At 41.6% G+C, this 64,424-nt stretch overlaps 1 protein-coding gene across 1 annotated transcript; it reads right to left on the reverse strand.

Annotated features, from left to right (window-relative positions):
* Positions 1-46,133: 46,133 nt before the first annotated feature.
* On the reverse strand, positions 46,134-47,975 carry LOC147461732 (uncharacterized). Its single transcript, XM_086501704.1, has one exon. It carries the CDS (start codon positions 47,950-47,952, stop codon positions 46,558-46,560), a length of 1,395 nt encoding a protein of 464 aa, XP_086357830.1. The 5' UTR covers positions 47,953-47,975; the 3' UTR covers positions 46,134-46,557.
* Between the last annotated feature and the right edge of the window lie 16,449 nt (positions 47,976-64,424).

A 64,424-nucleotide genomic window follows, 5' to 3' on the forward strand; every position in this document is an offset into this window, starting at 1 on the left:
AGAGAGAGAGAGAGAGAGAGAGAGAGAGAGAGAGAGAGAGAGAGAGAAATGAAATGGAATGAAATGTTATATTAACATCTTCAAAAGGCAAGAATGACCTATGAGACCAAACTGATACAAAAGTGGTGAATCTGTTACAATGTCTGGGTATCTTAGTACTAAAGTACTAAGTGTGAAAGTGTGAAAATAAATGTGAAAGACTAAATACAAAGTATTAAATAAACTTCTTAGGAGCATTCTGGGTGTCTGGCTAGAATGCTTCTAATCCTTTGTTGTAGTCTCCTCCGATGAAGTGTGCTTCTGCATCTCGGTCGTGGTCGTCTCGATTTCCTAAGCTCAATCACCCTGTCAATGAGGGTGCCTTTGGTATGAATGTGGGTACTCCTTTGTGCTGGCTGCTGGCCTCTTGCTTCTCCTTCCACTCCTGCTTCTCTCGATCCGAAGAAATCTGTGATCTGCCTATGAGGCGGTAGTGCTCTTTGTCTTCTCATTAGATTATCCCTATGCCGATGTAGTTCCAGTAGGTACAAGCCTAAGCATCTTTGATCTTGGTATTGCATGAATCTATCTAGAGGTCCAAAGCCTTCTTTAAATAGGCAATGGAAACGCCCACGTATCTCATAGTATACGGTGCAATGGCATATGTAGTGTGATTCTGTCTCCGGCTCCATTCCGCATAACTTGCAAATTCTGCTCTCAGGTGGGATCCCCCTAAATCTGCCAAATTCAATTTCCAACTGGTGTGAGGATGTACGAATCTGATCAATAGCACATCTCAAACCATGAGACAGGTGGGTATCCATGTAGCTCGGGCGAATCACAAATCCATCTTCAGATAGCTGTAGGAAGTTTTCTTTGTAGTCGGCCATCTTCATGCCCAATTCTTGTGTAGGGTCTGCTATGGGCAACCCTGCTTTGCAAGCCGAAGTTACTCAACAACTTCGTGCCTATGGAATTTCCCTTCCTCTCCAAGAGGAGAGAGAGCTTAGGAGGCCTCTTGAAGAGACCCCCAAAAGAAGACTCTCTCCCATTCGAGAGGAGGAATCCAAACAGCAAGAAAGCAATGAAATTTTAAGTTCCTCTGAAGATGTGGCTCCACGAAGACGGCGGTCTAGACGATCGCCCACTCCTCCCAAGAGGAAAATATTAACACATAGTCCTTCTCCTCATCACTCTGAAAGGCAAGAGAGGAAACAAAGGAAGAAAAGGGCTAGGAAGAGGTCACCCTTTTCTCCTTCTTCTTCACCTTCCTCCTCTTCTGAAGAAAGTTATGGTTATTCTCCTAGAGAATACAAGAGGGGAGGACATCGCAAATCATTTCCTGCATGGCGAAGGTCACAAAAGCTAAAGAAGTTCAAGGAGGGAGGAAAGAGTATCTCTTTTCTCACCTATGATGGCACCTTCAGTGCTACCGAAAAAGTGTTGGCCTTCATCCAGCAATTTGATGCGGCCTTTCGAGATGAGGGCTTCACAGAGTCCTCCAAGCTACGCCATGTAGCTATGCACTTCCAAAAATCAGCTCATCAATGGTGGGCTAGCCTTCGTGGCAATGGTGAAGCCCCAAAGACATGGAAAACTCTACGAGTTTCCATCATGAAGCAGTTCCTTGCAAGCGATGCAAAGGACAAAGTGCTTACCGAATGGAGCAGCTTGAAGCTCCTCTCCCATGAGTCTATCCACAAATACGTAGACAAGTTTTGGGATTTACATCTCAAGGCTACTATCTTTCAAAAGATAGAATTTGTTGAGCAAAGGCAGCAATTCTGTGCGGGATTACCTGAAGAGATGGCCGAATACATCAACTCTCAACGGCTTGGTACTATTAGCGAAGTAATCCATCACACCATGGTCGCTTCACGCATCAATTTCCATCAAGGGGCTAGACGTAATGTCAAGACCATGGAAAACAAAGACAAAAATGATGCAAAGGAGAAAAACAATGTTCAAAATACTTCCCAAGTCAATTCCAACAACAACAACAATCAGTCCAAGGAGAAGGGAGTTTACAAAGGTAAAAACAAACTCTCTCCTGAAGAGCTTGAAGTTTTTCGCAAGGACCATAAGTGTTTCAAGTGTGGGGAGCAAGGACATGGCTATCGTTCTTGCCCCAAGAAGAATACTCGCAATGAGACTCCTAGGGCTTCCACCATCAAAGCTCCAAAAGAGGATGCTCATTGCAAAGGATCATCACTTTCCTATGCTTGGGGAAAGGTAAGAGAGCATGATGCCTTTATGTTGTTTCACCCTGGTTCTACTCTTAACTTCATATCAATGGAGTTGGCCACCAAGTTGGGCATTCAAGATTTTGAGGTGGGAGATATAGTAGTGGCTGATGCAGCTTTCAAGGGACAACAAGTCTCCGTTACTCCCTTGATTTGGAAGTTGAGGCTTCATGTCCAAAGCTATGTCGACAAGGAAGACTTCTTCATCTCTCCTCTCCAATATGAGGATGTTATCCTAGGGGCACCATGGTTTGATTGCATGGCTGCCAACATGAAGTTCCCTGAAAGGGGAATCTACTTCACCTACAGGGGAAAGAACATGTATATAGATGCTAGTGAGCGTGGTCGCACTATTCCACTTGTAAATCCTCTAGCTTTTGATAAGTCAATGAAGAGCTCAGTTTCTGCGTACATGATTGTTGTCAAAGAGTCTCTAAAAGATACTAATGTTTCATCAAATGTAAAAGGTAGGAATCAAGAAGAGTTAGACTTGTCTAATTTTCTAAAAGGATTCCAAGATGTATTTATCGATGATATCCCTATGGATTTACCTCCAAAACGAGGGGATGATGACCATCGTATTGAGTTCCTTCCTGGAAGCTCACCACCTAACATTTTCCTTATCGAGTCTCACAAGCTCGACAAGAGGAGATCATGAGGCAAGTACAAGAGCTGGTAGACAAAGGGATGGTGAGGCCTAGTTCCTCTCCCTTTTGTTCTCCAGTCCTTTTAGTGCAAAAGAAAGATGGTACATACTGTATGTGTGTGGACTATCGAGCACTAAACCATATCACTATCAAAAACAGATTTCCCGTACCTCGGGTAGAAGATCTGTTTGATAAGCTACAAGGCTCTACCTACTTCAATAGGATTGACCTTAAGAGTGGCTATCATCAAATAAGGATAGTGGATGAAGATATCTTAAAGACCGCGTTTCGCACAACGTTTGGTCTTTATGAATATCTAGTCATGCCTTTTGGCTTGACTAATGCACCAGCTACGTTTAATCGTTTGATGGAGAAAATTTTTAGACCATACCGCAAATTCACTAGTGTTCTTTGATGATATCATCATCTACTCCAAGTCTTTGGAGGAACATAAGCAACATCTCCAAGTGATTTTTCAAGCATTGAGGGAGAACAAGCTTTTTCTTAACCAAAAGAAAAGCGAATTCTTCCTTCAAGAGATTCAATACCTAGGTCATATTATCTCTAAAGATGGTATCCAAATGGATCCATCAAAGTTAGAGGTAATAAAAGCATGGCCTAACCCAAGAAATATACATGAGCTAAGAAGCTTTGTTGGTATGTGCGCATACTATAGACGCTTCATAGCAAAATTCTCTCAAGTAGCAGGACCACTACATGACTTAACTAAGAAGAACGTTAAGTTTGTATGGACTGCTAAGGAGCAAAATGCTTTTGAAAAGCTCAAAGAGAAGCTTACTTCCCAACCAGTCCTCGTGCTTCCGGATCTCTCAAAGCCATTTGAGGTCCAATGTGATGCTTGCGGTGATTTCCTTGGAGCAGTTTTGCTTCAAGAAGGGCACGCCATAGCATATGAGAGCCGAAGGCTCAATATTGACGAACGAGTCTTGGGCATTTATGAGAAAGAGCTTTTAGCTATTCTACATGCCCTAGACACATGCAAGCACTACCTATTGGGGACTCCATTTATCCTATGAACCGACCACCAAAGTCTCAAGTATTTCATGACGCAAACCAAGCTTTCCGACAAACAAATGAGGTGGGCAAATTTTCTTTCGCAATTTAATTTCCATATTGCCCACATAGCTGGTAAGCACAATCAAGTGGCCGATGCTCTTTCACGACGACCAAAAGTTAATGCGGTGTCTATAGCTACTCACAATGATCTATCCTGTATGATAGATGAGTATGCTACTAACCCTGACTTTAGAGACATAATGTCAGCCCTTGCTTTGGGGAAGCAAGAGGAGCCATTCACCTTGCAGGATGGTTATCTTCTCCACGGCAATAGGCTATGTGTGACCCATTCCCTTCGTGAGAAAGTTATGTATGAATCCCATGCTTCTCCATATGCGGGGCATAGAGGCATTCAACCTACTCTCCGAGGAGTAGAGACATACTTCTATTGGCCTACCATGAAAGTGGGCATACAAGAGTATGTTTCAAAATGTGTAGTATGCCAAAAGACCAAGTATGATAGAGGGAAGAAACCCGGATTACTCCAGCCATTGCCTATTCCAAATTCACCATGGGAGAGTATATCCATGGATTTCATCTTTGGATTACCCAAGTCTATCCATGGGAATACTGGAATATGGACAATAGTCGACAGTTTTAGCAAACAAGCACATTTTATTCCTGTCAAAAAGACTGTTAAGGCACATCAAATGGCAACTCTCTTCATATCTCAGATTTTCAAGCACCATGGATTACCCACATCCATCGTGTCAGATAGAGATCCTAGAATGACCAGTAATTTCTGGAAAGGTCTCTTTGAAAATCTAGGAACAAGATTGAATTTCTCTTCGTCCTATCACCCTCAAATGGATGGCCAAAGTGAGATAGCCAATCTTACGATACTCGATCTACTCAAGACTTATGTTACCGAATTAGATCAACGCTCACAATGGGAAACTTATCTACCTTTTGTAGAGTATGCCTACAACAATATTGTACATACTTCTACGAGAAAAGCACCTTTTGAGATCATTGAGGGAAGACCAAAAAGTCCCTTGCTACTCAAAGTACATGGGAAGATTTTCTCCGCCGATGAGTATAGCCGTGACCTACAAGAATCTTTTCAAAAGATTAGGGAGGCTATATCCATCTCTCAACAAAGGCAAAAAGCTGCTGCTGACAAGCACAGAAGAGATTTAATGTTCAAAGAAAATGATTGGGTCTTACTCAAGTTTCCTAAGGCTCGATTAAGGCAAACGACGGGCAAAAATCCTACGGACCATCAAAAGTATTATGCTAAACTAGCAAAAAGATACTATGGTCCTTTCCAAATCTTGAAGCCCATCAATGAGACGGCTTATCACTCAAGTTGCCCAACCATTGGCTCATACACAATGCCTTTCGTGTAAGCATACTTAAGCCCTATAAAAGAGAGCCACCAACTAAACCAATTATTGAAGACCCTCCCGAAGTTGAAAACCAAGAAGAGGTGCTACAACTTGAAGCTATCCTTCGGCGTGAAGATAAGGTACTACGACATGGTAAGATTATCCGACGGTATCTTATTAAGTTCAAAAATTATCCTTTTGAAGATGCTAGATGGATGCAAGGAATACAGCTTAAGGATAATATGAACCTTGTCAATGCGTACAATGCTACATTAGAGTAAGCAAATGTACAAATTTCTTTTAAATGACTCATGTTTTTGTCTTATAAGACTAGTCCTCCTTTTAATTGTGCACAAATTTAATTAGTATGCATGCTTAGAATCATGTTTGTGATGACGACGTCTCTCAAACACCAAGTAGAATTTGTCACTCTACTTTGGGAGAATGAAATGGACTAAAGATCAGACATGCTTGCGGCAGCTATGTCTCCCAAGCACCAAATGGATTAGTCATCCATCTTGGAAAGATGTCATAGGGTAAAAAGGGATCCTCTACCCGCTAAGTAAAATTGACTAATGACTAAGGCTTTATCTCTTCTACCTCATAGTCGAGGACGACTATGATTTCAAGAGAGAGTTAATGTCATAAAATCTAATATCTAACAACCCAAATGATTTTCTCATATTAAATTGATCACTTAATGTGGGAGAATAAACGGGAACAAGTGTTAAGATATAGATATGTGCTTATAGATCTATCTCAACACGGGGCCAATGGTAAAGGGGCCCAAATGAGAGATGTTCTATCAAAGAGCAAGGCTAAACAATGGAGCATAAGACCTTAGGGTTAGCTTCATTGAAGACATCCAATAATGTGTGTAAAAGTCCTTTGAACCTTAGGTAAATCTAGGGCTGAGCTTGAGGTGGGAACCCGGACCAAGCTCAAGGTGCTTGTCGTGCTTGAGGTGCTTGACCTGCTACATGCTTGAGGTGCTTGACTTGCTACATGATTAAGGTGCTTGAAGTGCTTTGACACGCTTGCCTGAGATGCTTGTGGGAACACCCCCTAGTTCAAGTGCTTAGTCATGCTTGATGACTAAGGTGCTTGAGCACCAAAGGTCAAAAGAATCTCTACAAAGAGGGGGGCGAGCCCTTTTCCTAGGGGCTAGAGAGAGAACAAACACTCTCACACACAAGGAAGGCCCAAGCTTGAAGAGGCAGCAGGGACACATGTGAGGCCCCTACCCATGCTACCTTCATGAGATGCTTGAATCCTATTGGCTAGGCTTCAAAGGGGTCCAATGATAAATTACTTGAATTATCTAATTGTTTTTGCATTTATCAAGTCCTCTCTCTCAAAAGGGGAAGGGGGACACTTGTCCCAAGACTACACCTATTGCTAGAAATGGCCCCAGCTTGTGATTGGCTAGGCTTGGCAAGAGCCAATGAGCTTCAATGATGAGCTAGAAGAGGGGGTCGACCTAGCAAGGAGGGGCTTTGCTTAGGGGGTATACTCACCCACACACACTCACAAGCACTCTCATTGTGTACTATGAAAAGTGCAAGAGCTCCCTCTCCTTCTCTAAGCAAGTAGAGGTTGAGAGCCTACACCAACACTCTTGGCTATGGACTGCAAATCCAACCGAGAGCCATGCTTCAATGCTTAAGCTTTCCATCTCCTTCTTCTTCATTACTATGCTATTATGTATGCTAGCTACAAGAGTTATGATAAGTGAGGAACTACTTCTTTCTCCTATGAAATGTTTCTTCTTCCTCTTCCCTACCCTCATTCCCTGCTTGCTCTCTCCACCTTCGAAGGTGTTTGAGGTCTTGGGACTAAGGCTTGGGATAGTTAAAGCTTTCTTCAAGTTTATGTTATTCTTGTGATGCATGAAGCTTTCCATCTTCATTGCATCACCTAGGTCACAAGGAACACAAAGACTGTATTGTAACAAGTCTCTCTTAATGGGAGAAATCATAATACAAATGCCTATTGGAGGGGGGGCCGGCTCCACATAAATCCGGTCCTCAACTATTGTCATGTTCTCTAAATTCTCTCTCTTGCAAAGTATTGTTCATGCCAAGTCAACTAATTGTTATGATTATGTTGCTACCTTCAATTATGTTCACCCACTATGCTCACAAAGTCATTTCTCAGAAGTACTCTCTTTAAATTCCACTACTCTCCAATTAAATAGGCCAATTCCATTACAGTTCTGCTACTAAACCATCATGATCATATGCTGTTCTTGTCCTTATCTTATCAATGGCTTTTTTCACCATTTCCATAGTAAAGAACGTACTAGTAGCAGGGCATGGCTCTAGCGGATCTGGTAATGGAGGCTGTCCAGATACCATATATAATGATGTTACATATTGACTCCAAATCTTAGGAGAAGTAATCATCGGAGGCGGTGAGTGCTCGTGAAATAGGCGCCAGGCCTCCTATGAGTCTTGACTCAAGAAGAGCTGATATAAATCGTTCTCCAGTTTGGCTAGAAATGCCCTTTTCTTGCGATGTACTATACGCCGAAGAGAAATCCGAGACTGCTTATATGTGATGATCCCCAGTGTAAGCTCTTTCTGGGGGGGAAGAGAGTGAGAGAGAGAGAGAGAGAGAGAGAGAGAGAGAGAGAGAGAGAGAGAGAGAGAGAAGAAGAAGAAGAAGGAAAGAAAAGAAGAAAGATTTTAAATGTTGTGGGAGCAATCCGAAGAGACCTGAAAGATGTAAGTGATGAGTATTGAGCTTAAGACCTCATTTCATGCTCTCGAAAAAATTAGGATAACCAATCTACCACACTTGGTGATAGAAGGGTAATTCCATTATCCTTATCTTATCCCCGCACATATCTATATCTATACAGTATGTGTAGGTTGAGGAGCAAAGAACAATACCATTGCACACTGCAAGTTGCGACCAATCACCACTGGCGCGTGCGCACACACACAAAGTTGATTTTGTGAACATATAGCAACGCTCAGAAAGGAGCCATATTCACTACACAAGCAAACATGTAGGGGAGGACAATAAGTCTTTCTTTTGTGAGCTTTCTTACTAAAGACTCTTCTAAGGAGAAGGATTTGTACCAAGGCAATAGTATACATGGTGATATTCATCATAGTAGTTGGCTGATGCAAAGAGAGAGAGTGTCTCTCTAGATACAAAGTTGTATCTCAAGGAGTGCATTGATTTTAGGATATGGGTGTGAGTCTAGGTGTGATTATGAGAGCAGTGTGTGTAGTATTGAGAAGAATATAAGGAGGGTATAGTAAAGTATATGCAAGAGTGGTAAGAAGTTGGTTTTGCACCTAAGTCACACTTGCTATGTATAATGGGGAAAGGAATTCCGGTGCCTCCCCCAGTCACATGTCATGCTCTGAGGAATCCGGCCACTGTTCTCTGAGCCTCACGTTGCCAAGAGTGGGAGCGACTCTTTTTTTTTTATGTTCGCACTTCACTCTTTTTTTTTAATCCCTGTGCCCTGCGTACTCTTCTCAGCTTCATAGGCCTTGAACTTCTTTTCAATGCAACGGCTCTCTCTCTACAGTGGCGAAGGGCTTTCAAAGACTCTCTCTCTCTCTCTCTTAATCCCATAAGATGTGGGCATACACAAGGTTGGGGGTAAGCCTCTCTCTCTCTCTCTCTCTCTCTCTCTCTCTCTCTCTCTCTCTCTCTCTCTTAAAACCCATAAGATGTGGGAGCAGCACCAATTTCATTGTAACCACTTATAGCCCAAGACCTATCGAATACACAACAACTGGTTTTTTAACCTCGCTCTCATGTTTTACCTTCTGGCAATCCGATCTCACTCAATAATTAGCTCTTGCATATAAGGGAACTTATTGCTTTGACAAATATTAACTGCACCAAATAAGGCAAGTCTAAACATGGCCCATAAAACTGGCGAAAACGGTGAGGCATCGTAAAGGCTTCACGGAGGGCTGCATATAAAAAACGTAGAGGGCATATGAGGAGAGTACCCTACTGTGCACCAACACACAACTCTGAGAATTCTTTCACACACACATCGTAGGAAGCACTGCTCGTTTCTGCTTCCGGCTTTGCAAAAATGACGCATGCTTACATGAAGGAGGGCTGCCCTGGTTGATCATACACAGGCAGCTCACACACATACATCTCAGCAGGCGAATCCAACTCAAGACAAACCTTCATCATCCAGAAGCACAATTGGAAGAGTCTTTGACAGCATTGGGAATACCGCAAGGTAAGGGAAACTCATGATTCTTTCAGTAATGAAGATCCTGTTAAATTATGGCAAAGTTTAAGCTTAGTTGATTGATTTACATAAACAATGTATACATAGCTGTTGCTTGTCATGTAAAAAGGAGTCTTTTTTATAAAAAAGAAAGCCTTTTTTGAGAAGAAACACTCTCTGCAATTCAATAGAAGAATGTAAAGTAAACATGGGGAAACGGGGAGCGTATAGTTGCTCTACATAACGTGTTGTATACTAGTATGTGTATAAAGGCATAAGAAGGGGGAATGTTTGAAAATCAGGATGCTATAAACATTGTTCGCATAATCTGGAGCTCTATTTTATCTGCATGTTTTGGAACACTGGGTATCTCATATGCAAACAAAGGATACATGGTTGATAAGGAAAAAAAAAACAAACTAGGTCTTAACTCACCTTACAATAAGATAGAATACACTCTAAATGGTAAACAAAAGTGTGTTATGAAAATGTAGTTAACATGGTGTAGCATATATGGTCGAAAATACATGAGCAAACGTTTGATATACCATGGTCTAACTTTATCTGTTATCAAAATAGTTAGATAATGGTTGAAAAGAACGTAGCAAAGAAAAAGGTTTTTTTGAACAATGATTGACTGAATGGTAAACATGTACTCATGAATAGAATTCTGTATGTGTTTTGCTTGGCAGCCTCATATCAGAAATCATTCGAAACAGTTTCAGCACGAAGCGTACAGATGACGACCCCGAGTCTCAGGTAGAATTTTGGTCTATTGAGAAGGTGTTTAACCAGAATTTGGCATAAGCTTTTCTTTCTTTAAGTTGTTATAGACATTGAGAAATTGTAAGCAAAAGTTAAATTTTGTATATTGATTTTAAAACCATTTAGGAAAAGTCTACTATATTTTTCTGAACTAAGTACTTGTGAAGTAAACTATTTTGGAAATGACATGCTACCTAGTATGCGCATGGAAGAAAATCCTCATGTGAGGCTCCTCAGAGAGGAGGGAGGGATGAAATTGAAAAACATGTCTAAATAGAAACAAAAATCTGGAATTTTTTGCTAGAAGGGAAAGACTGTCTAAAGGTTTAAAGATTTGACATAACCATATCTTGGAAATTACGTACATATTTGGATAGGTAGTTGTAGATTTATTTATTTTTTTACAAACAAAAATCCTCATGTGAGGCTCCTACAAAAGGAGGACTGGTCTACTTTTTGAAAAATGAGTCCACGTGCAAACAAAACTCTTGCCAAAATTTTGGCAAAATATATCTTATCTGTTATACAACCCCAAAAATGGAGATCCGCTTCTACCTTTTTCTCTAAAAAACCTTTTTTCTATATCTCTCTCTTTATCCTATCAGGCTATCATTCTATCCAATTAGAGGGTAGGATGCCCAAATCTCATAGGTAGTTAATATAAAAGTGTTGTTGTATAGCTGAGTTAAAAACTAGGATCTAGAATAGACCACTAATAGACAAGATTTGGTTTATATAAATGTACTACAGGGCATTTGGCAAAATATATCTTATCCGTTATACAAGCCCAAAAATGGAGATCCGCTTCTACCTTTTTCTCTAAAAAACCTTTTTTCTATATCTCTCTCTTTATCCTATCAGGCTATCATTCTATCCAATTAGAGGGTAGGATGCCCAAATCTCACAGGTAGTTAATATAAAAGTGTTGTTGTATAGCTGAGGTTTTTTCCAGTTATTCTTAGAAACTAACATCTAGAATAGACCACTATTAGACAAGATTTGGTTTATATAAATGTACTACAAGGTATGATGCTATCTATCGGAAGCCAAACTATGGGTGATATACCATCCTTTGAGAATGCGAGCCCAAAAACTCGCAAGAGATGCTACCTATCCAATGGAAAGCCACGTCCCTCCGCCATACGGGATTTCTCGGAAGGATGCAAATCAGCCTTCATCATCAAACCTGAAACAACTAGTGTACCGGTTAAAATTATGGTAGAGGAAAGTCTGTCAAACAAAATTATTGTGGAAAATACCGTTAAAAGATGGATCATGCCTGCTAGAGAAGCAAAGAAAAAACTCCCTCGAAATGCATATAAGGAAAGTGAAGGGGTTTAGGGCTATGTAACAGTAATAGCAAGCAGAATAGACTGTTTGGATACCTGTCTTCCCATCAAGGTTGCCCATGTTCTAACTAGCTGCTTTTGTTGGATGGTGACAGGTATAGGTCTTATTCTCTCATGGAATCTGAGACTCAATTAGTCTCCTACCAGAATCGGATGTACCAACTTCATTTATACAAATTTGGATTGTGTCGATTTTGTATTGCCTACTGTAATTTAGGTCTTATCTATTTTGGGTCAAGTGTCAATATATGGTTCTATAAGAGGGGATTTCATATTTAATCTCTCTCTCTCTCTCTCTCTCTCTCTCTCTCTCTCTCTCTCTCTCTCTCTCTCTCTCTCTCTCTCTCTCTCTCTCTCTCTCTCTCTCTCTCTCTCTCTCTCTCTCTCTCTCTCTCTCTCTCTCTCTCTCTCGGCGAGTAGAGTCAGGCTCGAAGAGCCGAGCTAACAGTGTTGGTGTCTCAGGCAACATGGATTAATGTCATGCATATGGAGTTTGGCGGCACTGACTGAGTACGCCATGGTGATGTTGAGTCTCCATAGAGGCATGGATGCTCGATATTGCTATTGGACTGAGCCTCCAATGTTGCTCACTTGCTTGCTGTGTAGCCGGATCAAAATATTGATCCCTCTAGCTTTGATTTTTTTGTCTGTGGTTGTCTGTGGTTGTGTCGGCCATGATCCTAACTGTCATCCATGGTTGCTCCAAAATTAGGGCCTCACCTAGTTCTGATTCCGTGCATGCTCTACGTGTGTGAGTGGGTGAAAGCATGTTTAGGTGGTACCACATTTTCCATCTTTTGGTGGAACCACCAATAGCACCTAGGTGGAGGGAAATTCAATGCTTTTCAAATTTGGGAAAAGTGGGAGAGGGAAATTCTAAATTTGCATGCAATATAAATTATGTACCTATAATCTAGATGCACGCGAGCCATTATGAGGTGGAGTGGGTCCCCTTTTTTTGAACTTACAGTCATCATGACGTAGACACTCCTTGTCCTCTTTCTCCTTTCCTCTCACGTAACTAGCTTGTCACTCGGACGCCCGCCTATACATGTGTGCTCCCTCTGCTCCCATAGATCGTTCTCCACCCATTGCATGATGTAGCCGTCGCGCTTTGTCCCCCATTGCACCCGTCATGCTCTGCCATAGCCCTGGTGGAGCTCTGCCCCCATTGCCCCCAGCATGGAAGCATAAAGGCTGCAGCAAAACTCTTTGCAGAGATGACTCCCAAGAAGAACACTCCCTCCAGGAAGCACAAAAACCCGACTTAGAGCACGGAGGTGGTACAACAGGCAGTCCCTACAACAAACACCACAGCACAGTAGACCCCCGCAACAACCACCACACATCAAACCCTCCCAACACATGCAACACAACAGACACCTTCAACAACCATGACATAAGAGTCCCATGCAACCAACACAACACCGCAAACCCTAGTAACAAACACGACCACCAAAACTTCCCTCTCCAAATGCATGTTATTGATTGAAAAATATGCTCGAAAATGTGAGTTCTACATTGTTGGTCGTGTCTATGTGCCTCATGGCAATGCATGGCAAAAAATCCTATTCTTTAGCATTGGCTGTAAATCATTTTTGTCCATGGCTTTGCTTGCAGCATAGGTGGAGTATCTAGTACTTTCCAGGTTTTGTTATTCTGCATTGCAGCTGCACGAGGAATATGGACTGAGCATGGAGGGCAAGCTGTCCAAGGATATAACAGACAAGGACTTGCCACTTGAACATCGATCAACAATGTTCAAGGTGCTAGAGAAGAAGAAGACTAAGATCGTCCTCCACCAGGTGCATGACCATCTATATGATGCATGCATGCTTTTATATCAGAAGGTCTACCAGGCTGCCCCCTCCAACGACGAGCTCATGACAAGGTTTGCAAGGGGGTTTGCATATGAATATTGCGATGCTGCCAAAGCAAACCTTGATAGACATAAGATTGCATAGGCTTTGGTTGGGGATCAAGTATTACAGAATGTCGAGCCAAAAAGGGGGGCTCAATCAAAAAAATACAGAAGTTCATGTCCAATTATAGCGTGAAGGAAGCCCCCACATTTGAAGGACTGATAGAGAATGTTGTGGATAGTGCTCCGGTGTCCAGCCTCCCTCTACAACACATGTGGACAGCCTCTCAACCCCTCTACACATCATGGGTGGATAATCTTGTCTGTGACCTTGAGCAATAGGTAGTGAAGTCAGAAGAGAAGGTGATGTCTGCAATTTGCAAAGATAGTCCTGGCTGCAAAGCGGGACTTATGGTTGCACAATGAAGGTACCTCCTCAGCTTGTTTACCCATCACTGTAAAGGTGGATAGCCTCAGAGAGGAGGTGGAGAAACTGAAAGCCTCTCCAACAGAAAACGCAGCTACGATTGCCAAAATGGAGGCTAAAATTGGAGCCCTTACAAGGGTACTCTTCAAGTCCTTTGGATTTAATGACGCTGCAAGGATGAAGGAGGAGGTGTCAACCATGCAGGTACTCCAGTCTTCTCTGTCTTTAAAGTGTATAAAGTGCTAGAAAATGCTAAAAGTGGTTAAAAGTGCTCACCTTCTAAGCACTTGCAAGCACTTTCAGCCACCTACATGCTCTTTTCAACACATGCGAACAACTGGAAATGCCTGCAAGTGCTTGCAGGTGCATAAAAGTGGTTAAAAGTGATTGCAAGTGCTAAAAAATGCTTGACTATTTAGCACTTGCAAGCACTTTGAACCACCTACAGGCACATTAAGGCACTTTGAAACACTTTCAACCACTTGCAAACTCTTGCAAGTGCTTGAAGGTGCTTCAAACTGGTTAAAATTGTTACCATATACATGTGGTAGTGATGTGTGTGAATACACTAGGACCGTTGGGGCATTTTTTCCCTTTTTAGGAGGTTTTTCCCCCCGTGCATTGGGTATATATGCCCATCAATCTAGGGCTATCTATCTTTCCATTGCACACTAAGTAATGCACTCTCAGTTGTGTGCCTTGGACTTCCTTTGTCTTCTCCAAGCTGTGTGTGTTTTCCCGCAATCCTAATTCCAACAATTGGTATCAGAGCAGGTTGCATCCTCCCGGGCTTAGTCACCAGCAACTCCAGCACACGCCTGCTCACTTTCTCTGATTTCAGTGAGCTTTGGCAAGCGTTCTCAGGTCGAATTTTTTTTTGGGAATACTCGTAGAGCTTAGTCTGCTCAGATTTCTGATTTGGACTCATTTTGGCCTCCGTTTCCACTACAACCAGGCCTGCACAGGCAATTTTGTCATTTTGTGCAAAAATTTTGTGAGTGCCAAATATTGCATAACAGGTCCCATACAGTCCTCTATGGGTTGTGCTATATAGCACACGTGCTAGTCTCACTCAGTTTCTCCTCATTTCAGGCAGTTTTCACATCAAGCGCATGCATTTTCCATGGCTGACAACAACACAGATGTGTTCAAGATGTTTGCTGCAGAGGAAAGATTGGATGGGGAAAATTACCCTATGTGGGCTTACATGATGCAACATGTTCTTGTGTCAAAGGGTGTTTGGAATATTGTGCAGGGCATTGATGTACGCCCTGGTTCTGAGATTGTAGGTGATGTTGAGGATGTTGCAGGTCTTGCTGCAAGGAATGCTGCTAGTAGAGTTGTTTTGCCTACGGTAGAACAAGCTTGCTGGGATGTAAAGGATGCGCAGGCTCATGCATTGATTGTGTTTTCTGTGAAGCGCACCATTACTCCTCACATTTGTTCACTGAAATCTGCAAAATAGGCTTGGGATATTCTAGCTGGTCTTTATGCAAGTCGCAATGAGGCTAAAAATTGCATTGTCAATGCGTAAAGAGCTGGAATCAAAGATTATGCATGAGGAAGATGATATGGACACTTTCCTTGCTGGTGTCAAGGATATCAATGAGAACCTTATTTATGCAGGTGAAGTCATTTCAGACAGCTCCCTTGTGCAGACTGCTCTTGATGCCTTACCAGATTCTTACCAGACTTTTGCTAGTACTTGGAGACTTATGACCCTAGGAAATCCTGACGTTGTCAAGTTTGATGCATTGTGTACATTGCTATTACAAGAGTCACTTTCCTGAAAAAACAGGACTAGACAGTGTGCAGTTGAACATGCTTTTATTGCTTCTCAAAGAAAGGGCGGTAAATGTAGCCACCTTTTATGGTTCTTCTATGAGTGGAAAAGCATCTATTCCTAATGCTTTTGCTAGCAGCAATTCGTTTGGAAATTCTGGTGATAAGGGCAAAAAGAAGATGCGTTACCATTATTGTAAAGCTAATGATCACTTGATCAAGCAGTGTCCTAAGTTGAAGGCCAAAGAGGATAAGAAGAAAGAGGGTGGTTCCACTGCAAATGGTGGTTCCACTACAAATGCAGCCATTGTTGAGTCTTCTGTGAAAGGAGACTATGATGCTGATGTTGATGCAAAATGGGCTTTTAGTGCAGCGTGCACTTACAATCCTGTTGTCCATGATGCATGCATGTCAATTGTTGTAGATTCACATGTGTGGTATTTCGACAGTGGTGCTACAAAGCAGATTACCTCGCATCGTGAATTGTTCACCTCTCTCGAGTCTGTCCCTCATGGGAATTCAGTCACTTGTGCCAACAATGCCTATTATCCGGTTTAGGGGGTTGGAAAGATTGTGCCTACTGTTGCAAATGGCAATTCTTTCACACTTGTTGATGCACTTTATTTACCTGGGATCAAGAAGAATCTTTTGTCTGTATCTGCACTTGCTAGAATTGGACTTGTCGTCAAATTTGTGGATGACAGATGTACTATTCATGATCTCAATTTTGGTGATGAAATTGTTGCATATGGCCTTTTGTGCCGTGGGCTGTATAAGCTCACTTTGTATGACAAGTACGGATGAAATTTTGAAAATGCAGTTGCAGATTCAAGGGCTATTTCAGATGGAAATCTTTGGCATGCACGTTTTGGTCATCTCAATTTTTCCAGCTTGTTGCATTTGTAGAAATCTGATATGGTTGCTTCTTTGCCGCCTCTTGAAGCACCTGTCAAACATGTTTGTGAAGGCTGTATTTTGGGTAAGATGCAGCATTAGAAGTTTCCAAAGGATGGTTCAGTTAGGGCCACATGCAGGTTGTAGCTTGTGCATAGTGATGTTTGTGGGCCCATGCAAACTCCGTCCTTGGGCAATTACCTTTACTTTGTGACTTTCATTCATGATTACTCCAGGCATGCATGGGTATTTCCGCTTAAAGAGAAGTCCGAAGTTTTTATGTGCTTCAAATTTTTTTTGGCTATGGCTGAAAATGTATCGAAATGTACTGTGGGCACCATTCATTCCGATCGAGGGGGGGAGTATATGTCTCATGAATTTAATGCATTTTTGGCTAGTCATGGGATAAAGCACCAATGTACAATGCCTTATACACCTCAACAAAATGGTGTTGCTGAGAGGAAAAACACGTCACTTACGGAAATGGCACGATGTATGGTAAAAAGTCAAGCTTTGCCGCATTCTTTTTTGCTTGAGTCCATCATGTGTGCCACTTATGTACTTAATAGGTGTCCTACGAAATCTTTGCAGTCTATTACTCCATATGAAGCATGGCATGATAGAAAGTCTTCTATTGAGAACATGCATATTCTTGGCTATTTGGCATATACACAGGCATGAAATTGGATGATAAGGATGTCAAATTTATTTTTGTTGGTTATAGTGCTGAAAGAAAAGGTTACAATTTGTATCATCCACAAACAAAGCGTATTCTGTTTTCACGTGTTGTAGTGTTTGTGGAAGATTCTGTTTAGACCCCCTTGATGTCATCCACTAGAGACTGTAATAGAAGCTCACATGACATTTATGACACTTTGTTGCCTCTTTTCAGTGGGCGGAAGTTCAAATGTAAATTCCAATGAGCAAATAAACAACCTATGGGGGTCTCCAAAAATGTTACAGATCAGCCTATTACTGATGCAGATGTACATGATGTACTTGATGAGGAAACGACTAAAAATGAGCAGGCTAGACGTATGCCAAAATGGTTGGTGCATACATTGCATGACAGTAAATTGGATGCACCATTGTCTAATCGTACTCGTTCAGGCTCTTGCCATGAATCTTATGCATCGGATTGTTATGCTTTGGCTGTGTCTAGCTTACATGATGTTGAGGAACCTCTGCCTTTTGATGAAGCACAGAATTCAGAAAATTGGATGGCTACCATGCAATCAGAATATGATGCATTTATAGAAAATGACACATGGACTTTATGTGATTTGCCTCCTGGCAAAAAGGCCATTGGTACGAAGTGGGTTTACAAGTTGAAATGTAAGCCAAATGGTGAGATCGATCGCCATAAGGCTCGACTTGTTGCAAAGGGTTATGCGCAGAAAAAAGGCATAGATTATGAAGAGACTTTTGCTCCACTTGTCGTATGACTACTGTGCATTCTCTATGTGCATTGCAACTCATTTTGGTTGGGATGTACATCAATTAGACATTGTTACTGCTTTCTTGAATGGTGACATATTTGAGGAAGTTTATGTAACACAGCCTCGCGGTTTTGTCAAGAAAGGACAAGAGGACAAAGTGTGCAAATGTAAGAAGGTTTTGTATGGGTTGAAGCAATCTCCTCGTGCTTGGTATGAGAAAACTGACACTCATTTGGTCAAACGAGGCTTTTGTAACAGTCCAACAGAAAGCACATTATATGTCAAGCGTGAGGGCGATGTACTTCTCATTGTTGTTCTTTATGTGGACGATGTTGATCAATGGTCCCAATGAGGCACATATTGTTGAGGCTGATTTTGAATGTTACTTTCAAGATGAAAGGTTTGGGGCTGTTGCCCCTGATTTTTGGCCGTGAAAATTTTGGTTTCCGGCGAGTGATTTTCCTTCACGCACGATGGCTTCTCCTCATAATGGGGGCCTTACAAATGTGCGCTTTTACCACAGAAAATTACAAGGGTAAATCAGGCTCCATACTTAACAATCTCCCACTTGGAGACTGATCTCCAAAACAAACCTGTGACTACTTTCCATCCTAGCTTCTTATCCTTGAATGCCGATTGAAGATGAGCAAAAGCTCAACTTCTCCTTGTTGACCACCTTTGTAAACATGTCTGTAGGATTTTCACTTGTATGCACCTTTCCTAGCTTTAGTTGTCCCTCTTCCAAAAGAGTGCGTATGAAGTGATATCTCACCTCAATGTGCTTTGTCCTTGAATGAAAGGCTGAGTTCTTCGCAAGATGGATAGCGCTTTGGCTATCACTGTACAAGATACAATTGTCTTGTTTGAATCCAAGCTCTTCTAAGAATCTGTGAAGCCACAGAATTTCTTTGCTTGCCTCCGCCATTGCTACATACTCTGCTTCCGTGGTAGAAAGTGAAACCACTTTCTGCAGCTTTGAAGCCCAGCTTACTGTTGTGCCTCCAACTGTGAACACATAGCCAGTAGTGCTCCTTCGGGTATCTTTGTCACCTGCCATATCTGCATCAGCATACCCTTCTAGAAAAATATCAGTTCCTCCAAAATACAAAGCATTTTTTGTTGTCCCTTTTAGATACCTAAGTATCCACTTCACAGCTTGCCAATGCTCTTTACCTGGGTTGTCCATGAACCTACTCACAACTCCCACTGCATGTGCAATGTCTGGCCTTGTCCAGACCATAGCATACATTAGAGAACCTACCGCTGCAGCATATGGACCTTTAGACATATAGGCTATCTCCTCTTGTGTCTTTGGACACATATCCTTCGTTAGTTTAAAGTGACCAGCCAAAGGTGTAGAAACTGGTTTTGCATTTTTCATTGCAAACCTTTTTGGTACCTTCTTGATGTAATCTTCTTGAGATAGCTTTATTATCTTCTTCGTCCTATCCCTTGATATTTTCATACCAAGTATCCTCTTTGCAGCACCTAAATCTTTCATTGAAAAAGATTTAGACAGATCCTCTTTTAGGTCTTTGATGTCCTGCATGTTAACACTTGCAATCAATATGTCATCAACATACAACATTAGGATGATAAATTTCCCATCTCCCAAATTCTTCGTGTAGACGCAGTGATCCGAGTTGCATCTTGTGAATCCATGATCCAACATCCATCGATCAAACTTCAAGTACCATTGTCTTGATGCTTGCTTTAAACCATACAAGATCTTCTTTAATCTTCAAACCATTTTCTCCTTACCTTCTACTTCATACCCCTTTACCTTTTACTTCATACCCCTTTGGTTGAAGCATGTAGATTTCCTCCTCTAAGTCACAGTGAGGGAATGCCATATTTACATCCATTTGCTCGAGATTTACATCATGAGCAACCACAAGGTTTAAGACAAGCCTAATTGAGTTCATTTTTACAACAGGAGAAAATATTTCATTGAATTCAATACCTTTCTTTTGAGAAAACCCTTTTACCACAAGCCTAGACTTGTACCTTTTCTTCCCACCTTCTTCTTCCTTCACCTTGTACACCCATTTGTTTTGAAGTGCCCGCTTACCTTTAGGCAACTCAACCAATTCCCATATTTGGTTGCGATGTAGTGAGTCCATCTCCACTTGTATGCTCTCCGTCCATTCTTCTTTGGATTCATGTTGCATAGCTTCTTCGTATGATTCTGGCTCTCCAAAATCTTAGATCAAGAGATGGTTGAAGGAAGGAACAAACCTTTCTGGAGGTCTACTTGCTCTTGTAGATCTTCGGAGAATAGGTTGACGCCCTCATTTGGTTGACGTTGTTGCACATTGTCATCGTTTGGAGTCCTTGAGTCTTCACCGTCCTCAAGCTCCATGTACTCATCACCTGTTTCTTTTGTTTGTTTTCTTTCCAAGTAATCTTTGTACATATTTTGTTCGTTAAAAATTACATCCCTACTCCTTAAGATTTTACCATCTTTAGGATTCCATAGGCGATACCCAAAGTCACCTTCTCTATAGCCAATGAAGAAACACTTTTTGGACTTTGCATCTAGCTTTGATCTTAGGCTTCTATCTATGTGCATGAAAGCCTCACACCCAAACACTTTGAGAAATGCATAATTCACCGGTTTACCTGTCCATGCCTCTTTTGTAACTCCCCCATCCAATGCCGTTGAGGGTGACCGATTGATTAAGTACACAGATGTACTTACAGCTTCCGCCCAAAGCTCAAGCGGTAGGCCTGCATGTAGCCGCATGCTTCGTGCTCGCTCCATGATTGTCCTGTTAATCCTTTCCAAAATCCCATTTTGTTGAGGTGTCCTTGGGGTTATCCTTTGCCTTAGAATGACATTGCTAGCACAAAAGCTTTCAAAAGCTTGGCTGGCTTATTCGCCTCCATTGTCGGATCTGAGGCATTTAACCTTGGTACTTGTTCATTCTCCACAAAGTCTATCCACCTTTGAAATATGGAAAATACATCGGATTTATTCTTCATGACATAAACCCATGTTTTTTAAGTCGCATCGTCTATGAATGTGACATAGTACAATGAGCCACCAAGTGATGGTGTACTTGCAGGACCCCAAACATCAGAATGAACCAACTCAAGTTTTTTATTTTTTCTTTCATTTCCTAAATTTTGAAATTTTACCCTCTTTTGTTTACCATAAACACAATCTTCACAAAACTCTAAGTCCACTTCTTTCAAACCTGGTAGAAGCTTCTTTGTTTGAAGGATTTGCATTCCTTTGGCACTCATATGCCCAAGTCGGTAGTGCCACACCGCACTGTCAACTTCTGTAGTTGCTGCACAAGATGAAGGTTGCGTGCTAATAGTACACAAGTAAAGTGTACCGACTTTTTCTCCCTTGGCAACCACCAAAGATCCCTTTGAGATCTTCCACCGTTTGTTTCCGAATGCAATGTTGTGACCTTCATCGTCCAATTGTCCTGTAGAGATCAAATTTTTGCAAAGAGAAGGAACATGCCTAACATCTTTAAGCTTCCATTCATTTCCGTTAGCAGTTTTGACAGAAACTGTACCTTTGCCGACAATCTCACAAGCTTCATCATCTCCCAAGTATACATACCCAAAATTACCTTTGGTGTAGTCTTGGAAATGTTGCTTGTGTGGTGTCGCATGGAATGAAGCCTTGGAATCTACTATCCAGGAATTAGACACATTGTCTAATGAGAGAATTAGAGCATCTTGCTCTACTTTACCTGCCACATTGGCCTCCGATGTTGGCTTGTTTTCTTGAGACTCAGTCTCCTTCTTCTTCTTGGACCAGCAATCCTTCTTGACATGGCCCTTCTTGCCGCAGTTCCAACATTCAAGAACTAACTTTGTGTGTGACTTGCTCCGCCTTCAGCGATCACGACCCTTTTGGTTTTTGAACCTTTCCTTAGGCCTTCCTCTTGTTTCCGGTGATAGTGCATCACTTGATGATTCTCCTCTACTTCTCCTTTGCATTTCCTCGCTTAGGAGAACACCCACAACATCATCAAACTTAAGAGTATTTGTACCAGAGATAGAATTACTTACAGCCATCACAAGGCTGTCCCAACTATCCGGTAGAGATGATAGTATAAGGAGAGCTCGCACTTCATCATCAAAATTGATTTTCACCGATCAAAGCTGACTTATGTTTGTGTTAAAGTCATTTAGGTGTTCTGCAAAACTGAACCATTCTCTGCCATCTTTAGATCGAACAAGCGCTTCATATGAAATACCTTATTGGATGCCGATGGTTTCTCGTAGAAGTCGTCAAGTGACTTCATCAAGTCCTCCGTGGTCTTCATCTCCGAAACATTGAAGGCCACCATTGACGCTAAGCTTAACCGGATTGTTCCCAGTGCCTTTCGATCAAGGACAATCCATGCTTCATCTGCCATCATTGCGGGCTTCTTTGCAAGACCGCGTAGTGGCAAATAGAGGTCCCTCTGGTAGAGATAGTCTTCAATCTGCATCTTCCAATGTTGGTAGTTTTGGCCGCTGAACTTCTCAATCTTGGGCTTCCCTTCCTCCACCATAACTCCCACTCAATTCAAGGAATCCTTTCCTTGAGATAATTTAGCTACGAGCAAACCTTGCTCTGATACCAGTTGTTAGGAAATATGACGTAGCTAAATAGATATTTGAGTAGATTACTTAATGGAGAGAGATAGATTTACACACAAGAGATTATAGAGTCGAGAGAGAGAGAGAGAGAGAGTACACACAATATACGTGGTTCACCCAATGTGGGCTACGTCCACGGGAAAGCAGCCACTCAATGGCTTTAGTACTTCAAAACAAGAAGTAGTTTACAAAGGGATTATACATGATGGAGCTCCCGCCTTGCTTCACTCTCACCACCTCACACTCACCTTGTTGCATCAACTTCACACTATGAAATGTGTGTAGAAATGGCCTCCTTTTATAGGCCAAAAGGGTTGCCCTCTCTCATGAGAGGCAGCCATGTGTAGTCGCCCTTGTGTAGATAAGTCTAAATTGGACCCTCCAATCCGCCCATGTGTGGCCGCCCTTGAGAAGACAAGTCCGCTTTTAAATTCGGCCACCGGCCGGCCATTGACTTTCGACCACCAGCCACCGGCCATTGACTACCGGCCACCGGCTAATCGACGGTTGTTTTCCGACCACTTTCCGGCCGCCATCCGGCCATAATATTCCGGTGAAAAAGGAATATTCCGGCGAGGGGAAAAAAAGTTGCCCCTGATTTTTGGCCGTGAAAATTTTGGTTTTCGGCGAGTGATTTTCCTTCACGCACGATGGCTTCTCCTCATAATGGGGGCTTACAAATGTGCCCTTTTACCATAGAAAATTACAAGGGTAAATCAGGCTCCATACTTAACAGCCTTGTGGCAAAAAAGTTACATAGAGACATTGCTATGTATGTTTGGACTTGAGGATTGCAAATCTATTGCCACTCCCATGGGAGCAGGTTTGAAGTTAAGTCTACATGATGCTAGTGATCCTACTGATGTCACTATTTACCAAACTACTATTGGTTGTCTCATTTATGTATGCAACACGAGGCCGGATGTTCAGTTTGCAGTCTCACAGGTCAGTAGATTTATGCATAGAGACATTGCTATGTAAGTGTGGACTTGAGGATTGCAAACCTATTGCCACTCCCATGGAAACAGGTTTGAAGTTAAGCTTACATGATGCTGGTGATCCTGTTGATGTCACTCTTTACCAAACTGCTGTTGGTTGTCTCATTTATGTATGCAACACGAGGCCGGATATTCAGTTTGCAATCTCATAGGTCAGCAAATTTATGCATAGCCCAGGGTCTAAGCATTGGCAGGCTGTCAAGATGATTTTTTGCTACCTTAGTGGCACTTTACATCAACAGGAGGCCGGATATTCAGTTTGCAGTCTCACAGGTCAGCAGATTTATGCATAGCCCAGAGTCTAAGCATTGGCAGGCTGTCAAGAGGATTTTCCGCTACCTTAGTGGCACTTTACATCTTGGCTTGTTTTATCCCAAGGGAGTACATGATTTTTTGGACTAGGATTGGGCTAGTTTTTTTGACACGCGAGTGTCCACAAGTGGTTTTTGTTTCATGCTTGGCAGTTCATGAACATCATGGTTGAGCAAGAAGCAACCTCCTGTGGCCACTTCTAGTTGTGAGGCTGAGTACAGGGCAGTCTTCACAACTATGGTTGAGTGCATATGGCTCTGACACCTTATGGTAGATTTGGGTGTTGGACAGGACACTGCCAACAGTATCTACACTGACAATCAGAGCACATTGGAAATTGCGAGGAACCCAGTTTTTCATGCTCGCACAAAGCACATTGAGGTGCATTACCACTATGTTAGGGAGAGGCTCTCAGCAGGAGAGATCAGCTTGGCTTATGTGCCAACACAGGACAACCTTGCAGATCTTTTCACAAAGGCATTGTCTGGTGAGAAGCTCAAAGCTTTTTTCAAATCTTTGGGCTTACTCCCCTTTGTGGACTGATCATGTCCTCAGGGCATGGCACTTCCCTTTACTCATATGCCAACTCTTGTTCACCGCATCACTCCAGGGGGGATTTGTTACCATATACATGTGGTAGTGATGTGTGTGAACACACTAGGACCGCTGGGTCATTTTTTCCCTCTTTAGGAGGTTTTTTCCCCCGTTATCTATCTTTCCATTGCACACTAAGTAATACACTCTCAGTTGTGTGCCTTGAACTTCCTTCGTCTTTTCCAAGCTGTGTGTGTTTTCTTGCAACCCTAATTCCAACAAAAATTTCTTCAAAATGCTTTCAAAATGCTTTCAAAGTGCTTTCAAAGTGCTTAAAGGTGCCTTTTGCATTCACTTCAGAGCACTTTTAACCACTTTTAAGACCCTACAAGTACTTGCAGGAGTTTACAGGTGGCTGAAAGTGATTCCAAGTGTTAAAAAGAGCTTCCAAGTGCTAGCAAGTGCCTTTCAAAGTGCTGCAAGTGGACAGATAGAGCACTTGCAAGCACTTCGAAGCACTTTTAAACACCTACAAATGCCAACAAAAGTTCTAAAAAGTACATAACTTTTATTCACTTTACAAGCACTTTGAACCACCTGCAGGCACATTAAAGCACTTTGAAGCACTTTCAACCACTTGCAAACTCTTGTAAGTGCTTGAAGGTGCTTCAAAGTGGTTAAAATTGCTTTAAAATGCTTAAAATTTTATTCAGCAATCACTTCAGAGCACTTTAAAGCACTTTTAAACTACTTTTAAGACCCTACAAGCATTTGTAGGAGTTTGCACGTGGTTGAAAGTGCTAAAAAGAGCTTCCAAGTGCTAGCAAGTGCCTTTCAAAGTGCTGCAAGTGGACATATAGAGCACTTTGTAGGCACTTGCAAGTGTCTACAAGTACTTGAATGTTCCAGCAAGTGCTCCAAGGTGCTTGCAAGTGCCTGCTGCTAGGGCCTGCATGTTCCCCATCATGGTTGGTTGTGCAATAATCTTCCTTTGTTTTTCATTTTGTACAGAAAATAGTTCAAGAAATGGACAAGGAGCTTGGTGAGTTCAGAAGGCAGGCCTCCTTCATGAAGGGGTCCAGCAAGTTCATGAAAAGAGAGGGCAGGGCCCTTCTAGTGCCAGTCCACCTTCCAAGTCTAAATTTAGTGTGGATATTGTTTTATTGTGTGGAAATTATGTGGCCTGTGGTCAAGAACTATTGGGAAAATATGCGGCCGGTGTCTTTCAGCTATCGTGTGCCCACAGATACCATCCGTTCTGCTTTTGAGTGGTTAGCGTGACTGATCCCAAGTGTGTTGTATCAGAGTGTAAATGGGATGTTGGGCACTTGGGAATTCTTATAAGGAGCTTGAAGGTAGGCTAGTCAATTTAAGCTTCCACATCATCCATGCACGATGTGAATGAGGTCTTTGACCTTGATTGACGCCATGTTGCTGAAGTACAAAAACTTTGAGGGTGGGAAAACTGTTGAGGGTGGTGATGGAGACATTTTAAAGGAGACAACTCTATCGGCAAGCAACCAAAGTAATGTCAGTTTTGTATGTATGTCTCCTCTCATGTCTGAATCATGGTCACCGTGCTCATTGTGGTCAGAATATGCCGCCCAGGTATTGATGTCTGTAAGGAGGACAATGTAGCTGAGGTAGAGGATCATAAAATGGAATAAGCCCTACAATTTGTAGCACTGGAGATGCAGAAGAAGAGAAAGAATCAGGTGGAGGATGAGCTATCCCAGGACCCCAAAAAGATTATTGGCATACTCCCCCCAAAAAGTAGAGCATGCAAAAAGCTTTAGCTTCTTGCAGCTTTGTATCTCTTTTTTTTCGTGCTATCTTTTTTAGATTGCAGCTTTGTATCTTTTTTCTCGACAGTATAAATATAAGTATTTTCTCTTTGTTTCTGTCCATTCACTGTAGTTAAAATTCGTGTGGTTGGCTCAAAACCCCCACCGTCCACTGATGAGGTAGAGCACATTGACCGCTAGCTTCCTTGCTATGAACCAATGTCTCGCTTCCCAGTCCATAGAGATTTGGCAGTAATTGTAGTCTTCAACAATGTGCTTGCTTGTGTGCATGATAGGCGCAAAGGATTGGAACCCTCGGATTTAAATACGTTGTACTTTGACAAAGTAAAGGGGGATGATAACGTCACCTACTATGTACAAAACAATACAGAATTATTCTTGCTTGGATTGAGTCAAATAGCAGAGACTTTTCTGTGGTCGTCGCACGCCTACCACAATCTTGAGAAGGATATGGGCAAGTGCATATCTTAGGCCAAGCGTTGTCTGAGTGGGTGGGTGGCACAGAACTGCTACCATGTTAGCAGTTGGGAATATGGAAACCCCCAAAGCAAATGTTTTTCAAAAAACTAGAATCCTTTTGGTACCTATTTCCTAATTTCAATAAGTCTAACACTTTACTGCTGGATGATTCCCTCTATAAGATGTACTTCAATGATCCCAGTAACTTTGTCATTCTGCCTGGGATAGAAAAGCAAAATGAGAGGCGGTGGAAAAATTTCCTCAAGGAGGATGTTGCCTCATTTATAATATAGTGGGCTTAGACTCCTGATAGAGCCAAGACTGTTAGGGGATGTCCAATTGATGCTAGGAAGGATGAACTTGCACAATTAGACTGGGATATGGCACATGGAAAAGTACGGGCACAACGGAAAATTCTTGCACCGAGACTGCCACCTCCAACGACCAATTATAAGCAACCACCTCGGCAAGAATGGCCAGAGCAGTTTTCTAACTAACTGACTTTACTCCTTGAAAAAATCTAACTCCCTGTAATGCTTATTGTTCTTGTATTTAAAACTGAATATACTATGAAGAATTTTGCAAGTCAACTGTTTCTATTGCTGTCAATGGATTGGGTGTTAAGTGTTGGTTAAGTGGTTAAGTGGTCAAGTGGTTCAAAGTGATGTCCAAGTGGTACAAAGTGCTTAAAAGTGCTGGTCAGGTGTTCCAAAGTGGTCCAAAGAGCTCGTCAAGTGGTTCAGGTGGTTGTTAAGTAGTGGTCAAGTAGTACAAAGTGTTGTCCAAGTGGTTCAGGGGTTTGGTCAAGTGGTTCAAAGTGCTCATCAAGTGGTTCAGAGTGCTTGTCAAGTGGTATAAAGTGTTGGCCAAGTGGTTCAGGGGGGTGGTCAAGTGGTTCAAGGGGATTTTCAAGTGGTATAAAGTTCTTAAAAGTGATGGTCAAGTGGTCCTAAGTGGTCCAAAGAGCTGGTCAAGTGGTGCAAGGGGCTGGTAAATGGTGGTCAAGTGGAACAAAGTGTTGTCCAAGTGGTTCAGGGGGTTGTTCAAGTGGTTAAAAGTGCTGGTTGGTGGTTCAAAGTGCTTGTGAAGCGGTATAAAGTGCTGGCCAAGTGGTTCAAGGGGTGGTCAAGTGGTTCATAGTGCTTGTCAAGTAGTATAAAATGATTAAAAGTGCTGGTCAGGTGGTCTTAAGTGGTCCAAAGAGTTGGTCAAGTGGTACATGGGATTGGTAAAGTGCTCAGAAGTGTTTTTAAGTCTTTCAGGGGGCTAGTAAAGTGGTTTAGGGGACTGGTAAAGTGGTGGTCAAATAGCCAAGTGCTCAAAAGTGCTTTCAAGTATTTTATAAGACATCTTTTATCACTCTACTGTGAAAAGTGCTAGCTATTCAGTAGGGGTGATTAGCTGTAATTTTAGAGGGAAGTAGTCAGGTGGTCCCCCTCCCCCCCCAGCTTTGATGTAATCCTTCCTGACTCTCTTCAATATAGTTCATTGTCTCCTTTTTATTAATTAAAAAAAAAGTTCTAGCTACTGTTAAAAGTGTTGGCCAAGTCCTCAAGTCAAATTTACAGAGATAAATCTTAAAAATTCTCCTCTATGGGACATGCTGTTATAGATTTGCTCGAATATGTCATTTGACATATCATATACATTATGCTCACCTCCCTTGGGGGACATGGAAAACCTGATGCATCACACCATATAGGAGTAGATTAGAGCAGTGGGGTTGTTGTCCAAAAGGACATAAGTATCATCTCGTCCATTTACCTTGTTGTAGAATAGGCCCTCAACCACATACGAATTTTTCTTAATGATGTTGTGCCATTGATCCTTTTTCTCTGTGTTGGCCAAGCACTTTGTGTTGGTGCATTTCAGGACGTAGAAGTCTGCACCTGCCTCTTTTGCAGTCACTGCAAAGTTTTGGCCAACCATCAAGGCATCGCTCAAGTCATTGTGGTGGCCAGCATACATGGGGGCGTATTCATCCTCATCCTCACTCAACACTTCTTCATCGCTTTCATCCGTAACTGTGGGTTGTATTTGCAAGTATACCCACCCCTACACATGATCTTTGAAGCGACATCTCCTCATTGACCTTTGATGCACGCACCACAAAAGCAAGAGATCAGTCTATGCCTTAGTCCATGAATATCTGTCTGACTGTAGCCATTGAAACAGTGCCACAATCAAGACCCTGTCATGCGCTTGCAATCCTACACTATAACTCTATCGACATCATTGATCTTGACCTCCCAGAAAGCACGATCGACTTTCTTGACTATCTTTGGGCATTTATTTCTCAGAGTTGCATTGAGGAATGCAACAACGCTTGAAGCGTTATGAAACACCCACCCGTCAGATTTAAACTCCTCGTGTGTGAAGGCTCTTTTGACCACTGCACTAGCCCCATCGTGTTCACCCTTTCCATGGCCTGAAGCAAAGAAATTGTGCGTCATTTTGACACCTATCATATTGAAGAATTGTGCAACAAAATAGAATGGCCTCCTTGCTTTGAATTGTGACACAGCACCATCCGATCACACCCAATGTCACTTGACAGTATAGCCGTGTCTTTTTAGCCATTCATTGTGCAAAAGAAAAGAGTGTTGCACAAACAAAGTGTCATGTGTCTTGTCATCAAAGATGTATAAGTGAGTCATCTTTTGTATAGCACCAAGCGCATCACGTAAGTATGAAATGTGAACAAAGATTGTGACCTGAGAGATGAATACCAATACATTGACTGGATCTCATTCTGCACCTTGAAGGAGTAATTCTCTGCAAAATCTACTATAGACACCACTACATCATCAAGAAAATTGGCCAAACACTCCTTGAAGTGTTGAGCTTGCCACCTATACAAGTAGTTGTGTTTGATGAACTTCCCTACATTAAGAAAAATATGGACTCAATATGGGCCCTTTTGATTAGAGGGTAATTAAAAACTGGCCAATGAGGTGAGACTTGGGATATCACCTAGTGCCTACAAATATGTAGGTGTGCCATTGCTTTGTCCCCTCCTTCAATGGTTTTCCTAAGTCAAAATGTGCTTAAAGGTACTCATCGTGTGGTTTTCTCTATGCAAAAGGTAGTTTTCTTTTGAAAGGACAATAACCCATCTTAACTCCAAGGCAGGACCACTTAGCCTTCGTCCAGTTTCAACGCCACCTGAGTTAATGCAAAGGTATCTAGCCTATTTGAAATTCAAGCGCCGATTTGGCCATGTGTCGAGAGCTGGTTGGAACTCAAAGCATAGGCGGCAGCTCGCTAGGCGGGAAGAGGTGGGAGTTGCTGCAGGCGCACGCTGGTCTTGTCAATGCATCAATGAGCGTAGGCGTTTCCAGGCAAGCTCGACCTGTTGTATCGTGCCACGTTGACATGATGAAAGGATCTTGGCCTCTTGCTCATGCAGCTAATAATATAATGCTATGGGAATAAAGCGCATACAGTCCTAGCTCATGTCAGAGCGATAACGTCAATACACTGCCCTACTGTCATAGCTCAGGTTCAAACCATGATCTACTTTTATAAAGTAGACTAGTTTCAAAAAAATACCTTAACAATGAGTTATCCGTGATGAGCAAGGTTTTGGGACTTTTTTTGAGAAATAAAATTCAAAATCCAAGCCCTTTATTTTGAAAATACAAGGACACACAAATTTATAAATACAAGATTCTACAGATTTATAAGGGCTCCACATTTACGAGGCTCAAAACCATGGTGCATCCTAGTAGTGGTTTTTATTGTCCTCTAAAGTGCTAGCAGTTTAAGCTCTAATCCCTTGAAATTAGGGATTCTTACAAGGCCCATGGAGAGTCCATTTTTTTCCTAATGAGTTTCCCTCGGAGCACAAAAATTAAACTCATCGGACTGAGCTGCTGAACCACGAGGTCTTTTCGACATTTAGCTAGACCTTCTTCATCCTTTTCCTCTATAGGAAACTTGTCAAAAATCTTGACAATCATTCTAGATATATCATCACTGTCTTCGACAAGACACAACAAGAGCCTTTTAATCCCGCAATCAGTGCATGTTCACAAAAGACATTTGCTGCGATGAAAAGCACTATTAGTTGCCTTTGGACACAGTACATATTCCCATAGTTCTGTCAAGGATGAAAAAGTGTCTTTTGATGCTGTGCACTACGCTATTCCACCACTCAGACTGCACACAAGACACATGCAAAAGCATGACGTTCCATGTAGCCCGTATCTTCCATGGCGTATCTAATTTAAGCCTTCCTTCAAGTAAACAAGCTAAACATGGTATTCGCAACAGCAGGTATTACGGTCCTTCAACTTGCGTACGAAGTATGGCTTTAGACCCTCAAAGCATCTAAGGGACATCCTAATGTTAGGAGTAGCCTCCTGGAACCACATGTACAAATCCCTCTGCCACACAAAAGGCATTTAAAATTACTATAAAGTACTAAAATCTAATTGCAGCACTTACCTACTACCACCTCGGGGTGTATTTTCACAAGAGTAGGTATGACTTCACCTTTTGTCCACAAAAAAAGTAGGTAGGCCATTTCTCCACCTTTTCAACCAAAGCGAGGTTGGGTTGGTTGAGTAGTGGGAGTTGGTGTCTATTTTTGGAGATTCACAGTTTCTACTTCAATTTTTTGTACTATTGAACTTCTGTCCACTAGTGAAGCACTTTAGTGTACTTGGAGAACACTCTAAAGCACTTGGGGCACTTTCAAGCACTACGAGGAACTTTTATGCAACCTGTCATGCACTTTGGTTCCCTTTGAAGCACTCTGCAGCACTGTAAAGCACTTTGGGGCACCTGAAAGCACTCTGAAGCACTTCAGTGCACTTTAAGAGCACTCTGAGGCACTTTGTGGCACTTGATAGCACATTGAAGCACTTTACCAGCACTTTGGTGCACTTTGAACTACTTTGGTACACTTTGGAAGCACTATAAACTACTTGGTGGCACTTCAAAGCACTCTGTGGTGCTTCCAAGCAGTATGAATCACTTTATGGCACTTTCAAGCACTATGAAGCACTTTTAAAGCCATATGAAGCACTATGAATCACTTTGGTGCACTAAATAGAATTGTGTGGCACTTTGAAGCACGCTGAAGCAATGTGAAGCACTTTTTGACGCTTTCAAGCACTTTGAAGCACTCTACAACACTTTAAAGCACTTTTGGGCACTTGAAACACTCTGAAGTGCACTTAAGGGCTCTTTGAAAGCACTTCAATGCTATTCAAGAGCACTTTGAGGCACTTTGTGGCACTCTGCATCACTCTAAAGTACTTTGTGGCACTTTCAAGCACCATGAAGCACTTTAGTGCACTTTGGAAGCACTCTGCAATACTTTGAAGCACTTTTTGGCGCTTTCAAGCATTTGCAAGCTCTAAGTGATGCACTTTGAAGCACTTTGAGACACTGATAAAGCATTTCAAAGCTTTTGCAAGAACCCAAAAGTACTTAGTAAAGCATTATGACACACTTTGAAGATGTTCTGGGGCTGATATACCTGAGGTAAATCGAGAAGATGCACCGGATGCACCACATGTACCCTCCTACCGATTCTCTTTTGAACAACATCTTTCTTGTTTGGGGAGATGCGGGTCTCCATTGAACAAATTGAAACACGATTTGACTGTTAAGGTGATAGTCCTATGCTGCTGACATTGACACGTGTCTAAGGGAAGTGACCCCTCCTCCATATCAGTTTGCAGTCAAAAACTGGATCCCGTGACATTTCTTCGATTGAGTCCTAACGGCTTTGAAACATCATTATTGCTCACTACATTGTCAGCCCCATTGACTCCATTGAGGCATGCCATGATAGTAGCCCATTTCAAAAATAGCTCATTGTTTGAACGAGGAGTCTTCACCTCAGACAATGTATGTCAAATGCTAGAGAAAATCAGCCTCCCAAATGTCTCCGATGTGGGTTGCAACACTGAGAATGTTGGATGACTGAGAAGTTGATGTAGAATGCTCCAATGAAGACCCTCGGAAAGCCCGTTTGTTTAATTACGCCAACACTTAGCAACTGCCCTACAAATTTTCTATGTCTCTTGCTCATCAATGTCACCATCCTCTCACACTCGTGCCATCCTTTTTTGCATGTTTCTTTGTTCCCTCTTCTTTGCAGCCTAGTAGTTTCGTAGACTCGGTAGAAGATCCCTTGGGATATGTTGTGTAGCAGATAATGGAGGAAGGTAAAGGGGGTTTGTACTGCCATTATGAGTATTAGGTGATTCCATGTGGAACGTGCAAGGATGCTAATGACACGACAATGAAGACAGTCAAAACAGTGCCATAGTACTCATAGAGAGAGAGAGAGAGAGAGAGAGAGAGAGAGAGAGAGAGAGAGAGGTTTTGTTGAAGCTCAATATGGCTAGCAATGAGGAGCTGGTTGATATGACTTTGTGCTACGTCCGCAAGCACCTGCAGTGGCAATAGAGGACTGAGAGAGAGAGAGAGAGAGAGAGAGAGAGAGAGAGAGAGAGAGAGAGAGAGAGAGAGAGGTTTTGTTGAAGTTGAATATGGCTAGCAATGAGGAGCTGGATGATATGGCTTTGTGCTACGTCCGCAAGCACCTGCAGCGGCAATAGAGGACTGAGAGAGAGAGAGAGAGAGAGAGAGAGAGAGAGAGAGAGAGAGAGAGAGAGAGAGAGAGAGAGAGAGAGAGAGAGAGAGAGAGAGAGCACTGAGACCACAAGCCTACAAACGTTGCACGAGCCCGACAGTAGAGGCTATGCACACACACACACACACACACACACACACACACACACAGATAGAGAGATGGGCACAAGAGGCAGAGAGACCCACTGAGGTAGCTCTACAGAGAGCCCAGAGGAGTGGCAATGAGAGGAAATTTAAATGAGCAGGCAGTTTGCTACTTTAAGCTTTAGTATTAAAGTGAAATGGAATATCAAGCCCGCCTAAATTCCAACCTCTTAGCCAAAAAAGATTTTATCTTTCCTGTAAATGAATAACCCGCCACCCATTTCATCTCCTCTCAAAGGAGTGTCCAAGACACTCCTTTTTGGTACCACCTAAACATGCTATCAGCTAAGTGTGGGTGTGTGTGTGTGTGTGTGTGTGTGTGTGTGTGTGTGTGTGTGTGTGTGTGTGTGTGTGTGTGTGTGTGTGTGTGAGAGAGAGAGAGAGAGAGAGAGAGTCATAAAATTTAAGATCTAACCAACCCAAATGATTTTCTCTTATTAAATTGATCATTTAATGTGGGAGAATAAACGGGAACAAGGGTTAGAATAAATATAGACATGTGCTTACAGATCTATCTCAACACGGGGCCAATGATAAAGGGGTCAAAATGAGAGATGGTGTGTCAAAGAGCAAGGCTAGCTAATGGAGCTTAAAGACCTTAGGGTTAGCTTCATTAAAGACCTTCAATGGTTAGTGCTAAAAGTCCCTTGACCTTAGGTAATCTGGGGATGTACTTGAGGCGGGAACCCAGCCCAAGATTGAGGTGCTTGTTGTGCTTGCTGACTAAGGTGCTTGAGGTGCTTGTCATGCTTGCTGACTAAGGTGCTTGAGGTGCTTAATGACTAAGGTGCTAAGGTGCTCCATGACTAAGGTGCTTGAGGGGGTAAGGTGTTCCACAAAGTCAATGCACATCCCTACAAAAGGGGGGGAGATCCCTCATTGTAGGGGCTAGAGAGAGAACACACACACCCTCACACAAGACAAGCTTGGTACAAAGAAACAAAATAGGACACTTGTCAAGCTCCTCTTCATGTTTCCCACATGGTGTGCCTAAAACTATTGGTTGGCCTCCTACGGGCTCCAATGATAATTTAGTTGATTTAATTAACTGTTTTTACATTTATCAAGTCCTCTCTCTCAAAGGGCAAAGGGGGACACTTGTCCCAAGGCTCTTGTTGCTTGATATGCACTAAGCATGTGATTGGCCAAAGCTTGAGGCGGTCCAATCAAATGCAAGCTAGTACTAGAAGAGGGGGTCGACCAAGGAAGGAGGGGGCTAGCTTGGGGGGTATACACTCCCACACACACACACACACACACACACACACACACACACACACACACACACATCGTGATACTATAGTATTCTTGTTGTTTCAAAACAACCCCCCCTCCCCCCCCCCCCACTTTGATCTAGCCCGAAAACAGTTGGGTTGCATTGAAACACTAGGATTACTACTTAAAATGCCATTACTATTTAGCAAGACCATGGGGCATAGCCCTTATAATTAACCTAAGGATCTAATTAAAGATCTCTATCTCTGGCGTGGCCGAGCATGATTGCACTTTCCTTTCTTCATCACACCACGAAGGCAGCCTCTCCATCCTTGCTGTGGATTTCCCCACTCATGGGTATCTGCGCACCGAACAGAGATACCACACACACACACAGTCTCCAGGAAGGTGGCCCGCTAGCTCACTTATGGCTCCCGCTCATAGGACTGGCAGTCCCTCCTCCCTCCACTATATAAACAGGTGAGGGCGCATCTATGCTCCTCACTTAGCCAGGGTTGTTCTGTTGTGTTTTTTTTGAAAAATTTATTGCTTGCTTCAAAAAAGGAGCTATGGAGCTCACCACTCATGTTGTTTCTCAGGTTTTTTTCTACCCTTGCTTGCTTCGCTACTGGTTGTGTTTGAATTTTTTCTATAGTTTTACATTGAGCATTCATCTGTTATTGGTTGGCACAATAAGGTAAGTATTAACGAATGTCGGACAAATGGCATGGTAGCGGTATATAGCTTGCTCAAAATACCTTGCCTCAGGCATCTACTGCTTGTTATCATATGTGGTGCAAGGACTGGTGTTTTTACGACTGTTGTTAACTGGTTTTTTTACTGTCATGTTGTGCGTAGCAAGATTCAAAAATACTCCTATGATTGGTATGTGGTCTTTGGAATTTTTTAGCCTCCGCAAGTTTTTTTCGTTTGCAAACAGTGTTGGTTCATATCGTCATACTGGTTTTTTTAAATAAAATGGGGTTGATCTTGGCAGTTTTAACACCGGAAGCATCGGGGACTATGGGATACTGGGCATCTGAGTTGGAACTATCATTTTTTGGCATCAAGGCTACTATAGCCGTTTGCATGGAAAAATTGAACGTTCTGGGTTACTAATGTTTAAGAAAACGGTTTTCTTGGTGCACTGAATTGGAAGGTAAGTATACGGCCGCTTGGCTTGACATTTGTAAGGTAAGCATCCGATCTGGGCTTGGAAAGGGTTTACACCTCGGATGAGTATTCTATCCTACAATTGATACTGTAGTGGGTATAATTGGGTATCATGCTGTTTTGTCGCTTTTGCAATCTGTTAAAACCCTCTGTGTAAGGCAGCGTATGGAATTCTTTTAAAAAAACCGTATACTTTTTGACCCTTGTACAAGGTAAGTTGTTTATTTTTTCTAAACACTGGAGGGAATATGGTTCCATGGCATTCATAAGACCTGATCAGTATTATTTTATTTTCCTAAACACCGGAGGGAATATGGTTCCATGGCATTCATAAGACCTGATCAGTATTATTTTATTTTCCTAAACACTGGAGGGAATATGGTTCCATGGCATTCATAAGACCTGATCAGTATTATTTTAGATTATTCAAGGAAATGTAATACGGTATTTGCATTCACTTTTTAGTCGCTATTTCTAGACGGGCTATGCATCTACCTTTTGGCTAGCTATGAGATAGTGATCTGTTTTTAAGGAAGAATTGGACTCCATTTGAGGAAAAACAAAAACATTATCAGTTCTTAACTTAGAACTTACTAGATAAGAAGAATTTAGGCTTGTTTACTAATAAAACCTCATTAATCCGACTGAGTATAACTCAAGTAGTTTGTTGTTTTAAGGAATATACCACTTGGGGTTAAAAAAAGGGGGAAATCTGATCCTTGGATTAGAAGAGATAAAGGTTCTCTTTGACTAGACCCTGTGAAAATATATATAAATGATTTACTTTGGACATAGCTTGTAAAAGGTAAAAAAGTTTGTAAGATGGACATGGATAACAACTGGTATAGTCCATTGATACCTGTAAAAACATTCAAGGCTAACTGAATTGTTGTTTTGTTTGGATGGATGCAGGTAAGGACTCTATCTTATATTGGAAGGTTTTTTTGACTTTGGCAAGCTGTCCTACACTGGATGGAACACTCACTTATGATTTGGGAAGTTCCTTTACTATTTGCATACTAGAAGGGGATCTCTTTCCTACAAACATTGTACTTAAATGATTCTAATACTGAGTTGTTTTTGTACTTATCTATTCTTTGTCCCATTGCCAACTATCTTTTGAATGTAAAAATTCAATTATGTCTTATTATCTAACAGCTACATGCACACACACACACACACACACACACACATTGTACACAGATTGTGTGAAGTGCAAAGTGCAAGAGCTCCATATCCTTCTCCAAGCTAGTAGAGAAGTTGAGAGCCTACACCAACACTCTTGGCTATGGAATACCAATTTAACCAAGAGCCATGCTTCAATGCTTAAGCTTGCCATCTTCTCCATCTTCATTACTATGCTAGCAAGAAGAGTGATGATAAGTGAGGAATTATTTTTTTCTCATATGAATGTTTCTTCTTCCTCTTCCCTACCCTCATTCCCCGCTATCTCTCTCCAGCTTTGAAGGTGTTTGAGGCCTTGAGACTGAGGATGGGGATGGTTAATGCTTTTCAAAAGTCTATGTTATGCTCATGATGGATGAAGCTTTCCATCTTCATTGCATCACGTAGGTCACAAGGAACACAAAGATTGTATTGTACCAAGTCTCTCTTGAAGGGAGAATTTATAATATAAAAGCCTATTGGAGGGGGACTGGCTCCACATAAATCTGGTCCTCAACTATTGTCAAGTTCTCTAAACTCTCTCTCTTGCAAAAGTATTGTGCATGCCAAGTTAATTAAGTATTGTGGTTAAGTTGCTACCGCTAAATAAGTTCACCCTCTATGTTTTTAAAGTAGTCTCACAAAAATGCTCTCTTTAATTCTCCTAATTCTGCTATTCTCAAAGTTCATAGGCCATTTCCATTACACAAAGAGAGAGAGAGAGAGAGAGAGAGAGAGAGAGAGAGAGAGAGAGAGATTTTATTGTTGCTCGTATTGCAACCTCCAGCTATCCCTCCATGTGCTCTCAATATCAGGGCCTGCCCATGATGCTGACGATAATCCATGCATGCTCCAGCAACAACATCTAACTTTGTACGCACTCATGTTTTCGTGCATGTTGCGTGTGCACGGGTGCATGCAAGTGTGTATGCATGTGCAAGGCAGAAAGAGTTTATTACAAGTGTTTCGGTGCCATGAAAGGAAGAGATAGAGTCATGCATTAGCGGGAGAGAGAGAGAGAGAGAGAGAGAGAGAGAGAGAGAGAGAGAGAGAGAGAGAGAGAGAGAGAGAGAGAGAGAGAGAGAGAGAGAGGAAGAAGAAGAAGATTGTTTTAACATCGTAGGAAACTATCCACAAGAGAGAGAGAGAGAGAGAGAGAGAGAGAGAGAGAGAGAGAGAGAGAGAGAGAGTAGAGTAAGGATTCAAAGAAAATTCAAGGAAAAGAGTAAAGAGAGAGTTTTTAGAACTAAGGATTCATCTAAAATTCAAAGAAAATAATATATATGTATATGTGTGTGTGTGTGTGTGTGTGTGTGTGTGTGTGTGTGTGTGTATATATGTGTGTGTGTGTGTGTGTGTGTGTATGTATGTATGTATGTATGTATAGAGAGAGAGAGAGAGGAGAAGAAGAAGATAAGAAAGATTTTTAATGTTGTGGGAGTAATCCAAAGAGACCTGAAAGATGTAAGTGATGAGTATTGAGCTTAGGACCTCATTTCATACTCTCGATAAGATTACGATAACCAATCAACCACACTTGGTGATAGAAGGGTAATTCCATTTTCCTCATCTTATCCCCACACACATCTATATCTATATTGCATGTGTAGGTTGAGGAGCAAAGAGCAATGCCATTGCACACAGCAAGTTGCAACCAGTCTCACCACTGGCACGTGCCACACACACAAAGTTGATTTTGTGAACATATAGCAACGCCAAGAAAGGAGCAATATCCGCTACACAAGCAAACATGGAGGGGAGGAGAATAAGTCTTTCTTTTGTGAGCTTTCTTACTAAAGACTCTGCTAAGGAGAAGGATTTGTACTAAGGCAATATGATACATGGTGATATTCATCATAGTGGTTGGCTGATGCAAAGAGAGAGAGTGTCTCTCTAGATACAAAGTTGTATCTCAAGGAGTGCATTGATTTAAGGATGTGTGTGAGTCTGGGTGTGATTGTGAGAGCACTATGTCTAGTATTGAGAAGAGCATAAGGAGGGTATAGTAATGTATATGCAAGAGTGGTAAGCAGTTGGTTTTGCACCCAACTCACACTTGCTTTTGAAATTGAGATGCACTAATCAACTCAAGAATGATAAAATGTGGGGTTGAAAAACAAGCATAAGTTGGTCCACATGCACACAAGAAGAGAAGAGATTGCAACTTGTCTCAATTGCAGTGATTTGTGTAGCCATGAGTTGCAGTCGATGCGCTTTGTGTTACTTGTTCTTAGGGTCTCTATTTGATTTGAGTGTTGCCATTCGCTTATGTAGAGAGTGTTGGCATCCTAAGGTCAGAAAATACTCATAGCACCACCGGAGGTGACATTGTTTCAGTAAATTTAAGGCCTATGTAGTATGATGGCATGCCTAAGCACCACTAGAGGCGATGTTGATGCCAAAGGCTTTACCATTGTACCATTGGTAAGAGCGAGCGAGATCCATCGTAGGCAAATCGCACGAGCTAGTATAAATAAAGCTTTTGTGGGAAGACCTGGAGTAGTTGACAAAAAAAACGATCGATTGCTTGCTGACACTTGAGAAAACATTTGATGGATGATGATATGTTTATTCTTATTTAAAGTTGGACGCACGGGGACGAGGGGTGTGCATATTCAAGTGATCATGTCTTCATTTTCTTCTTCTCTCCTCCGTCTTACAAGGGCTTGCCAAAAACATTTCTTTTAACCAAAGAAAATAAAGACACTTAAAACTCTTCTAGTTTTAAGGTGAAAATATGAAGCATTTGCTGATATTTACAACATAGCTTGTAAACTTTTTTATTTTTTTTGGGGGGCAAAACTCACAATGGTGAGTGGGTTATATTATCAAGAGCAAAAAAATACATCATCGTGCCATGCACGTGTGTTGAGCCATGACAACTTTACAAGACCATAGTTACATCGGCTAAAAGGGACACCACCCCATGGTAGAGACAAGGTCTACGCCCTTACCTAGAAAGGTAAGTCATTGCTGCGCCACAAGCTACGTTCCATTTATCATTATTCATCTATTTGCCAATGGCGCAAATCGCCCCCCTGCTTTCTTGAGTTATCTCTATGAACCTAGCTGACTCCATGGTAAACTTTGCCAGTTTTTCTCTAGGGAAGCTCAAAATCTATTCGAGATTTTGCAAAATATATTATATCCTTGTTTTCTTGCAAACATTGATGATGATGTTGTAGTTCCCTTGGAAACATATAAACGTGCTCTCTCAATTTATCTTAGAAAGCTACTATAACTTTGATAAATTGTTCTCTTTTTTATCTTTTTTCAAAAACTCACAATTGCGAGTAGATTATATTAGCATAACCAAGAAAATACGAATTCTTGCAATGCTTGCAATGCTCATAACGAGCCATGACAGCTTCAAAGGGTCATAGATGCATCAGTTGAAAGGGGAGCCACCACAACAAGGGATGAGCCCACACCTTTACCCATGCAAGTCAGTCACTGCGACGCTCATGGCATTGTTCCACTTACCAGAGTTTATATGGTTTCCAATGGCGATGATTGTTCCCTTGCTTTCTTGGATTATATCCATGTACTTAATTGTTTCCATGGTATTCTCGAAGATCCGACAGTTCCTTGCTTTCTAAATATTTTTCTAAATATGTTTAAAGTAACAAAAGCTCACGATTTGTGTTGTGATGAGTAGTGCTTGGCTCTTGAACACCTTCCCTCTCAAGAAGAGATTGTTCTTGAAGAATCCTATTTTCTAGGTCTTTTGAACCCATTTGCAAATCTTCCTTGCTAGGCCACAAATTTTCGAGCACTCCTTGAAAAGGTGAGGAAGGTTGATAAATTGTTCTCTTGATTTCATTGATGAACACACACCCAATTCGAACTCAATCTAAAGGGATTCCCACAAGAAGTGGGAGTAATAGTTATGAGTTACCACTTCCCTCCCTCCACTAACAATGTAGACTAGTGTGGCCGACAACCTTTGGCCGCCTCTCTCTCCCTCTCTCCCTCTCTCTCTCTCTCTTGCGTGTTGTGCAATCGGGAGACACAGGAAACACCAATGGAGAGAATTTGCGCTCGCCACGTGTCGAGAGGGGGACCCTCCTCTTTTTTATTATAGTATAGATTTAGAAAAGCCTTCTTGCACCCCTTCATCGGCTTCAATGAAGGCCTCGTGTGACTTCCTTCTCTTGTCTTTGTTTTGAAATACAAACATGAAGCCTTTGCCTTTTTGTAAAGTATTCTTCACAACAAACATTTCTCTTTCAATGTTTTTTTTTCTACTTTTTAAAATGAGGTTAAGAGCCTAGAGGTAGAGGTTAGGCCAACATTAGATTGATTAGACCTACCTTTCCATTGTGAATAGTGGTGGAAATCTTCTTTCCGTTTTAGTTCGTCAATGGGTCCCTTGTCACTCCTTAGAATGCCAAAGTGAACCTTCACCTTGATTTGTCAAAAGAATTAAAGTTACAAATGCAAAGCCTCTCGTCGTTATATCATTATCAGCAACAACTAAGTGCTTTCTAGCTTTGCATGAGCCTATGTGATGAGAACTTTAATGATTAAGGCTCACTCCCTCACAATACGCACCTCAAAGGGTTCGCACATGAGGCAAGCCTCACTCCAACGGGCTCCAACCCTCAAACTTCAAACACTGCCACCACAATACTTGAACGTACATGAAATGCAAACAGAACCACACACAATCACATAGAAGTTGTGAGAATTCTATAGATGTAGTAGCTAACTATGTTCTAAGCCCTACTTTGACGGATTAGCCGTGGCAGTGGAATCTTTGGAGCCAAGTCACCACTTGTGGATGTTGCGGCTCATTTTCGGATGCATGTGTCTACCCTTTCACCAAAACCACTACTCTTGAAAAAAAGCAATTTTTCCATCTTTATATTTTTAGGGAAACCTAACCGTGAATCATCCAAAAGTCTATGGTATCTATCAGGATTTATAGCTAAAATGCCTAAAATTTTCCATTGAAAATAAATGTCCAACAAGATTTCAATCGGGAAATATATCTGCAAATCAAGGCATATCAGCACTAACCAAACCTAAAAAACAGTAACATGCTTGAAGAGTAATAAGAAAGCGATTGAACAAAGCAACGACATTCTCAAGATTGGTAATATTGAACATCAAGAAACAGCAACATTGTCCTATGCACACTGAGAAAAAGAGCAACATTTTCTCCAAGACTTGTTATAGCCAATGGCCTACTTGGATGTGCTCCTCTCTCATACAACATCTGAACACGTCTTTTTTCTAAAATGGCCACATTTTCTTCTCGTGAAGATGCCAACCGTAGGAATTTCCAAATTTTTAATATTTTTGAGCTATTTTCTTTCATATTTTATCGATTTTTCTTCTCTTTATCGTGGTTTGCAACAGGCTAATCTCAATTGTCAACTGGATCAAGGCTAAGATAAGGCAAACCTTTCTTAAACATAGATATTATTATTATTTTCCACATGTTGATGCACTAGTAATAGTGTGCTTTTTGGCTTTCTAAAAGAAGCTTTAGAGAAGTGTTGGGTTAGGCATACTTTCAATGTTTTTAGTGTGATGATTGAAACTTACCTTAAACGTTATTTTGGTTTTAAAGTATTAAATGGATATTTTTATTTCACCGTTTATTTCACTTCCTCACATGGCTTGACTTCTCTTGCATTCTATTTTTTTAGAAGGCTAGAGTGAAGCTTCACCTTGCATAATTCTAGTAAGTTCTATACATACATATACATATACACACATAGACACAATATAAATAAATATATATATATAATATATTAATGAGGTCTTTATATTATATATGTAGATTTATATATTTAGTATCTATTTATATACACACGTATACACACGCACACATATATGTATATATAAAATATATATATGAGCAAACCATGATAAAGAGAAGAAAAAACAAGTGCAATGATGTCAAAACTTAGTTCAAAAATCTTACGAATTTCAAAAAAATTGCTAGTATTTTTTGTTTGCTTCTTTGCGAGGAGGACACTCGATTGCTTAATAAAAGAGACATTCCCAAAACTGCTTCACCTTATATAATTCTAACTAAACTCAACCTAATGATTTTATCACTTTCTTATTGTTTTAGAAAGTCATCGTGACCTTTTCACTTGTTTCCAAGAGTAACAAAACTATCCATCTCATCTTCGGGCAACTGTATTTTAAATTGGATGCTAGTTGTAACCTTTTGATGAGGTACATTGACTTGTTAGACAAATTGCTATTTTTTGTGCAAGCTATAGAAATGTAAACATAGCAAGAAGCTTACCAAAAACAGTAAGAAACTTAGAAGATAGAATATTCATTTTTGTTGTTGCGATACAATGCAAATTTTTTTAATTGTTTTTTTAGCTCTTTGATATCAACTAGTTTTATGGAATTGTGTTTAACCACTAGGCGAACTCCCCTTGACCATGCGGTTTCTTTTAAAAGAAGGATAGTTGTTTGCGGGCTTCAATTACCAAAAAAAAAATTTTAAAAATGCTAGATGTTTTCTTGTATGAGCAACTTTTTTTTTTGGTGCAAAACTCACTCAATTGAGTGAGTAGATTAGATTATATTAAACCAAAAAATACCATACTGCTCCATGCTCACACCAAGCCATGGACAAAACAAATTAGAATGGATTCTGGTTGGACAACATAACCATACTCAGACTCACACATCCAAAAGGTGCTACGGAAACCACCGTGACTGCCACTCCAAAGTGAAACCCCCTCCAAGATGATACATCAGCTAGACAAGGAGCCACCCTTTGAGTTATGGACTAGAAGAAGGACAAGAATAATACATAGTTTTCACAACATCAAATTGTATGAGTAGCCAAACCTACATAAGAGGTGCGATAGCTATAGCTCTATCGATTGTGGTAGGTCTATTGAACTTTAGTTGTTGTAGGTGTTAACCCTAAGTAGATTGGCTTTTGGTTTTGAATTTTAGTTGTTGTAACTTGTAGTAAAGGTTGATCAAATGTCAAACATAAACAAACATTAGCACTAGGCTTCTTTGATAGTGGGCTTATAGGCCTTGTAAGTCTCAAATAAAGCACAAAGGGAGTAGTCTAAGGTGGCAATTACATAGGAAGAGAGTACACTTATTGGAGAGCACTTTTACAACAAAAAGGGGAGCAAGGAAGGGATGGGGGAGTAGCACTATTGCACAACAATGCTAGGGTTCTAAGGAGGGACATAGGGGAGATAGGCTTACAAGTAATGGTCTCAATCTTTCATGATCTAGTCTACTCATGTCATTCTAAGGCAAAAGGAGCCGACATTCCTCCATCCAAAGCCTACCTTTTCAAAATTTGAGGCCATGTCCCCTCCTCCCCTCCCCCTTTTTGTGATGTATCCTTCAATTGGGCAAAGGCTTGGACCTCACTTGCACTATGTCCATTTCAATGCACACGTTTATATGTGAAAAAGATGGCCAAGCTCTCCCTTCTTGTTTTGCTTTCTTTCTTTCCTTTTTGACAACAACATCCAAGCAGTGTTCGGGAAAAATCATTATCACAAACATACAAAAATCCCTCCAAGACAAATCTGAAACGGAAATTACATTACTAGCCAATGTTTTTGCAAAATTACACTATTTTCAATGTATTTTAAGCGAAATTTTCTCCTTCTTGCACTCCCCTCAACCGGCTACTTTGATTTTGCAACCGGCTCAAGGCTAAGCTGAGGCACACTTTTCTCGAACACTGCATCCCGGCAAGGCTCGAGCCAAGTAAATTACTCCCTATGATTACCTTCAATTGTCATTATCTATTATCTATCACCACCCTTTCTTACCTTAATTTAAGAACTTTCAGTCCTAGTAGACTTAGTTCTCTTCCTTTTCCCCATGAGAAAAGGGGAGAAAAGTAAGCATGTACACAATGGTCCTTGTGGAATGTTATCAAATGAGCTATAGTGTTATAATAAAAATCTTGTGCTTCGTAACTAGTCCAAGGTTATGGGTTCTAATCCCTTGAAAGTTTGCCCCTCATGAAAAAGGTCTAAAATTTATGGGCATAGTAGATTTTTTTTTTTGACATGCAATCTTACAAGGCCCCTTTCATATGTTTTGTGTAATGTGATCAACTTACATAATTTGTTATATATAACGTAGATTCAAGGGTATAAACGTGAAAAATGACAGGCAATTTTGATATTCTAGCTTGTCAAATGACATGAGGTTTTTTTGAAGCACTTATGGATGAAAGCATGTTAACGTGTCACACTTTTTCATGTCCTGAACAATGCTAACTAGCATAATTTTGACATATATTAACTAGTACAATAACATGAGCTACATCTCCAAGATCTATGACGCATGATATATCGGTAGAAAGCTTTTGAAGCAAGGAATCCAAATGTGCAACCTCCGACAAATTTTGATATTATTTGTAAAAATTTTACCGGACGCCCAACTTTTTAAAGATGTGGTAACTTGAAAATGCTAACTAGCACAAAAAGCGCGACACGTTAACATGCTTTCACCCTTATTTTGACAGGCAAAATAGCCCTTGATTTTAAAAACAGGTGTCAATTTTAGGCCCTACTCATGAAGCAAAACAAAGGAGGGAGATAGAGAGAGAGCCTTAACTTTGGCAATGTCCAAAGACATACCATTATGGTTTAATGGAAGTCTCAAGCCCGAAGTGTTACAAGACTCCGCGAGCATGGAAGACTATGTTTGGTTATATGTGCATGAAAAAGTGTCGTATTTGGATGTGCATAAAGCTAGGGAGATGCAAACCTCATTAAGTCAATTGTAATTCCAACTTTATGTTTAAAAAACCGTTCCATAGTCTCCACTATGCTTAATTTATGGAAAAATTACCAAAATACCCGTGTAATTTGTGGAAGTTCCCAAACTACCTCTCAAATTTCAAAACTTCCCTCATATTTGGCCAACAATTCTCAAAATGCCCTTCAATTTTGCCAAAATTCAATTCCCAAACAACCTTGCAAACATCTGTAAAAACAAAAAAAAAATTGCAACTCTTCATAGGAAGATTGGTTCTTCTCAGTGGAAGATGATAGAAGTAGGATTTAGATGGTATTGAGGGCTCTTGAGATGAAATCGTTCATCATTTTTGAACACAGATGCCTCTATTTGTAAGCTCAGTGGTGACTAAGACGCTAAAAGATAGATGTCCATTGTCATAAAGATTAATCTATGCAAAAATTGGGGCAAATCCATCCGAAAATGTTGCAAGGGGGAATTTTTGATAATTTAGGGGTATTAATTTGGGGATTTCCACAACTTAAAGGGGTTTATTGGTAATTTTCCCTTCATTTATAGTAGCTTGAAAGGAAGGGGCTAACTAATTAGGCTTATACAATTACCATCTGAACTAATTAAAGATCAATTAAAAGGCAAGCTCAACCTTTGAAACAAAAGTTGTAATCCATTACAGAGAAGAAACTCCTGAGCAAATTAAGCTTTCAGTGTACTCATTATCTTCTTAACAATATGGTTTGTGTGGGAAAAGGAAGGCTTGTGCAAAAATCAGAAAAATTAGTTCATGTGCATGGAGTCTCTATCCATATTGTGGACATGAAGTCGAGCAGACCTTCCTCCATACAGCTCTTAATTTGTGATTAATGAGGCTCCCCCATCTGAGCTTGGACATCATTGCATTCTGCTGTGCATGACCTTCAGCACTCCATGGGCTGCTGTTTTTGGAGAAGGATGTAGACATGTCTCCATGTCGCCCACATCGAAAGCTGGCCGAATGTGCCTTCAACTGCGGCAGATACCCCGCAAGAGAGTGCCTAGGATTCGGCAGCGTGTTTGTGCGCATGTAGATTGGCTTTGGTGGATTTAGTTGCGACTCTGGCTGCGCCTTGGCCCCATGAATCTCATGTACATCCAGAGTTATAAAATTTTCTGTGATATACTGAAAATCATGCATACCAATTCGCTCTTGCACTGCGCTTTTCCTTCTATCAATATTGATTGGTGCTCCCACTGAGGAGGGGATTTGCCTTTGTCTACTTGGGCTTAAACCAGTTGGGAAGCATGAGATCTTCGGCTGATCTTGTCGTGGCGTGTCGACGCTCTCATTGCAATGATTACAGTCGATGGTGGGATGATGGGCAGTATGCTTGCAAGCAACTGGTTTCCAAAGAGAATGGTTTATCCTGTGAGCAGTGTTTTTACTCGCTTTAGCTAGCAATCCATGTCTATAACACCCATGAACTCGCGGTTGCGACATAGACCTTCTCAAGTACAATGCCTGGCTCACACTTGTGCGGCTGGAGTTTGCTTCGACATCATCTTCATGCTCGGCGTTCACCGAGCTGCGTATTACACTCGTCTGCTCCTGTCGATGTTCTACATGGGATTTCTCCAAGGCAGGATAAATATCTTGCTCTTGCAGTGATCCAACATCGTCCATTGCACTGAACAGCCTGTTTCTTTTCTGCCAATTAGTGCGTCCTTTGGCAAAGCTTCGACACACAGCCTCTTCCAAGCTCGTAAGCCGCTCGAACTTTGTCCAGATACATCGGTCACAAGAGCAGTGGTAGGATATCTCGGCAGACTCGCCATCGCTGAGTCGGAGCTTATGGTCCAAGAAGCAAGGAGGAAGGTCTGCATCAGGTTTGCAAGCCAAGAGGGCTACATCACTTGCAGGAGGGCAAGTATAAGAAGGGTGCAGGCATGTACATTGGGAGTGGGTAGAGTCATTCCTATATTCTGGTGGGATACATAGGCATGGGCCACTTTCAGCATGGTGGCTCTGTGGGTTCTCCTTGCTAATACTGCTAGAAGGAGAAAAGGTAGAGCTATTGCAAGAGCTCGCACTGTCTGCTGAGATACTATCCAAATGAGCTTTCTCCCACACTATGAAATCAAAGGATTGGGAGGGAGTGTGGTGTGGGGTTAAGGTAGACTCCTCCTCTGCTAAGCAACATTTTCCATGCAATCCCATGCCCCCAATTGGCTGGATGAAAGCTGTTACTTAAGAATTTTATAGTGTGTGTGTGTGTGTGTGTGTGTGTGTGAGAGAGAGAGAGAGAGAGAGAGAGAGAGAGAGAGAAAGAGAGATGCTCCCTCCTAGTCATGTTGACATAACCTCCTCAAGATTATTAAACAAATCCCACACATCCTTTGAAGTTTCTCTCTTGGAATTGACACTTTGCCCATTTTCATTCTCTTTTACAACTCCTTTCAAGCCCTTCAAATTACTATTTTGTATCATGTCCCTATATTAATTCACAAGAAGACTTAGAAATTTTCTCATGTAGGAATCAGTGTTTTTCATACAATGCATAACATCATGAGCTTCTGCTCGAGAGGCAACGCATACCTAGCTAGGTACGATTGGGGGCAGGGGACCGTCGGCCCCCCCACCAGGCCGGCGGTCCCCTGCCCCCAATCGTACCTAGCTAGGTATGCGGCACCTCCCTCACAGAAGCTCATGATGTTGAGGTAAGTCACAATGTGGGAAATATTGTGAGAATTTGTCCAAAACTTCTTGTGAATATTGTAGAAGGCCCACCTCCCATGCAAATGATTCAAAGTGCATTACATACTTTGTTTACAAGTAATCCTGTCTCCCTTGGCTTTTATATTGAAGTACAACATTTGTCATCACCTATATGTGAGCTTTTTATTCTTCATGTGGGTAGAGAGTCTCACAAACTATTGACTTTTTTGGTTGCAATCATCTAGAGTTTAAAAGAAGAGTGAAAGGGGAAAGATCCTTCACCCTTCGGTGTTTTCCAGCATTCTATATGTGTCACGGAATTGGGACGGGGCCCGTGGGCACCACGGATTTTCTAGAATTGGGTGTGATCATGATCTTGAGAACAAGCCAATGATTGAACAAAAAAACCTCCACAAGAGAAACTTTTAAGGTAAAATGATTATGTTTGAAGGCTTTTACACTAAAATTTTGCAAAGTATTGTAGGTTTTCTCGCTCATCATGTCATTCATGCGTTTGAGCATATCCTCTACGGCATTCATTGGAGCTACCAAAGTGGGTCCTACTCATTCATTGGAGCTACCAAAGTGGGTCCTACTTGTACTGGCACAAATTTAAATTTTGAAGGTAATTCTCAAATTTTTGCATGTGGGATTACACTACAACTGTGTTTTTTTCAAAGATTGGACTTCATCGGGTAGCATTCTATTAGCAACATACACATTTTTTTTTCACAAACCGCTTATTTAGCCTAACACAATTTTATATGAGCATCTTGTGAGCAATCCTAGTCAAGTGTAACAAAGTCTCTAGTTTTCAAAACATTTAGGCAGTGCTTCATAAGATCTTGGGTCTCTCTTTCTTTTCCCATGATCAGGAATATCAAGTCTGCAAACATTGGGTTGCCAATGCTTGAGAGCTGGGACTTTTTATTTTATTTTTCAAAGGGTCGAATTCGACCAAAACTATAAAAGATGGATGACTATAAAAGAGGTTCAATCATTTATGGGACATTGTGACTATTATCATGTTGAATTGATCACATTTATACAATCAACATGAACCTCAGGTTTGAACCAATATAGTGGCTTACACATAGAGCTAAAAATTTGATATTCGCCATACCCAAGGCCATACCTAGCAACATTAACACAAGTTGATCAACTTAAGGAACTCCTTTTCTAATTGGGTAAGCTTGTTTATGTCCCCAAACATCAAGACGAACACGTGAGCTATGTCCGACTATGTGTGAAAATGGCCCTATGGTTAGGGCCGTTAGTCCAGGTACTTATAACAATCACTTCCTATCATGGCTTGCCAGAAACATTTCTTCTAACCGAGCAAGTACGAGCATATAACTCTTCCAGGTTTTAGTGACGACCAGCTCCAAAAATGCCTCAAATCCTCAAAAAACAACTCGTCAAGGTCCAGGGTTAAGGGGCAGGCAATCCTGACCCTCCATTGACTATCCATGTGACTGACATTAATTTTTATGAACAGTCGTCAGATCTACAACAACTTAGCACGCATAATGAAAACAATTAGTTCAGTTAGCTTTGCCATCCACATCACGACACATCAACAGCTGTAATTAAACCACAACCTGACACATCAGCAATCAGAAAAAATGATGACACTAATTGTCCCGTCAAGGTCGACAATCGGGGGGTTGCAATTGTGCACCGTCCATCTGACTGCTATTTCTCAACGTAATCTGCAGCAACAGTCGTTGGATATCTGACACATCAACATACATCGTATAAAAATAGCGTGCATCAACCTCCTTAGCTCAACCTGCAGACGTCAGCAATCGGAATTGCACCAGCTACGACCACCTCAGCGCCCAGAACGGAGATAGTCTGCAGTCCGTGTGTGGCCTGTTCTGTGTTGGCCCCCCTCCTGCCGACTCTTGACGGGAGGGAAAGGTCCTCAAAGGGACCTTTCCTCCATAATGTATGCTCCCACGGCCTCCGCTAGTCGTGGTCACATGCATTATGCAGAAAGGTCCCTTGAGGACCTTTCCCTACCCCAACACCCAATATGTCATCTGATCAAAAATCAGTCCATGCACCGTTATTACAGGCAGTGTTCGGGAAAAATGTGTCTCAGCTTAATATCATTTCGTTTTCGATTTCAAAAGTGCCTATTCAAGGCAAGGGGAAAAGGAGAAATTCCGCTCCAAAATAGAGAAAAAGTGTAAAAACCCAAAAAATAAACCTTATTTTCTAACATTTCCTCTTGGCAAATTCAAGGAAAGGAATTTTGTATGTTTGGAAAAATGATTTTTCCCAAACACTGCCTCTTGGCTTCTGTCCCAACTTGCACCTCGTCAACTCCCCGGACCCGCGGCCCGCCCCGCTTACTGTTGGCATTGGGCAACTATATCCAGTCTCCTGCGCACTTTTTGGGCCCCTTCCCTGGACCTTGATGGTCGGGAATGGTCGGAGGTCCCCTTCAAGAACTGAAATCGGATTTTCAAGCAAAACCTTATGACAATTGTACGTCAAATTTACTTTGAAGCATTTGTCGGTATTTACACTAAAACTTTTGAAATTCTACCGATTTTCATCAAGGCAAACTCGGAATCTTGCTAGGATTTTGCGCTTGGCAGCTTGTGAATGCGTGCTTTTTGGTACTAGTATACATGGAATCCCTGATGAACCTGCTTCTTTTCAACCCCTCTCAACAACGTGTCATTAAAATCTATTTCCTCTGATTTGGTGATTAAAGCCGTAAGTACAAAACACCTGCAATGAAGTCCACATAAACGGCAGCTAATGAGGTCTCAGATGATAGATGAGAGAAGAGACCTCACTATTGGGTGATTGCCGTGTGCGTGCGCGCGCACACATGCATGAGAGAGAGAGAGAGAGAGAGAGAGAGAGAGAGAGAGAGAGAGAGAGAGAGAGAGAGAGAGAGAGAGAGAGAGAGAGAGAGAGAGAGAGAGAGAGAGAGAGAGAGAGAGAGAGAGAGAGAGAGAGAGAGCCTAAAAGAGTTGGACAATCTGAAAACATTGATCAGCACTATTATTGGTAGAGAGAAGAGGGATGTCATTTTGGTAATCATGGTCTCAAAAGTAATTTTGAGATAAACTTCTCTCAACCCATGTTATTAACACGAGTGTGTGACCCATCCTCCGGAGCCCGAACGACAAGCGGATGGCGGACATGGCGATGTGAGTGAGCGACGGAGCGAGCAAGAGAGACACAAATAGCTAGGGAGAGAGGGAGTTCATTGCTAGCTACCTTTTCAGCTTGTCAACAAAACATTTCTAAGTAGTAATTCATCTTTCTAGAGGATGCGAAGTGAGGGCATCTCTCCGTATGCAATCACTTACCCTTGCATCTTGACAAAGTGTGGCACCACTCAAGATGCTTATACGGGCAAAAGACTTCACAATGATATTGCTAATAAGGAGTTGCTGAAAGAAAACATAGATGAAATCACCTACGCTTTCATCTTAAAGGCATGTGGCACTATGCAAGACACTAATATGGGAACAGATTTCACAATCATATTGTTAGCCAGGGGCTGTTGAAAGAAAACATCGTGCTTGGCAATGTGTATGTCAAACGTTGTCTACTTCAAAAAGCACAAAAAGTGCTTGAGGAGCTGTCTGTCCAGAATGACCTAAATCGAGTGTTCTGATTGAGGGATATGCCCAGCAGGGACAAGGTGAGGAAGAGGTCAAGAAGCTCTAGGTTGTTTTCACAAAATGCGAAGTGAGGGCATCTCTCCAGATGCATTACGTATGCTTGAAATTTGAAGGTATGTGGCACTATGCAAGCTCGAGTATGCAAGACACTCATATGAGCAAACAAATTCATGATGATACTAGTAGCCAGGGGATGTTGAAAGAAAACGTCTTGCTTGGCAATGCCTTGGTTGACATGTACGCAAAATGTGGTGCACTCTTCAGAAAGCACAGAAAGTGCTTGAGGACCTGCCTTGGATGTTGTCTCTTGAACTTCATTGATTGCAAGATATGTGAAATAGGGGCAAGGCAAGGAAGCTATAGGTTGTTTTCAACGGCTGCAAAGTGACAGCATCTCTCTAAATGCAGTCGCTTAGGCTTGCATCCTGAAGGCTTGTGGCACCACTCAAGATGCTAAAACCACTACAAGAGGTGTTTCATGCTTATGATGGCCTTTGTGACAAAAATAGATGGGGATATTTGTATCCCCGGTGTCACTAAAAGGATCGCTATTAGTGTCGCAACAGGATCGTTTCTATGGACATCGATATGACAGCCGCTATAATCGTCTCCATATAGTGACGCCTATAGTGACGATTATAGTGATTGTGTAGGTCCCAAATATGAAACATTGTAGATCTCAAAATAGCAACGCTTATAGCAGCGCCCAATGATTTAAAAAAATTGGTGGCAGGGTATCACCCAATCAACCATATTGAACATAATACAAAAGCATAGAATTGTCAAAAGCATAGCGTAATAAACAAATCATGGGCAAATAAACTTGAACACATTGATTGATTGTTAAGTTGGATCAAAATGTACAAGGTACAATCAATATTATTGCCATTGTGGAAAATTGTAGAACTAAATTACATTGTTGTAAATAATCTACAAAATTGACGTATACACGTCATCTTCTAATATATGCTAAATAGAAGTAAAATTGTTGGAATTAGGGTTGCAGGAAAACACACAGAGCATGGAGAAGACGAAGGAGACTCAAGGCACACAACAGAGAGTGTATTACTTAGTGTGCAATGGAAAGATAAGATAGCCCTAGAGTGATGGGCGTATATACTCCTATTGAGGAAAAAAATTCCATGGCCGTCCTAAGTGTGTTCACACACATCACTACCACATGTATATCGTAAAAGGTCCCCTAGGAGTGATGCCGTGAACGAGAGCTAGCACATAGGATATAGGAAAGTGCCATGCCCTGAGAACATGATCAATCACAAAGGGGAGTAAGCCCAAAGCTTTGCATAAAGCTTCAAACTTCTCATGAGACAATGCCTTTGTGAAAAGATTTGCAAGGGTGTCATGTGTTGGCACATAAGCCAAGCTGATCTCTCCTGCTGAGATGCACTCCCTGACATAGTGGTAATGCACCTCAACGTGCTTTGTGTGAGCATGAAAAATTGGGTTCCTTGCAACTGCCAATGCGCTCTAAGTGTCAGTGTAGATGTTGTTGGCAGTTTCCTATCCAACACCAAATCAATTAAGGCGTTTGAGCCACACACTCAATTGTAGCTGTGAAGACTAGCATGTACTCAATCTCACAACTAGAAGTAGCCACAGTAGGTTTCTTCTTGTCCAACCATGAGATACATGAGCTGTCGAGCATGAAACAAAAACCACTTGTGGGCACGTGTGTCAAAATAACCATCCCAATTTGAGTCCAAAAAAGCATGTAAGTCTGGTAACAATGATCCCCCCTTGGGGTAAAACAAGCCAAGATGTAAAGTGCCACTCAAGTAGCAAAAAATACTCTTGACAGCGTGCCAATGCTTAGACCTGGGGCTATGCATGAATTTGCAAACCTATGAGACTGCAAACTGAATATCCGACCTCATGTTGCATACATAAATAAGGCAGCCAACAGCAGTTTGGTAAAGAGTGACATCAGCAAGATCATCCACATCATGAAGACTCAATTTTGGACCTATTTACATGGGAGTGGCAATAGCTTTGCAATCCTCAAGTCCAAACTTACATAGCAATGTCTCTATGTAACTTGTCTATCGCAAGGCAATACCTCCATCACACTGCTTAAACTGGCAATAGGTTTGTAATCCTCAAGTCCAAACTTACATAGCAATGTCTCTATGTAACTTGTCTATCGCAAGGCAATACCTCCATCACACTGCTTAAACTGTATACCCAAGTAATGATGTAACAACCCCAAATCTTTCATCTTGAAAGTAGCATTCAAATCAGCCTTAAATTTAGCAATATGTCTCTCATTTGGCCTAGTGATCAACAAATCATCCACATAGAGAACAAAAATGAGAAGTATTGTTGGACAGGAAGCTACTCACACACCCATGAAGTGCATGTAAACACTACCTAGATCAACATAATGTCAATCGAGGACACAGATGACACGATAGGCACACGGAGGAAATCTCTTAAGCTTGTCAGGCTGAGATCATCCTACACATACAACACTCTAGAAGGCCAACTAAACCACAATCAAGAACCTCACTACTCTCAACTACACCGCCTAGCCACATACACACATACGGAAGGCAACTCACCTAATCATGCTAGATTCGTACGAAACTTAAGGAACACCATCCCCTCACTAGGATACACCTGTCCCTAAGCTTCTACACTCAAAACCCTCACTCTAAACCCATCTGCAGAAAACGCGTAGGATGACAGAGCAGAATTCTGAAAGTGCCCGAAACTGAAATTTATGAGTACCACCTATGCGTAGCTTATGTCGCCACGATTCTATAGACTACTAGCACGCAGAAAACAGACATCGTTTGATACACTTACGGCCACAAATAGCTCGTAGATGCGTCGGCGTGTGCGCTTCGTCTCGCGTGGAATGCTTGGCGTTGTCGCGTAGCTCTCCTCGAGCCTACAGCAATGGTGCAGTCGGATCTCCTATGTGTTGAGCGAGCCGGGCGTAGCGGGAGGATGAAGCTCACACTCACTCTCTTTCTCTCTCACACACAGTAGACGGCAGCGCTAAAACTTTGATTATGATTAAAAGTCTCCTTTACAAAATGACCTAGGTACCTTATATACTAAGGCTACCTTAGGTTTAACCAAAAATGGGGTTGAAAGGGTCAAATGGCTTTGTATTTACAATCTGGAAGTGCCATTGCACCCCGGCTTCTGAAACTAGAATAACTACTCATTACAAATGACGTTTATATCCATAATCTGCAGCATTTCATAACTCGCAAAAGATACGACTTTGGTACGAAACTTGAGTTATGTTGTGTTGTTGACCCAGCGGTCAACATTCCCCCCTTCCGCGTTGATGTCGTCCCCGACATGACCTGATTGTCGATGGCAATGTGGTCTTTGTTGTCGTTTTGTTGTTGGAAAGAAAGTTTAGACTATAGCCTTTGCAGTAGCTTGTCTTGTTCGTCCAATCCGATGTACATAGTCTTCACATGATTCAGGAAAATCATAATTGATGACGAGCTTTATGTCTTTCACATCCACGCTCCGAGCTGCAGCATCTGTTTCTGTCATTATAGGTCTACTGCCAGATCTAAATTCAAAAAGAACCCAATGTCGTTGAACTTGACTCTTATCATCATGGATAGAGAAAGCTCCATCCATCACTTGCTCCAACAAATCTATGAATTCGGAGTATTTGTGATTCTCAGAAACAACTTCTACAATCTGCAGAATTGAGTGATTGGCTTTCTGATCTTGTGTTGTTGACCCAGCGGTCAACATTTTGCTGTTGTTTTGGCTTCATCTGTTGCACTGCTTGTATCTTTGTCGAACCACAACAAGAACTATGATCCATTAGAGCGGACGTCTATCATCGTAACCATTCATCTTTTGAGATCCTCTGATTTCTTTTATGTCTGCTCTTCTTCATTGGGGACTTCTTTGTTCCTGTGCAATCATGTTGTGAGTGTTGTCTGCAGCTTTGTCATTGTAGGCCATTCTTCGACTCGCCACTGAGGAGAAGTATGCTATGATCTGAAATTGGTGCTCCAATTCATTTGTCAATTGATTTGAGTAGCATTTCCGTATTGTTGATGTAGAAGGAATATGTACAAGAGGATGGTGATAGGTGTCCTTAGATTAGGGTGTAAAACCTGGATGACCAAAGGGAAAAACCCGGTGGGAAAAAAATGCCTTTGGTATATGCTCTTATCGGAGTTGAGCAGTTGAACGTGAAGTACATGTTCATGTAAGGTGAGTGCTTGGGTGAAACACAAAAAGAGTGCCTGATGCAAGTGCCAATTATGGGACACTCTATATGCATACGAGAAATTTGTCAACAAAAGCATGCAATGTGAAAGAAGGAGATGATGGGTGCTTCGAGGAATAAATGTAGCACATGTGACATCAAAAGATGTCTCAATAGCTTCCACCTTTCCAAGAAGGGTTTTTGATGTAGGAGTTTCTCCACTCGTATCTCACTATGCTCAGTACGTGAGTGTCATCTGGACCTTCTCCTTCACTTCACCAGACTTAAGTACTTAGACTTCGACTCTTTTGCTCACCTATACCAGCATAAGCGACACAACGTAAATATGCTCAACTCTTCCAGCTTGAGCAGTACCTAGAATAGCTAAGACACTTAGACCACAGAGAATATTACTTGAAGCTTTGGGACTAACACCTCACTCATTTTGTGGCATAGCTACTCGACTTTGACTTGTATGACTTGTCGGTTGCATGTTGACACTGCTTTGTGACAAGTTCTTCGGCTGTTGTAGTGGTTGCTGAGACATACTTCGTGAAGTTTCATCATTTCTCTGTACCTTCTTCTCTTTGTAGTGCTCATGCCTCTCATCAGTCTTTTCTTCATGTTGATTATGGAATTTTTTTTTTTAATCTTAATAATAAACAAAGAAAATCTTAAAACAACTCAACAAAAGAAAAATCATTCAAATAGAAATCTAAATGCGATGTACACTATACACATGTCCCTAGGGGCTCATATATGGATTTTGTCCCCATACTCCTCTGTAACTCTACTATGAGGGCATATACTCTAAATTTTGTCAAAAATTTATCACAATAAAATGCAAAAATTCAATGCATCTCACAAAACATTGCCCTCTAATAGTCATAATGTTAGGTCCGCATTCAGAATGCCTCCCCCCTTCCTATTTGGAGTCATCCTTTACGACAGGGTATCGCAAAGGGTATGTGTTGTGCTTGGGCAATTAAAATTTGTGCCTATGCAGGCCTTGTAATGTAGCCCTATTATGCATGCACAGTCAATGCATGGAAAAGATTTATGTTGTGCAAGATGTGGGTATAAGCAATTTGCTTATTGGCATTTGTTGGCGAGGCTTCCTATTCTAAGCAATGTAATGGTCTTTGAAGCTCGCGTATCGTTGCTTGATTGAAGCACTTGATCTCTTCTAACTGTACTGCAATCGTAGAAAGAATTGTAAGAATTCAAGCGGCGATGCACTGAATGCAGTTTTGTTGATCTTCTTTGGGACCCATTTCTTTGCGATTATTGGTTGTTTTGTTGCCGGCTCTCGTTTGGGAACCCATACTTGCCCGTGCTTTGTTTGTGTTTGAAGAGACTTCTTTGGGATCCACCTTTTTGTTGTGTGAGTAGACAGTGGTCTTTGCTTCGGCCCTTGTACGCTTGGTTGGTGACGGGATTCAGGCTTTGAAAGTTGATACTGTGGTTGTTTTGGAATCCAAATGAATTCCTGACTTTTTTGTGCTTGAATCAACTGCTTTGGAGCCCAAACCTAAGTTGTGAAAGCTTGCGATTTTGTGATATTCTTACCTGTTCGTGCACGCTTTCCTTGTTTTTGTTTTGGTGTTGGATCTTGTGATTTGTCATGAGAGATCTTTGTCTTCTTGATCCATATCTGTTTTTGGTCGATCTGGCTTTTTGGTATCCAGATTTGTCGAGCTTTTTGGCTTTGACTTGTTGTTCTGTTCTTTTGACCTGTCATGGTTGTTGCTAAAGGGGTTGGTGATAGTGATGGCATGAGTTAATGATAGGGGATGTCGTAAGATTCATCACTATCGCTACTATCCTCATCAAGGTTGACTTCTTGTACTTTCCCTTGATTTTTTGGCTGGAAGTGGAAAGTTACTGTCTGTTTGCTCGTGGGTGGTAGTTTCTTGGAGGACTTTTCTAGCCCATTGATTAGAGCATTGTTAGCTCGTTGCTCTGGTCGTATTCCTCCTAGCTGAGTCTTTGCATCCTTATTAGGATCCCTGTATGAGGATGCTTGTGGTGGTTCTGTGTTCATTGAGGACTTTGGAATCCACTTTTGATGCACTTTATTCGTGTAGCAATGACATTGATTCTTGGGTCGTTGATCTTCTTGAAGCTCGAAGTGTTCTACAGAGTCATAGAACTCGTCGTCTTCTTCATCTTTTGATTCTCCACATTTCTTTGTTTGATCCTTATTTCGAGAGCTTGTTGATGTCTAGTTCTCTTCGTTTTCCTGGATTACACTCACTGCAAAATAAGGAACGACATCATAGCCATTTTCATCACAAAACTTTGTTGTGGGAGCATCCTCCACGGCGCACACGTCCAGAGTAGCCAAGATGTGTTCCCATCCAAAAGGCTCTAACTCTTCTTCAGGAAATGGTTCTGGGATATAGTCCATATCCTCTATAACCCGCTCTAGGATACATTCCTCACGTTTCAAGCTACCACATTATGAAGCTCCACACATCCACAATTCGTTAGGCTTACCCAACCAAGCTGGAAGTTCTGATCCTGCTACTGTGGCGGAATCAAACTCCTCAACCGGTGTTCTCGTCACATCCCTATAGCTATGGTCCCTCAAGTTTACCTCTGTTATGGTTTCCATATGTCTCAGGTATATATGGTCATAACCCCAATCTTGGACCATTTTCAACTGTCGCATGAATGGTCTTCCTAGAATGATTTCATAGTTGTTCTTCTTGCCAAAGTCAACAACAGCAAAAGTGTGTTCATATTCAATGCCATAACAAGTGACAAGTACTTTTTCTAGCAGTCCTAGGGGCTTTTCCTTGTGTCCGTCTGCAAGCTGCAGGGTCATTCGTGTGGATATCAAGGCAGGTTTTCCCCATTTTGTCCAAACCTCTTTGGTTGCAATGGCCACACCAGCTCCACTGTCAAGGATTGCCATGGTTTTTAACCCATTGAACTCCACAGGAAGGGTGGTGTTTCAATCTTCTCCCTCATAATACTCGCCTACCTTGTTTAATGGCACCGGCCTAGTATTTAGTTGAGGCATTTCAAGCTCTTTGATGCCTTCCTCGATTTGAGTCATTGGGGTTTTTACACCAAATTTCTCTAGACATTCACCCACATTAGCCCACATGTTTTTCTGAGCAACTCGGCTAACATTATTGTACAGGTGGCTGGGGTAGATAGAATATCTACTAGCCCCTTTGAATCGATTGCCTTGTTGGGAGACAGTCTCTTTGATGGGACTGCAACCACATCTGACTTGGTCTCGTGCTCTCCCATGTAGGACGGTAGTGTTCTTAGCGAATGGGGTTGACTATCCATAGATTGTACAGATCCTTTGTCGCCCCAACACAATTGCACGTCTAGATTCATTTGAGAGCCAGTCTCAAATTCCTCTATTGGTGGTAGAAACACTCCTCGTTCATCACCAGTCTTGTCTACTCACCTTCTTAGGTCATCGGCTTCATTGGCCTCTCTGACTTGTTTCCACAATTCATCAAGACCATCTATCTCTTTACAATCTTCAGGTATAGCTTGGTGAAATCCCTCGGAAGAGTTATCCGTGGTATTCAATACTATCCTTGGTTCTAATGCTGGTTCTTTGAGGTTTGGTCTGTGCTTATGACTAGAATCTGGCTCTTTTAGTTCCTGGTTTGGTGGGATTACTTGTGTAGGCATGACACGGATCACATCCTCAGGTTTTGCACCTGGTGGTTCTAGTAAAGCTTGGGCTGTTTGAATCATTTTATGGCACATTTCAAACCTTTGCTTTTCTAGTTCCGTATAGGGATATGGCATCCACCTGTGTTCTTGGGTTTGGTTGTTTTTGAGCCTCGCATCATAGGCTTTCAAGAGGGCATCTAATGTCTCATTAACCTTCTCTGCCAACACAGATCCTCCTGAACTAGCACTTCTCGGTTTCTCATCCGTGGATGGTTCTTCTAGAGGTTTAACCATCTGTGTAAGAGAAGGTGCCTCCTTTTCCTCGTGTTGTTTTATCTTCTCCTCAGCTTTGGTAAGCTTCTCAGCTAGGGATTTTTGCTCTCGTTCCCTGCGTGCTTTCATCCTAGTCTTTCTAGCTTTCCAACTATTTCGTTTGCTCTTGGTTTTTTGACTAGATGCGTCTGTCTTTGGTTCTTCATTTGTCTTTAGACTCGTGTCACTTTCTGTGCTCTTTGTCTCTGGATTCTCATCAGCTTTCTTTTGAGCTTGTGCTCTCGTAACTACTTGAATTGGTACAACATTTTCATTTTGTGAGCTACTAGGTAGCTGAACAATCCCTGATACATTTGTCGTGATTTTCCTGATCTGGTTTGGTTTTTTCGGGCAATCAGGGATCAAGTGAGTGATGCCACACTCAAGACAATAGGCATTTACTTCAGTGATCTCCGTATGAGGACATTGTTTGACCAAGTGGTTGTCACGACTTTTGTGACAATCTGTCTGTGGTTGAGGAGATTCTTTTAGCATTTCCTCTTGGCTATAAGCAAGCTTTGACCTAGATAAGCCGTTATTTGCAATGATTCGCAATGTCCTTTCGTCCATTTCATACCTTCTTTTTTTCGACTGAAACCCAGGAGGTGGAGGTTGTACCGGCCTCACCACTCCATGTGTTTCTCTCACATATTGTTGCTCCGAAGGGTAGTACTCACTTTGGTTGCTATACCACATTGTAGCTGGTACTGGCGTTGGTTTATTTGATGCTTTCATCATTGGCATGTATCTCATGTCTACCGGCATTCTAGCACCTGGCAGTGGAGGTTGTTGTCCTAAGACAAGATGTGGCCTTAAAACTCCTACTGGTCCTGGCGCATTCCCCGTAATGTATCTAGGTGGAGTAGGTGCTTCTGGAACAGGTTGTACATACCTCTCCCTAGCATTTTCCATGCTATAATAGCACTCTTCCCCCGTATGGTTCATCCATTTTCTCTCAATTTCACACCACTTCGGCTCTCTCGAATCATACCTTACAAGAGGAATCAACCTCTTGACCAAGTCGTCGATAAGCTTTTCTTGATCAATAGGTGTCGTTGGCTTGGCAATGGACTCACTTATCTGTGAAACACTGTGCTGAGAGGATGTGTCATCTCCTTGACTCTTTAAGTCCTTTTCTTTGTATGCCTCACAGTTATCCACTAGATAAAGAGCTTCTTTGATTAACTCGTTTAGCGTCATTCTCCTTATCATATGCAGATCCTTCTGAAGGCCCGCATGTCTCATTCCGAAGTCAAATCAACTCCAAATTGGACCAAAATTGACTAGGAGGCTTGCCTAAGGCTATATGACAGCATGGTATGGTCAAAGTAGAATTTTGGTCTCAAAATCATGCAGGAGACATCCTACGCGTGCAGACTCTCCTTAAGGTGCTGATCACAGTGGTATGCTCAGAAATGTGTTTAGAGTCTTAAATCACACAGAAGACATTCTACGCGTAGGATGTCTTTTTGGCTTGTTTGACCCCAGACTTGTCCCACAGCTTCCCCTTGATGTCAGTAACCCAGTGGTATGCTTAGATTTTGGTTTGGATTTCAAAAGTCCCAAATTTTAGATGTTCTTGCCTTTTTCAGTCAAAAGTGCTAAAGTCTGCTCAATCTTCACTTTCACTGACCCAAATGAGATGAAAACTCTCACATGCACTCAAAACATCATGTATAACATGCACATGAAGTCACCCTATGGTTTGGTCTCAAAAATTATGCCTTGGGCACAATTTGGGTAGGATGTTTGGCAATTCTCGTCTTTTGGCTTTGATCTGTCAAAATTTGGTCAAATTTTCACTTTCCAGGTGAAAACAGGGTAAAACCTACCTTCTAAACACACTTGTCACCTCAGATTTTCAAAATTTCCACCAGATCACCATGTAGACATCCTACGCGTAGGATGTCTAACTGCTGATTTTTTGAGACTGAAGTGTCCCTGATGCTTCCTTATGCTCTCAGAAAGTGCAAGCATGCTTCACAATTGCAAAAACATGCAACAATCACTCAATTTAAGCCTTTTTTGAAATTTTACGTTTTCTGACTGCCTTTTGGCTTTTGGTCAACAAAAGTAGGGAAAAACACCCAAGTCAATATGTTACTAGGGTAAAACCTACCCTCTGAACCCACTAGTGCACTCAAAATTTCAAAATTTGGTCTCCAAAACCCTCTTGAGACATCCTACGCGTAGGATGTCTATGTTTACAGAATTGCAGGTTTTCTTCACAAAACCCTTGCATACGTTGTTTTATATGCACAACATCAGTCAGTCATACAAAAATATCCACAAAAGCTTGTTTATTGCATTTTTACCCTCAAAAGCACACTTTTCCGTGATTTCAAATGCAATCAAGCACTTTAGCAAATAATTCAGTGTTGAATAGCTCTAGATCAGAATCGGATTACTTACCTGAAGCTACTCCTACAAATCATATGGGTTTTTGCATCTATGAGTAGAAAAACGCTTCACTGCCACACACGGACTAGTAATCGCTTTTATCACCTCACAAATCACTCGACCACCAACAACTACTCTAATCCACATATCCTAACTAAACCTATCTAGTCGCAGACCCTCGGCAAGACACACGCTTCCTGGCTATCCACTTGATCGTGGAATATCCTCTTCCGGATCCACTTAAGAAAAATGATTTCTTTAGCCGAAACTAAATCAATCAACCATCACACGAGTGTTAGTAGGAAACCTACTTAGGTCCTTGTGTCCCCGGTAGCGGCGCCCATGAAGTGCATGTAAACACTACCTAGATCAACATATTGTCAATCGAGGACACAGATGACACGATAGGCACATGGAGGAAATCTCTTAAGCTTGTCAGGCTGAGATCATCCTACACATACAACACTCTAGAAGGCCAACTAAACCACAATCAAGAACCTCGCTGCTCTCAACTACACCACCTAGCCACATACACACATACGGAAGGCAACTCACCTAATCATGCTAGATTCGTACGAAACTTAAGGAACACCATCCCCTCACTAGGATACACCTGTCCCTAAGCTTCTACACTCAAAACCCTCACTCTAAACCCATCTGCAGAAAACGCGTAGGATGACAGAGTAGAATTCTGAAAGTGCCCGAAACTGAAATTTATGAGTACCTCTGCGTAGCTTATGTCGCCACGATTCTATAGACTACTAGCACGCAGAAAACAGACATCGTTTGATACACTTACGGCCACAAATAGCTCGTAGATGCGTCGGCATGTGCGCTTCGTCTCGCGTGGAATGCTTGGCGTTGTCGCGTAGCTCTCCTCGAGCCTACAGCAATGGTGCAGTCGGATCTCCAATGTGTTGAGTGAGCCGGGCGTAGCGGGAGGATGAAGCTCACACTCACTCTCTTTCTCTCTCACACACAGTAGACGGCAGCGCTAAAACTTTGATTATGATTAAAAGTCTCCTTTACAAAATGACCTAGGTACCTTATATACTAAGGCTACCTTAGGTTTAACCAAAAATGGGGTTGAAAGGGTCAAATGGATTTGTATTTACAATCTGGAAGTGCCATTGCACCACGGCTTCTGAAACTAGAATAACTACTCATTACAAATGACGTTTATATCCATAATCTGCAGCATTTCATAACTCGCAAAAGATACGACTTTGGTACGAAACTTGAGTTATGTTGTGTTGTTGACCCAGCGGTCAACAAGTACATCACCCTCATGCTTTACATACAATGTTCTTTCTACTGGACCGTTATGAAAGCCTCGTTTGACCAAATGAGTGTCAGCCTTCTCATACCAAGCACAAGGGGATGACTTCAACCCATACAAAGCTTTCGTACATTTGCACATTTTATCTTCCTACCCTTTAATGACCAAACCGTGAGGGTACGTTACATAAATTTCCTCAAATAAGTCACCATTCAAGAAAGCAGTAACGATGTCTGATGTACATCCCAACCAAAATGAGTTGCCAATACACATAGAAAACACACAGTGGTCATACAACAAGTGGGAGAAATAGTCTCTTCATAATCTATGCCTTTTTGTTGTTCATAACCCTTTGCAACAAGTCAATCCTTATAGGCATCAATCTCAACATCCGGCTTGCGTTTCAATTTGTAAACCCACTTTGTACCAATAGCCTCTTTGCCAGGAGGCAAATCACAAAAAGTGCATG

This window comes from Adiantum capillus-veneris, chromosome 3 (assembly GCF_014529385.1).
Source record: "Adiantum capillus-veneris isolate H3 chromosome 3, ASM1452938v2, whole genome shotgun sequence".
Taxonomy (NCBI): Eukaryota; Viridiplantae; Streptophyta; class Polypodiopsida; order Polypodiales; family Pteridaceae; genus Adiantum; species Adiantum capillus-veneris.

Excerpts from the sequence above, each read along its gene's own strand:
- LOC147461732 (XM_086501704.1), bottom strand. The coding sequence starts at position 47,952 with ATGGGATTGCATGGAAAATGTTGCTTAGCAGAGGAGGAGTCTACCTTA.